Source organism: Lytechinus variegatus, chromosome 17 (assembly GCF_018143015.1).
Source record: "Lytechinus variegatus isolate NC3 chromosome 17, Lvar_3.0, whole genome shotgun sequence".
NCBI classification, from domain to species: Eukaryota; Metazoa; Echinodermata; class Echinoidea; order Temnopleuroida; family Toxopneustidae; genus Lytechinus; species Lytechinus variegatus.
The window spans coordinates 7,625,310-7,697,398 of record NC_054756.1 but is presented as its reverse complement, the minus strand read 5'-3'; the positions used below and the strand labels follow the sequence as shown (position 1 = coordinate 7,697,398).

General features: G+C 37.1%; 1 protein-coding gene across 1 annotated transcript; it reads right to left on the bottom strand.

Annotated features, from left to right (window-relative positions):
- Window positions 1–14,294: 14,294 nt before the first annotated feature.
- On the bottom strand, window positions 14,295–48,275 carry LOC121431449 (melanotransferrin-like). Its single transcript, XM_041629022.1, has 13 exons — window positions 48,000–48,275; window positions 45,919–46,043; window positions 35,670–35,790; window positions 34,936–35,151; window positions 33,406–33,529; window positions 27,087–27,267; window positions 24,955–25,038; window positions 22,466–22,631; window positions 21,363–21,527; window positions 20,580–20,873; window positions 19,560–19,725; window positions 18,018–18,282; window positions 14,295–16,513 (listed from the first exon to the last, which is right to left on the bottom strand). The coding sequence occupies exons 1-13, from the start codon at window positions 48,064–48,066 to the stop codon at window positions 16,235–16,237; spliced, it is 2,253 nt and encodes a 750-aa protein (XP_041484956.1). The 5' UTR covers window positions 48,067–48,275; the 3' UTR covers window positions 14,295–16,234.
- Window positions 48,276–72,089: the final 23,814 nt, after the last annotated feature.

The window sequence follows — 72,089 nt, the reverse complement described above, 5'->3', positions numbered from 1 at the left end:
TCCCTTCTTGTAACTTTTAAGATGTGGCTCTCTTGCAGTCCTTCTTCCTGTCGGGCCTTGTCTTTTCTCCACCTGGCATGGCGAGATTCATTTACATTTTCCTCTTCTTGGCTTGAGGGCTGTACGCCAGAGGGAATGCTATACCACAGGTACGGTTGAGGGGGCATCTTTGGCCTGGCTGCATGGAAAGGGTAAAATTTCTCCTTCTCGGTTCGGAGGTTCTTCGAACTCCATCTCCTGGTGTCCATGAGTTTCCAGAGGTTGACAGGTCTGCCTTGTCCCTTCTTGTATCTTTTAAGATGTGGCTCTCTTGCAGTCCTTCCTGTCGGGCCATGTCTTTTCTCCACCTGGCATGGCAAGATTCATTTACATTTTCCTCTTCTTGGCTTGAGGGCTGTACGCCAGAGGGAATGCTATACCACAGGTAGGGTTGAGGGGGCATCTTTGGCCTGGCTGCATGGAAAGGGTAAAATGGTAAAACTGTGTTGGTTTCCGTTTATTTTATCTAGGAGGGGCCATTTCTCCCTCTCGGTTCGGAGGTTCTTCAAACTCCATCTCCTGGTGTCTATGAGTTTCCAGAGGTTGACAAGTCTGCCTTTTCCATTCTTGTATCTTTTAAGATGTGGCTCTCTTGCAGTCCTTCTTCCTGTCGGGCCTTGTCTTTTCTCCACCTGGCATTGCGAGATTCATTTACATTTTCCTCTTCTTGGCTTGAGGGCTGTACGCCAGAGGGAATGCTATACCACAGGTACGGTTGAGGGGGCGTCTTTGGCCTGGCTGCATGGAAAGGGTAAAATGGTAAAACTGTGTTGGTTTCCATTTTTTTATCTAGGAGGGGCCATTTCTCCCTCTCGGTTCGGAGGTTCTTCAAACTCCATCTCCTGGTGTCCGTGAGTTTGCAACTGAGTGGGCTGTTGCCACGGTAGAGGAAGTGGCTCGCTTTCAACTGTTGGAGTTTCTGGGAAGCGCACACCTTGCAGAAGTGTCGTAGCTTGTATTTTCTTCTGTCGTTTGTGTAACCTGAAATTAAAATGGAAATACAAATCATGATTTTAGGTTCATATAGACCGGTACAATTATATTCCGTGGATGGGGTGGACTTGACCTTTAACCTGTTTGAATCTGGTTTCTCAGAAGCCACACCAGACAAATACAGTCTAAAATCATTGAAAGACAATTCAAGGAATACAGGAGGAATAGTGAATTGAAAGATCTTCAATCTTTATATTTTCGATGAACTTACTGACAGCAGAAAAGGTAATAATTATGAGTAAATTTTACATTCATACTTTTCGTTCTTCAGTAGGAGGATAACAATTATATTGCCTTCCAAATATGCATCATTAATTCATGATGAAATTATGTTTTTCAACAAGCTCATTAAGCCTTAATAGCAAAAGATTTTAAGTTTAATCCAGAAATACAGTTTTGGATCAGACCGAAACGAGAAGTGTACCATATTTTCCGTTCAGTTACAAAGACAAGAGTGACTTAATGAAGCTTCAACATGTCGTATCTGATTTCATAATATGTATTTCATATATTCGTCAACAAAGTAATATATCTATAATCATACATAGTGAGAATTCCCTCTTTTTATTCAACGCTACATCTTTATACAAAACATGGCATTTTCTACACTGAACAGCCTGTACATTGACTTAAAAAAATGATATACAAATTTCACTTGTAAAAAAAAAAACTTAGAAATTTACCATTCCGCAGCCTAAACACCTGCCATGCGATGTATCACTCGGCAGGTCGTCGCTCTTGAATTGTGTCACTGCTGTCAATAATTGTCACTGTATTGAAAATCGCAAGGACGATAAAAACTTGCAGGGCCGGTGGTATCGCCTTGTTCCTCTTCGATTTTGGCCAAAAGGCATCTTCTAATTTGCAGGTCGTTCCTCTGCTCACCCCATGAATTGTGACACTGCTGTCAATAACCGACCCTGTATCAAAAAAAAATCGCAAGGGCAATGAAAAGCTTGCAGGGCCGATGGTATCGCTTTGTTCCTGTTTTATTTCAGCCGAATTACATTTTCTACTTTCCTTATTGTTGCGAGTATACCATCTCTCCTGAACATCTCATCATCGTTGTAAAGATCCAGGGGGTTTGATCTATCCCTGAAAATATGAGTGTGACGCAGGGGATGCTGCTCCTCCTCTTCGATACAAGCCAACACTTCAGCCATTTTCTTGATTTCTTGATATTTGACACAGCTCATTAAAAACGCCGCAGAATTTGTGGCAGAGAGCATCTGCGGCAAAGTTTTATGAAAGAAACTTGACACTGTTTTTAGATTTGCCGCAGAAAATGGGAGTTGCTGCTGCGGCAAATGGCCCCTGGTGCAGCCCCGCTTCTCTTCCTAGATGCCCTCCACGGTCCCTGGAATGATCTCCTCTTTCATTTGGGAGCATAGACAAAGGGGGCCTTGTCTGCTTCATCCAGGAGGTTGTAGAGCCGCACAATCTCTACCTGCTAGGGCAGTTACATTTCTTTTCAATCCCACCAGATTTGCAGCTTGGTTGTCCACTGCTTCCTGTTCTGGTATTCTTCGGAGTTGCCGCTGCGGCAAATTCCCTGGTGCAGCCCCGCTTCTCTTCCTAGATGCCCTCCATGGACCATGGAGTGATCTTTTTCATTTGGGAGCATAGACAAAGGGGACCTTGTCCGCTCCATCCAGGAGGTTGTAGAGCCATATAATCTGCTGTTCATCTCTACCTGCTAGGGCAGTTACATTTCTTTTCAGTCCCACCAGATACATGTATACAGCTAGGTTGTCCACTGCTTCCCATCCTGTTATTCCTCTGAGTTGCCGCTGTGGCAAATGGCCCTGGTGCAGCCCCACTTCTCTTCCTAGATGCCCTTCATGGACCCTGGAGTGTTCTTCTCTTTGATTTGTCAGCATAGACAAAGTGGGCCTTATGTGCTTCAACCAGGAGGTTGTAGAGCTGTACAATCTGCTGTTCATCTCTACCTGCTAGGGCAGTTACATTTCTTTTCAATCCCACCAGATATGCAGCTAGGTTGTCCACTGCTTCTCATCCTGATATTCCTCTATTGTCTATTGTGTAGGGGTCGGTATTAATAACGGGTCATACGCTCACTAACTCACATCAATCACTTACACTGTCAACCGGGAAAAGGTCCTATCTTATTCTCTTGTATATTCAGACAGCTCTCTCACAACAGGTCCGCTATAACGGGGGGGGGGGGGGGGGGGGGTTGGCTGAGTGTAGGTAGAATGATGCTCTGAATAGTGTGTGTAGTGTGTGTACCGGTACTGTATGTATTGTTGTTGCAGTGGCGAGTGCAGAATGTGATTGTTATACTCCCGCCGATGGGTCATGTGACGTGGTTTGTAGATGTAGTCTGCTAGCGATGTCTTCTGCTCAACTACTACTTGTAAATACTTGTAATAATCCCCCTAACACCATAGGTCAAAACGTGTGTCCTATAATGATATTGTATACATACATCATTGTCACACATACATATCTGGAACATACAAAAATCAAGAAAAAGTGTTGTCCATAATTATCTAGGCATACTACTTACAAGTGAATCTGTTGCTTTCCATAATGGATGCTTATATTGCTTTCCAGCTTCTTTAGGGGTTAATACATTACTAGCCAAATCATGGTGGATAAGCCCTGAAAGCATCTTATAAAGTTCATTTTCAGTTGATTTCCAATCGTCCTGTGGTAGGTTTGGTAATTGGAATATCAATTTCCCAACACTCTTTTTTGCAAGAAAAGTATTATCAAGAATGCTCCGAGAGAGAATACATGTAGGAACTTAGCTTGCCATTGTCAATGAAAAGCCCTTTGTGTTCCAGAAGTATAATAGTGCTTAACCCTATAAGTGTCACATGGGGAAATGGGGCATGTCAGGGCTACATGTATATGCAGGAACTTGAGGAGGGTTATTTGCATTCTTGATTTATTATATTCAGTTGATAAAAAACATGACAAATTATATACCATTTTGAAGGTTATGATGTTTCCTATCTTTTGATATGGTTTTCGAATGAAGGGCGCCCTCATACACCATTGCACTCGTTCATTCATTGTCAGTAATGCATCTGAGCACCATGTTTTCTCATTCAAACACATATCATATGGGGAAAAAAGTATATTCATGTTTTGAGAACATTTTTTACAATTTCACTCTTTATGACCGTTGTGGAATGAAATTTGTGTGACTATGTCATGTAATAAATTTTGCGTAAAAGTACATCTCTTTTGTTATTGCTTCATTTTACAGTTTGATTATTCTTGAGAATGTAAATTTGCAAGGTATAATACACAATGAAAAAAAGCAAATTTCATAGCTCTTCGTGCCCCAACTTCCCTGACCGTCAACCTTGGCATGTTTGTTGCATCTCGCATAGGTTCAGGGGACTGAACGCGAATCCACCGGCTCGCTTGGCCATCAACCGCCGGGCTGGCCGGCCTAGCCACTGATTCTGTGTCGCTACCACTTGCACTTTGCATGCTCACGTCACTATCCATACTCAACTACCACCTATTGAGTTGTATTTACATGTAAAGGGCAAGTCCACCCCAATGAAAAGTTGATTTGATTAAAAAAAGAAAAATCCAACAAGCATAGCACTGAATATTTCATCAAAAATTGGATGTGAAATAAGAAAGTTATGACATTTTAAAGTTTTTGCTTAATTTCACATAATAGTTATTTTCACATCTTGGTCAGTATGGAAATGAGGAGACTGATGACATCATCCACTGTTTCTTTTGTATTTCATTACATGGAATATGAAATATTCAAATTTTCTCCTTGTTGTCAAGTGAAATAAGTTTTATTCCTTTTTGAACATTTTTGTTCCAACATGAGGGTTGCATATTTTTCGAATCTGTAAAATTTGAAATATTGTATAATGCAAACACTAAAAAACAATAGTGAGTGAGTGACATCAGCGACTCTCTCATTTGCATATCACTGAGTCGTGCATATACTGTTTTGTGAAAAATAAGTGAAACTTTAGAATGTCATACCTTTCTTATTTCACATCTGATTTTGATGAAACTTTCAGTGTTATGCTTCTTTGATTTTTCTCCTTTTCTACAAATCAATGTTTTTCCGGAGTTGACTTGACCTTTAATCATCACCCCTGTCATTGCAATTTTTTGTAGCAGATTATGCATGACTTTTAGTTTCGTGATTTTGATACCTCTTGCCTCCCCTGACAGTCACTTAATACACTGGGCAGAGGGATTAAAAAATTGCATGTGTTTTTGTAATCTCTGCCAACCTTTGGGTTTAACTGTGATGTCATAAATATTATTTACCGGTATCCAATAATTTTTTAAATCCTTCTTTGGATAAATAGTGATGGTAGCCAGAATTGTTTTGTGAAATTTCATCCAAAGTATCTAGGATAAAACAGTTACACATAATATTTATGTATGTATTCACCTTGAATGGTTCCAGGCTGTCGAGGAGACCTAGCAATCGCCACTGTTGATCTGTTAGTTCTAAAGCCCTGGCATCTGTTTGGTTGGTGTAGCGCCGGTTACTTGAGACTCCACAAACAGCCCATCTTTGCTTTTTCAGGCGAAGCAACATGTCGAATGATGAATTCCATCGAGTTTTGACTGTCTGAATCAGCTTGTGTTCTTCAATTCCCATCTGTTTCTGTTCGGTCTCCAGGGCGTTGGTTGTGACCACGGAATGCTTGAAATGGCCAACCAGCCTCGTCCTGGCAGCAGACATGCTCCTAATACTCGGAACAGGGTTCGATGCCGAGTTAACACATGACTTTAGTGCATGGGCTGCTTAGCCGATGTCATGAGCCAAGATTCCCTCCCCAACTCGACGTACATTAGCAGCGTTGTCATGGACAACTCCAACAACTTTGTCCGTAAGGCCCCACTCTTCTGTCACACGCCTGAGCTGATTTTGTAGGGCCTGGATTGTGTGGCGCTGAGGCTCATCGTCGTCTTCAGTGCCCCTTACGGGTCATGTTTCCAAGATAAAGTTTCGCCTCTGCCACCTGTCGCCAATTGCATGGGCTTGAATGTCATATAATCCTTAGTCCCTACACTTGTCCAGCAATCTGTCATCAAGGCAACGGAGGGCACCTCTCCAAGCCACTCGCGGACACTTCTCCTCTTCACGTCGTATAACGCCCTCAATTTATTAGTAACGGTACACCTGGTTGGCATGGTGTAACCTGGTTCAAGGGTTCGAATGAGCCCCCGCGCAGCCCCTCTCCCTCTACACAACTTATGGATAGCCAGTCTTTCACAACTGACAATACGATGCCTTCCGTTATTTCCTCACTCCTTCTTGGTGTGGGTGGGGTCTTGACGAAGGAGGTTATAGGTCCTTGGCATTGGTCAGGCGCAGTCACGGTGTTCGGGTGTTTCTTTAGAAGATGACTATTCATCGTATTTGTGGATCCTCCCGTGTTCTTATAAACTACATCACACAGTTTACACTTGACACTGGAATCTGACGTCTTTGCGGAATACTCCCATACCTTGCTCGCTTTCCCCATTCTAATCCCCCAATCAATATACACCAGTGACAAAAGTATTCCTAAATCCTAATCTCTGATCGAGTCATCATGCATGTATGTGGCGTGATATACGGAGCGTTGCGTAGTACAGTAGTACTAGTACATAGTACTGAGTAATATAAGTATATAGTAGCTGCTCGATCGTCGAGCGACCAGTTCGTTCTTTAGATGCGTTCATACCTGCAAAACTCACCAAAGAAAGTAGGAACCAAGTAAGCAAATTAAAGTTTTGAAAATATGAAGATAAATTGTGTATAACAGGGGGGTGTTTCATGAAAGGACTTTTCGGAAGTTTTATCCGACAAGTCCCATTTTATCCAACAGTTGCCATAGGAACAGTGCCTCTCAGCCAATCCAAATCATGGAAAGATGTCAGATCTGACAACTTGTCGGATGAAAATATTGATGAAACGGTCCCCTGGACTATCAAACAAAAAATTTTGTGTTTTCTAGTCAATTTGGTAATTTCGTCGATGCATCAAATTCATCAAAAAAGAAATCGCAGTTCGACGTCTTCGATCAAACACCGGCTTAGTAATCGATTCAACTCAGGCTTAGTAATGATCAGATTTATGGTACAAGGAGGTATTAAATACATTGTTTGCAGTGATATACAGGTGTATGTTTGTTTTCTCATTTATTTTGAATACATCCTGGGATTTAGAGAAATGCAATTATGCATTGCTCACTTTGCATATGTGCAATATACATTTATCTATTATAGTGAATTTATACTTTACACTTCACATACTTTGTGAAATGTAATATATGTACTATGCTAAAAATAATATTTAAAAAAAAATAATGTATTTAGTGTGGAATGGAAACTAATTGCCTTGCACATTTTCTATGCAGAAAAGAGTACAGTGGAAATTCATATGGTCTATGTTTATTTATTTTTCGACCAATAAAATTTCATATGGCAGTCCAAACTGTTGTAATGTTCTATATAAATCTGTATGATATTAAGGAATTTTTGCTCAGCAATTCATAGAGAACTCAGGAACAAAGTAAATGCATTGGAAATGCCCGTCAAATGACAATGAACAGCTCGGAGGTCTTTGACGATAATAGATGAACCCGAACAGCAGTTTCATTGTAAGTTTCAGAGCTGACGAAAAATTTCAAATGCCATTTGTTCAGGACCAAGGACTGAACTGTGGTTTAGATTCTCCAATTATTTCCAGAGACCTCTTTGTTATTTGTCATGACGGGCAATCGACAATACGTTTTCTCTGATGTTGTATCCTCTGTGCATTGCTGAGCGAAAACTCCCTTGTTTTCCTGTGATGCAGCAAATTTTACTTTATCTGGATTTGAGAGAGACAAAAAAAAGAGGCTTGTGATGACGATGGTGATGATGATGGTGAGGATAATAAAGGGAATTGTTCTGATGATAATGATAATGGTTGCAATAATTGGTGATGATGGTAATGATAATGATGATGGTGAGGATAATGAAGATGATTGATCTGATGATAATGATAATGGTTGCAATAATTGGTGATGATGGTAATGATAATGATGATGGTGAGGATAATGAAGATGATTGATCTGATGATAATGATAATGGTTGCAATAATTGGTGATGATGGTAATGATAATGATGATGGTGAGGATAATGAAGATGATTGATCTGATGATAATGATAATGGTTGCAATAATTGGTGATGATGGTAATGATAATGATGATGGTGAGGATAATGAAGATGATTGATCTGATGATAATGATAATGGTTGCAATAATTGGTGATGATGGTAATGATAATGATGATGGTGAGGATAATGAAGATGATTGATCTGATGATAATGATAATGGTTGCAATAATTGGTGATGATGGTAATGATAATGATGATGGTGAGGATAATGAAGATGATTGATCTGATGATAATGATAATGGTTGCAATAATTGGTGATGATGGTAATGATAATGATGATGGTGAGGATAATGAAGATGATTGATCTGATGATAATGATAATGGTTGCAATAATTGGTGATGATGGTAATGATAATGATGATGGTGAGGATAATGAAGATGATTGATCTGATGATAATGATAATGGTTGCAATAATTGGTGATGATGGTAATGATAATGATGATGGTGAGGATAATGAAGATGATTGATCTGATGATAATGATAATGGTTGCAATAATTGGTGATGATGGTAATGATAATGATGATGGTGAGGATAATGAAGATGATTGATCTGATGATAATGATAATGGTTGCAATAATTGGTGATGATGGTAATGATAATGATGATGGTGAGGATAATGAAGATGATTGATCTGATGATAATGATAATGGTTGCAATAATTGGTGATGATGGTAATGATAATGATGATGGTGAGGATAATGAAGATGATTGATCTGATGATAATGATAATGGTTGCAATAATTGGTGATGATGGTAATGATAATGATGATGGTGAGGATAATGAAGATGATTGATCTGATGATAATGATAATGGTTGCAATAATTGGTGATGATGGTAATGATAATGATGATGGTGAGGATAATGAAGATGATTGATCTGATGATAATGATAATGGTTGCAATAATTGGTGATGATGGTAATGATAATGATGATGGTGAGGATAATGAAGATGATTGATCTGATGATAATGATAATGGTTGCAATAATTGGTGATGATGGTAATGATAATGATGATGGTGAGGATAATGAAGATGATTGATCTGATGATAATGATAATGGTTGCAATAATTGGTGATGATGGTAATGATAATGATGATGGTGAGGATAATGAAGATGATTGATCTGATGATAATGATAATGGTTGCAATAATTGGTGATGATGGTAATGATAATGATGATGGTGAGGATAATGAAGATGATTGATCTGATGATAATGATAATGGTTGCAATAATTGGTGATGATGGTAATGATAATGATGATGGTGAGGATAATGAAGATGATTGATCTGATGATAATGATAATGGTTGCAATAATTGGTGATGATGGTAATGATAATGATGATGGTGAGGATAATGAAGATGATTGATCTGATGATAATGATAATGGTTGCAATAATTGGTGATGATGGTAATGATAATGATGATGGTGAGGATAATGAAGATGATTGATCTGATGATAATGATAATGGTTGCAATAATTGGTGATGATGGTAATGATAATGATGATGGTGAGGATAATGAAGATGATTGTTCTGATGATAATGATAATGGTTGCAATAATTGGTGATGATGGTAATGATAATGATGATGGTGAGGATAATGAAGATGATTGATCTGATGATAATGATAATGGTTGCAATAATTGGTGATGATGGTAATGATAATGATGATGGTGAGGATAATGAAGATGATTGTTCTGATGATAATGATAATGGTTGCAATAATTGGTGATGATGGTAATGATAATGATGATGGTGAGGATAATGAAGATGATTGATCTGATGATAATGATAATGGTTGCAATAATTGGTGATGATGGTAATGATAATGATGATGGTGAGGATAATGAAGATGATTGATCTGATGATAATGATAATGGTTGCAATAATTGGTGATGATGGTAATGATGCTGGTGAAGAGGATAAAGATAATTGATCTTATGATAATGATAATGGTTGCAATAATTGGTGATGATGATGATGGTAATGATGATGCTGGTGATGATGATGATGGTGAAGATGATAAAGATAATTGATCTGCTGATGGTGATGGTGGGATAATAAAGATAATTGATCTGATGATGATAATGATGGTTGCGATGATAATTGATGATGCTGGTAATGATGATGGTGGTGAGGATAATAAAGATAATTGATCTGCTTGATCTGATCTGATTAAATGTCATTTGTTCAGAATCAAGGACTGAACTACTGTTTTGATTCACCAACTATTTGACAGACTTCTATGTTCTTTTTCATATTTGACGATACATTTTCTCTCATGTTGAATCCTCTGTGCATTGCTGAGCGAAAACTCCCTTGTTTTCATGTGATGCAGCAAATTTGTACTTTATCTGGATTTGAGAGAGAAAAAAAGGAGGCTTGTGATGACGATGGTGATGATGATGGTGATGATAATAAAGATAATTGATCTGATGATGATAATATGATGGTTGCAATAATAATTGATCTGATGATGATAATGATGGTTGTGATGATAATAAAGATAATTGATCTGATGATAATATGATGGTTGCAATCATGAGAATTGATCTGATGATGCCGGTGATGATGATGGTGGGATAATAAAGATAATTGATCTGATGATGATAATGATGGTTGTGATGATAATTGATGATGGTTGTGATGATAATAAAGATAATTGATCTGATGATAATATGATGGTTGCAATCATGATAATTGATCTGATGATGGTGGTAATGATGGTGGGATAATAAAAATAATTGATCTGATGATAATGTGATGGTTGCAATCATAATTGATCTGATGATGATGCCGGTGATGATGGTGGGATAATAAAGATAATTTGATCTGATGATGAAAATGGTTGCAATAATTGGTGATAATTGTTGATGATGGTTGTGTTGATTGTGATGGTTGTGACGTTGGTGATGATAATCCTGGTTGTGATCATGATGATTTTTAACTTTGGTTCACTTTGACCACGGTATGTGATAGAGCATCTTCCTCATGAATGGCCCGTTTTGGATTTGATCCCGAACCGAATCATGCCAAAGATTCAAAACATCATTGGATACAATTCCTAATACTACTTGATCTTAAATTCAGAAATGATATTTCTCCCAATCACCAACAGATTCTCTGTCCCGAAGACGGACAGTCAACCTGCCTGAAACGTTGAGTCTCTCTACTACTCATCATCTCTTCTCTACTCGCCGACTCAAGCCAGCATCTCCCCATCCATCCTACTACTCAAGCTGTTTCAACTCATCAATCTCTTCTGGTTTACAGTCCTTTTCAGGACTACATTCAAGACAGATTACTCTCAAAGTTCCACTTTCTCACCTTTCCATTTATTTTTCTTCTTCTGTCCACCGTTTCTATAAAAACTCCACATGGTGTACCGTAAACCACATCAGCGATAGAATCCCTTTATAAATAAAGTGTGAATAATTTTCTATCTCATATCTCTTTTACATACATTTCCTTGTCTCTTCCACATCATTGGTTTGAATCATCACCCCCTGTAATAATCTTTCTCATATCTGACCATTTTTCCGAACTCCTCCAATTCTTAATGAAAATAACATCCATTCTTATCCATTTTCAATACCTCAGTCACAGTTGCTCTGCGGCAGCCGTACGGCGATTCGAAAATGGCAGTTTTATTCATTTTTATTGAAACCACCTATATGTTGCTATTACAAAGATTGTTAAAACGTGTTTTCGACTCGCCGTAGATCAACTGTGACTGGAGTATTAATATTGATTTTTTTTCTTCAGGATTGTTTTTAATTACTTTGAATCAAGTTTAATATTACCTATTCTCATTGTATGGTCATTTGAAACCATTGTTAAGCGTACAGAATACAATTATTGCTATTACCAATTATTCATTATCATTTTCATTAGTAATATCATTACTTCATCACCATCTTAATCATACTTTCTGACTATATAGGCACACCAAAAATCAACAAGTACAGACTACAAAAGAAATGCAGAAGATGTATTTTATTGGGTTCTAAACCCACAAAACAAGACAGAAGATGGAAAAACAGACAGGAAGAAGAAAAAAAATCAAAACATACATATAAATCATAATGGTGACCCATGTACAAAAGAAAATTTGCACATGAATTGGAAAGCTGGAAATTTTCAGCAGAATATGAAATGCAACAATTCAAACATAATTGACTTTGTATTTCATATGCAGAGAGAGCATTTCATCTCTCAACTTGGTGATGCCAAAAATGCATATTATTTCAAAAGTAGATTAGAGGTGATCTTGTTAAAGAAAATGTTACAGTGAACAACATTGATTGAGAGCTCATAAAAAAACTTCCCTTTTCACAAATTTATGAAAATATTTGTTTTCTCTTCAATATTAATGAAATCGATTTTATGTGTTTCAGACATAGCAATTACCAAATTCAGACTTGGATATTCTTCTAACATGAGAGTACATGGATGGGACTGTATGGGTAAATATATGGCATTACAACAATAAAGGATTTCTTATTTTTAAACAACATTTCTTACAAGAGTTGTAGATGGTGAATGGCCTGCCACTGCATCCAATCTATCAGCCTACTGTATGAACATAAAAATATATTTCGTTGTAAACTTTTCCAAGGTTTGCACTGATCTAAAAAAAAAAAAACAATGATTGACTGAGCCATACTGAACACAGATTCTGAGATTTCAATACACTGCATGAACTATAAGTCCGATATAAAGTTTCGTTTCATTCCCCTCTCTAACAGGAAGGCCGACTAATTCATTGATTTAGAATGCTGTATTACCTTGAACCACTTTACATAGATCATTTTTAGAACTCCTATTGCAGACATTATATAACATTGTGTTATAGTAGAGGATTTTCATTTCAATGTCCAGTTCTATTTGCATTCATTGTCCACAATTTTTTTTTCTCTACAAAACCCTGTCATATTTCACAGAACAAGTGAATGGTCCTGCCACTGCTTCTTGCTATGCAAAATACACATAAAAAAATCTTTGGAAGACATCGAACAGTTAAATTTCACACGTTATAAAAAAATGGCGCAAATGGCTAAGAAGTCATGTTTAGAGTGCCAGAAAGCGAGTATTTCTAATACTGCTACGTTATGGCACTTTCAGTTGGCAAAAAACAAACATTTATGCAGCATCTATTACCTCATCCAACTGTTTAAAGGCAGTTAATACACGTATATCAAAATGGCAAAACACCTACATACTCCTACTACATAATTTGGCAGTTTCACATTGATGGCTTTAGGTTTTAACATGAAGTTAGCTTTTTTAGTTATTAATAAAAAAAAACATATTGGAAAGTAATTCTCATTGTGTTGTACCAACTAAATTGCATCATAGGCAAAGGTCACAAGTATAGGAAGGGCAATCATCATTGCATAATCAGGAGATTTTCATCTTTATAACATGTCAAAGTGATAAATTATACAGTGCATGAGAAACGGGATTGTATAAAGCGAGGCATTTCCTCTTTAACCCAACCATGGCAACAAGCTGTGATGATGCGTCGTTCAACTGTAATGACGATTTCAAATAAACGTTTGCACTTTATGAGCAATCCAACTATTACTGTTCCACGTGATTGTGCATGAAATATTGCATGCTCAAAAAAAGCATATCAAAACTCATAGATGAAAAACACATCCTCTAAATTTCAAATTCATAGATGATAGAAAAAGATTATGCAGATATACAAATCATTTCCATATAATATCCAAATAATGCACTACCAAAATGAATGCATTTAGATAAATGAGTCTCATCGTACATACTGCACACTTGATTACATACATATTTCAGAGTTTCGAGTACATGATTTCATAACATGATTGGATATATCAACACATTACATGCAATATCATTTGCATACCGTATATATTGATGATATGTGGAATATGCATCACGATAAAGACATTATATTTCCCTATAACTGCCTGAGTCAAACCCATGACCCAGAAGAATGAATATTCTTTATCACTGGCAGAATTTCATGAAGAAAAAGCAAAATGAAACAATAAAGAAGTGTCACATGATTACCTGGTGCCAATTGCCTCTTTTCAGTAAGTAACCATTTTATCCCCAGACACAGGCCTACTGATTTATAAAAATCATATTCTCCAGCAAACAATTATCCCACTACATTTGGAATTAAACTGTGTTAATTATCATGAAATAAAACTATGACTTATTTTACATGAAATAATTTCATATTTCAAAATACAAATAATTTCACACTTCAAAATTAAACTAAACTAAAAAAAAGGAATATAAATTATAACCTTTACTTCTTAACCAAAACAACCTATAAAAGAAAAGCTGAATCTATATATTCAAAGATTAGGAAAGATAAAGAAGACAGAACATACACCGTAGATGAAGTGACAAGAAACAACTGTTAGACAAATTCCATTCCGTGAAACGAATGCTATTTAAGTATGAGAAAATGTTGGAAATAATCCTACAAACTTCCCCAGAAATGTGTGTTTGCTACCCGACATTTTATTGCAGAGTGAGCTTTACTCACCTACCAATCCAACCATGGCCAATTCCTAATTGATATAAGAATAAGCATTTGTTTAATTGATAAGGTATTAAAAGCAACATGAAGTGGATAAAGCCATTTCCGGGTACCATGGTTGCAGGTCACACCATCATTTCAAACGGAAAGGAGAGCTCAGGTCGTGTAACGGGTCGGTCTGTTGAAAGTGACATAGACTCATGTCGACTACCATCCAAAAGGCAATGGTCCTACCAAGGGTGACACTTCTTATGTCGACGCCTAGTTTGGTATTTTCTTTGCAAAGGAGCAAGCCATCATCGTTGCTTATATGAATCTAAGATGCTCATTAAAAGACAATATTGTAAACTTGGAAGCTCAAACGGAAAAGGGGGGGGGGGGAACTGCACTTGCCATAATAATCTGGGAAAATTACACTATTTCATATGAACTAGAAAGGCGCGTTGCAAAAAACTTGCGATCAATTGCAAGTCTGCTTTCGTTCTCGAAATCAAGCATGTACCGTGCAATTCAAAATCGCAAATTTGTAATTAATTGCCAAACTGCTCCATGAAACAAGGAGTGTAATCCGATTTCCTATAGTTAAAAGTGATTAATCAATTGTAAAATTGCAACAGAATATTTGCGATTGATTGAAAACACCATTTTCTTGCAACACCCCCTAGGACAGATCATTTCATGAAAGTTTTACATAGAGGTTCTAGACCTACTCGTACATTACGTAAGGGCATCGCCTAGGATTCTTCAGGGGTCAAAGCTCTGAAAACAAGTCTCTTGTTTTAAAGCTCTCTCTTTTATTTTTCTCGACCAAGTTTTCGGGTAAGGCAGTGTTTCGGAAGTAAATTAAGCAGAGGCGGGTCCAGCCGGGTATGATGCAATAGTTTTGAGAGACCGAATATTGTGCAAAAATCGGTCTGGCCCCTGAACTGGTAAGGTCCGCCGTTGAACCCAAGGCCATACAAGGTTTGGATCCTGTATGAAAGGAACTGGAGCGGAACATGGGCCACTCAAGATGCTTGTAGTGACTTTATGAGGCACCCGCGCTAAATATCAGTGCTACTTTTGCCACCGACTGCTTCATTCAGTCACATCCCCCCCCCCAGCAATTTGGCAATTCCAAAGAAGGATGTAAGTTAGTCTGGAACCTCTATGTGAGATCTCCCTGGATTGATTTGTCTCTGATTTCTAGTTCACATAAAATGGTGTAATCCTTCCAAATTGTCACTGTAAGATCAGATTGAGAATCAGGAATTAAAAATATGGGTCAGACATACAAAAAAGTTGATTACTTTATTACGGAAATGCCCATCTTCCTCCTAATATGTGTGTCAGTATCAAGAAAAACATGGGATTTAGAAAGAAAAACACACTGAGCTAGATTTCTTGCTTAGCTCTGAACCTTAAAGACTTGAGGAGGAACTTTTTTTATGGAAAGGGAAAGCATACTGCATGAGCACAACTCCAGCCTACTCCTGACTTGCTTATCGAGTTTACTTGCGCGATAGCATGCCAAACCAGACCATCTGAATGAGGAATGCGATCATCACGACGACCATGGATGACTGAGCGGTCTTGATAGCCCCTCCTGTCTTACATTCAATGGCTTCCAAGGATTTGACGTACTCCTCACTCAGCCACTCCAAAGTCGTGTCCTGCTGGCCGACGTTGACAAGCATCTGGGTAGAATCCTTGAAGAGGAGGTCGGTGTCCCCGTAGGCCTCGGAGTCGAACATCTTGAAGCCTGTGCCGGTGTCGCTGCCGAAAAGATTCTACGCAATACAATGAAACAAATCAACGTGGTTGATGAAAGTAATTAGGTACTCATAAGTACTGGTGTTCAAAAGTATACAGTACGAGTCAGAAAAGATGTTACACTTTTTAAATTAAGTATTTTTCAAAGAAAATGTGGGATTTAGAGCGAATTCCTGGCATGTATGGATAGAGTAAATATTCCTTTGTCACTTGGTAAAATTTGTTTCAGTGTTGTTGTGGTTGAGTGCACAATAGCCATTGTTTGGAAAAAGTGTCAAAACTCACTTGCGCCAAGTCATGTGATTACCTGCTGAAACGGGGACAAAAGCATTCACACATACTATGAGCGTAAAGTCTATGTGTATGTTTATTAATCAAGAAAAATAAGCAAGAGAACAGGTAAATCAAGATATTATCTTCACTGAAAAAAAGTTCCTTTTCATTGTCATTTAGGCCACAACTTGGACAAAGCTTCCTGCCTCCAATCTTCCACACGTCCATTTCTCTCGATGCACTTCTGGGCTCGATGGAGCATTGCTGCCATGGCCCTGCGAAGTGTCTGCCTGTCTTCGTTTGGGGGTACCTGAAGTCAAAAGTGTAAAGCACCCTACCTACAGATCTGGATGACTTGCAGTAGCGCATCATCAGAGCAACATGTGGAAGATTGAAGGTGGGAAGCTTTGTCCAAGTTGTGGCCAAAATGACAATGAAAAGGATTTTTTCTTCAGTGAAGATAATTTACTGATTTACAGGTTCTCTTGTTTATTTTTCTTGATTAATAAACATATGCCTAAACTTTACGCTCCTTGTTCGTGTGAATGCTTTTGTCTCCTTTTCAGCAGGTAATCACATGACTTGGCACAAATGGGTTGACACTTTTTCAAAGAATGGCTGTTATGCACTCAACCATAAAAACAACAATGAAAACAAATTTTACCAAGTGACAAAGGAATGTTTACTCTGTCCATACATGCCAGGAATTCTCTCTGTGTTCCACATTTTCTTTTAAAAATATTCAATTTATTTTAAAAAATGTTACATTTTTCTGACTCGCACTGTAGATAGGAGCATTCCACTAAACAAATAACGATTTATTTTTCAACACTGAGAGGACTGTGCTATTTGAGATGTATCGAGGTGGGGGGGGGGGGGGGGCATGATGGCTCCCCTTCGGATCTCAGTTCATGGGATCCCACCAAAGTTAGACACCCTATGTCAGTATTAAAAGAATTTTGTATAATTCAATTATTTATTTATCAATGAAAATCATAATCAAGATTTCTTTATCTTTTTTTTAAATGGTCAAGGTACTTATCATCAATAACATAATCATCGCCATCATCGTCATCATCACCATCATCATCATCATCGTCATCATCACCACCATCATCATCTCACTACCATCCACCAGCAACAACCTCATAAACATCATCATCATCACCATCACTACCATCATCGTCAATATCATCATCACCACCATCATCATCAAACACTTTTATCATGCTCATTTTGTTTCCATACCTGACCCTCAAGCAGCAGGTCACGGATCTCTTGCTTCTGTGCAGTAGTTTTGTCGTTTGAGGTCACCACTGCGTGCGAAGGTACCTTGGCCAGATTGCAGGTCAGCCACTCAGATATAGGAGCACGGGTGTTGTCGGCACAAAGAAGTTCGTAATGAGAACTGTTAAGGTTCCTGCTCCAATCCTCTGTGCCCTGGCCATCGGTGTTATCAGGGACAGTGGTGTGCTTCACGAATGCGACGTCCCCTGCCTGCTCGGCCAAGCATCTGCCAAAAACAAAGTGCAAATTCACCATAGAAAAACACATCTTCAAAGGCACGTTGTCTCGACTTCAAAGGAGAATTCGATGAATTTTATCGGCATTTACAACTCAGGGCCCCGTTGCTAAAAGTTACCATTACGGTAACTATGCCATCCAACGGTAACTACCATGGTAACACTGATCAACAGCCAATCAAAATCAAGGATTCAATCTAAGATACCATTGGATGGCAAAGTTACAATAAGGGTAACTATTATGCAATGGGGCCCAGAAATGTGCTTTCTTTTTGAGTTTACACATTTTTCAATCATACCTCAAATGAATTCAAATAAACATTAACAAAAAAAGATACAGCCAAAGGTTCTAAATTGTTAACTGTGTTGGCTTCTGATCCCCTACCCAACTGAGGTTTATACCCCAGCCTTATTACAAGAGCCTCATATAAGGAACATACACAAATGAAAATAGCATTTTCCTCATCTTGCATATATTATTGTCACAATATTTTGCTACCATGATGACGCAAGTCTTCATTCAAATAAAAATGTGCGTGCAGAGTCTAACATGTAACCCACATGAAAAGAAAATAAGTGGAACGCCTCTGGCTGTCTCGCCTGCATTACGCGATTCAATATTCAATACAACCTCTGACCTTGGTTATGTGACCTAAAACTTAGACAGGATCTTCAGTAATACACTATCACCCTTATGACATGAAACTAGGTCCAAATACGTTTTAAGTTCTGACATTTCAAAAACTTAGTCTTGGTTAAGGTTTCGATATTAATCCCCCAAACATGGTCTAGGTTCACTGACCTTAAATGACCTTTGACCTTGGTCATATGACCTGAAGCTCAGGTAGGATGTTCAGTAATACTTGATTACCCTTATGTCCAAGTTTCATGAGCAAGGTCCATATACTTTCAAGTTATGATGACATTTCAAAAATTTAACCCTGGTGAAGATTTCAATGTTGACGACGCCGCTGTTGGAAAAGCGGCGCCTAGTCTTGCTCTGCTATGCAGGCAAGACAAAAACTGTGGAATTAGTTTGATCCGCAAGATTTGAAATGATTGAATCCACCAACTGTCTGACCACCCGACTGTATGTTGATTCCTATGATAATATTAATAGTAATAATAATAATGATAACAACAATACTACTACTAAATGATAATCCTAATAAACAAACAGTTCTTGAATATGGCATATTTCATTATGATCATGATGTCTCTATGCGCTCCTTTAGTCCATTTTTAATCCTCTAAAAATTGGCATTACCTGAATGCGCCGGCATAGTCGTAGTAGGGTTCGTTTGCATTCCGGACGCAAAAATTATTCCCCGTTCCGATGCACAAAGAGCACAAGCTGTTCGGGTTGGTTCCCTCTGGGTCGTACTTGTCTGTTTTGGCTCCCGGTGCACAGCTCCCAGCCGAGAAAAATTCCCCTGTAAATGAATGATCAGAAGACAATTATTACTAGAGATCACAAGGCCAAAACTTGATCTGCTTCTGTGTCTCAAATTGGCAACCATACTTTTGTATTCTTTTTCATACTTTACAAAGTAAACAAAGCGTTTTTAAGTTTTTTATTTTGATGTCCATGTCTTTTAATATAGCCCAAGAATTTTCTTAAAGATCAAACATGGAAACGAATCAAAATGTGAGAAGGCTGGAACAAAAAGTTGCCACTTCACATCATGAAAGAGTGATTTTTTTTGTGAGTTAATCACGTTGATAGATAATGATTATGGTAAGAACACAGAATGGTTGGAGACATGCATGAAGAATGGAAGTCTTTCCCAACTTGCAGGATGAAGTTTGCGAAGCCCGAGATTTACAGACCGGACCATTTGTAATCGGTAGTCCCGAGACTCCAAAAATAACACACAATGGCCCGTATTCTGAACTCTGGTTTAAATCAAACCCTGGTTTAAATTTGTGGTTTAAGTATGGAGAGCCAATTGGAGCATAAATCCCTACAGTAAACAGTCATATTAACTCATGACACCCAAATTGTTCATAATTGTCTGGGGCTCATGACTGAAATATTTTCTTTATTATGGAAGCAAAAAGAAACAAAATATTACACATAAGAAATTTATAATATAGACTTAATTTTGATTTCGTGGCTTCCCATAATTTTAGTACAGAGTTAGACCATGGTCTAAGTTAAATCTAACTTCAGAATACGGGCAAAGGTGTCCACAGGAATTGAAGAATCACATGACCAAGTCAGGCATTTCTCACATTCTCTACATTGTTGATTGGACATTCATGGAAGGAATCGCGGTCCTCTTACCTACTGCCTTGGGGATATCGCAGTTGTCGTCGACTGAGATATGACCATTGTCGATGAGGTGACCGACTGGCACGTTCCATCCCGACGTTTTGCCGATCCCAGTGTGACACGATTTGCGATCCTGAAGCTCATCCATGCCAAACTGGGTCCCTTTGCGAGCCACGGCCACCGCAAAGTAGCTGGCGTCGGGGTTCTCGCCACCAGAGCTGTAGCTCTCTCCCACGATCGGTGCCACATCGTTGCCGGCTTCAAAGAGATCGCCTCCGTCAAGGGTCACTACATCAGCATCACCAGCTGAAAGAAACGAATCAAGCAATTGCTAATTTGTCCATGTAAAGCTACATCTTAATGGAACCCAGTGGAAAGCCAGTCACAGATTTAGTTATACACATCTCACGGTGTTAACATGAGTGGCATCACAATGAACCCCCCCCCTCCAAATAAAAAAAGGAAGAAAAATTGGTTATACTCAGCCAACCGATCCATTATAGTGAGGCTGACCCATCTTTCTCGACATTTTTTTTTTTAATCATAACCCAAACATGTCCAGATGTTGCATTCAAAAGCGTAAGCCTTCAAAATGCTTGAAAGATAGTTCCCAAAGATTTGTTATTTAAATAAACAATATGCATAGTTACCAATATTTACATTTTCTTTTATTTGTTCACATCTGTATATGAAAATCTTGCATTAATGGGGGGGTGGGGGGGGGGGGGCGCTAAAAACAAGACTTCCAGACATGCATCATGAAACAAATTAAAGAGCGCAAGGTGATGAACTCACCGATGACCCTATCCACACAATGTCCTTTGCTCATCTCCTCGTAGCATGAGATCTGAGGACTCCACCCTTCTCCCTTGAAGGCAGCGCTCATGTCACGGCATTTCTGAGTTTCGACAGCCGAGGTGGTGCACCATCGCAGAGAGCCTTCTGGACACATCTTTAGACCTGGAGAGAGGTTAATGAAACATAGATACTGCGTGATTTCAAGATTGGTGTTGGTGTTGGGTGTTAGAAGCACAATTGATTGTTTCTCTAGCTTCAAAACCTAATTGTATTCCTAGGTTTATAGCAAAATATCCAGATCACATTGACATCTCGACACTTAGTGTAATTTGTCCCTGCATTTTTACCGGCAGGAAGTAATTCCTCAAAAAGCTGTGTGCGCCTTAATCGGTTGCCTAGCTTAGCCGGGGTAATAATAATAGCAGTGCCTTTTTAAAGCGCCATGAGCACTGAAAGGTGGACCTGTGCGCTATATAAGAAGCCACCATTACTATTATTATTATTTTAAGTTTAGTGCTATGCTGACATTAAAACTGACATAACACCAACACCAATGCGTCAACACCCACGGAGTGTGTGACTGTGCTTGTGGATAAGAGAGAGAGACAGAGAGAGAAGGGAATATCACATGCTGACATACAGTACTTTCATTTGACTACATGCATCACTTTGTTTGCATATTCCAAATATCCAGGGAAATTTAGGTATTTCCCACCCAGGTGATTTTGGAAATAATGGGGAAAAGTTGTAAATGCTGTGAAGTTCTTTATTAATATACAGGGAGGCACAGGAACATGCTTGAGAAACACCTGGAAACATTCCAAGGAGTATATTTTGTAGAAATTCCCTGTATTTCCAACTGTATTTTATTTAACTGCAACGACTGGAAACCAATTTGGCCTGATCCCAAAATAAGGGCTTGCAGTTTAATATCCAAAATGTTACATCAGTAATCTTATAGTAAATTTGAACCTCAAATGTAGAGGTAATTTTCATGCACATTACAGACAAATAAGCAAAACATGATTTGTTCCAAAATCGGATCATGGACCAGTCATAAGATGGCGAAAGCCTTTGTATGGGGTGGGGAGGCGACTAACCATCAATGGTATCAGCATAGGTTCCCAGGTAAGTCCTGTAGGTCAAACCGCTCTCAAGGTTGGCTAGATTCTGGGCTGAATCCTTGAATAGCAAGTCATGGCCGTTAAAATCGGTAGAATCAAACATCTTGAATCCATTCTGATTGTTGTCGTCTCCGAACAAATCCTAGATTTGATAAGAATATAATACAAGTGGAATGCCTCTGGCCGTCTCACCTGCATCACGCGGTTCAATATAGCAGCAGTGCTGATTTTGAATACTACTCTAACTCGCACAGTATGTTCAGTGATACATGGTTACTCTTATGTCCTCTTTTTATGAACTAGACCAATAAACTTACAGAGATATGATGGTTATTCAACAAAAAACCCCAACATGGCCAAAGTTCATTGACCTTACATGACCTTTGACCTTGATCATGTGACCTGAAACTGGAACAGGATGTTCAGTGATACTTGATTACTCTTATGTACAAGTTTCATGAATCAGATCCATAAACTTTCAAAGTTATGATGGTAATTCAACAGATACACCCAATTCGGCTAAAGTTCATTGACCTTTGACCTTGGACATGTGACCTGAAACACGCACAAAATGTTCAGTGATGCTTGATTACTATTATGTCCAAGTTTCATGAATCAGATCCATAAACTTTCAAAGTTATGATGGGAATTCAACAGATATCCCCAATTCGGCCAAAGTTCATTGACCCTAAATGACCTTTGACCTTGATCATGTGACCTGAAACTTGCACAAAATGTTCAGTGATGCTTGATTACTATCATGTCCAAGTTTCATGAATCAGATCCATAAACTTTCAAAGTTATGATGGGAATTCAACAGATATCCCCAATTCGTCCAAAGTTCATTGACCCTAAATGACCTTTGACCTTGGTCATGTGACGTGAAACTCATGCAGGATGTTCATTGATACTTGATTAACCTTATGTCCAAGTTTCATGAACTAGGTCCATATATTTTCCAAGTTATGATGACATTTCAAAAACTTAACCTCAGGTTAAGATTTCGATGTTGATTCCTCCAACATGGTCTAAGTTCATTGACCCTAAATGACCTTTGACCTTGGTCATGTGACATGAAACTCTAATAGGATGTTCAGTAATACTTGATTAACCTTATGTCCAAGTTTTATTAACTAGGTCCATATACTTTCTAAGTTATGATGTCATTTCAAAAACTTAACCTCAGGTTAAGATTTGATGTTGACGCCGCCGCCGCCGTCGCCGTCGGAAAAGCGGCGCCTATAGTCTTACTTTGCTTCGCAGGTGAGACAAAAACCCGAATAAAACGAAGCTACTCTTCATAGTGTAATCAAATTTTCAAATCATTTCGAGTTATTTCTTTTAACTACATAAGTTGATGCCATGATCAGAGGCCTGTTTCGTAGACTACGTCAACTTTTTCATCATGTGGCAACTACCATGGAAACCTTGGTTGTGGTTGGTTAATTAGCTCTGTTACCATGGAAACCTTGATTGTGGTTGGTTAATTAGCTCTGTTACCATGGTAGTATGATAATGGCAAAGTTAAAATAGTTGTAAGTCTTTTATGAAATGGATCCAAGAACTTAACTTTATCTCCAACATCTTTTTTTTTCTGGTGAGAATCTGAATGATTCACTGGAGGGAAACCTGCTCAAGTGAACCTCCTTTTTCCCCTGCTTAAAGGGATCATTTAACTTTGTGAGCATCCGATTTAAAAAATTTTCAAACTGAGACGAAACATGTGTATGAGTGCCTGTATTTGTCCTCAAAAACCATGAAACAGACCACAATATAGGATGAATAACTCTATTTTAGATACAAGTGGCAATTTATTAGCTTGATTTTGAGAACCGTCTAGTAGACGGGTTCAGCTTATGACCAGTTTTCTCCAATTCAAAAAGTCTGTTGGCTATATTGACTGCTTTCTGCTGTGTACGTCTCCTATACACATGTTATTAGCTGCACTGTACATTCAGTGTATACCTTGTACACACTATATGTAGGTCATGCTGTGTTCATCTAGAGTTAATGTGTTGTGTTGCACAGATTCGCTCTATACACATAGTCATTGAAACCAACTCCCAATTATTTTCAAACTTTGGTTTACATCTCCAAGGTTTTATAAATGATCCTGTAGATATAATACTTTGAAACTTTTGGGATGGTATTTTTACCCTATAAGCCTAATGTTTAGCCCATTTTCAAGAACCAAAATGAGAATTTTTTTAAATCAGAACAAAGTGAAATGATCACTTTAAATGAAATTTAATGTTTTTTATTATAGCTTGAAAAAATATGTGGTCAAGCCATATCATATGATTTTATAGCAAATAGCATCTTTTTTTCAAACTAAAAAATCAAACACTGAAATTCATTTTGACAGACTTGGCAAGAATTCACAAAAGTGTTTTTGAATTTGAGGTTTGAAAACCACGATTTAAGTTGATTTCATGCTTAATAATAATTCAGCATATCAAACTTACCACAGCTTGTCTGAGAACATCCTGGAAAGCCTGGATCTGTGCATCTGTTGTCCTTGGCGATGTCACAATAGCATGGGCTGGAGACTGAATGAATAGAACACCAACTTTGTCAACGTATTTTTTTGGTCTAGTTTCCATTTGGCACACACTACAAATTCTGATTTGATGTAATGCCCTGCTTGGTCTAAATAATTATAATATATAGCATTTATGAGGCTCCGATTTATCTAGTATCCTATTCAAATGTGCACTACATGTATATTATTACCCCAGCTGTAGATCCAGCTGTTTAAAGGTCCCATGAAATGCTGATTTATTCATTGTTAATAGTGGTTACTAATTACAATTCCATCAAAATTTTACCCAAAGAACATCCCACATCAGGTTCAACTGCAGCTTTATATTGAAAATTGAGCCAAATTCGCCCCGCCAACAAAAAGTCAGCCCAATTTGGTTTCGTATATCACGTGACAATTATGACGTCAGGGAAGGAAGCTGCTGAGCGTTGTTGATGTTTGGAGCGTGAAGTGCCTATTGTGGTTGCACATGTGGATTCAAAGTAAATAAATTGAATTGCTGGAATAATATTCAGAACCTGAATCTTCAAAGTCTGAAGAATCAGACAGCTGATGACGATGCTGCAGCCATGATCAAAAACCTCATAAAAATCTAAAAAATGTGTTAAGGATAAACTTGGTAGAAACAGCAACTACGCGAGGAACGTGTACAATAACTAGGGCTCCGGCCGCAGAGCTGGGAAAAACCTTCCTTCGATGACGTCACAATGATTGACAGGTCGATCGGTCGACTCTTACGAAAATGTTTAATGGGGTTACCGTTGAAGTTCATTTCCATGGAATAACTCAACACCGGTTCGTCGTACACAGGAACCTATGGCAAATTCGTATTTTTCAAGTAAAACTACCTAAAAATAGATACATGTACGTATCTAGAATAAGATGGAATTGGTGTCATAGGACCTTTGAGGAAAACTGAACAATACTGTAGGCAGGCTTGAGTAGCAGAGCTACCAAGTCTCACGCATTATGCATGAGACTCAAGCATTTTGGACTCTTGTTCATCCCCTCAAATCTCTGTCTCATGCAACGATCACAGCCTATCCCCATATACATTGTACACAATGTCTGTGGTCTCACTCAGATTCACAGAAAATCTCACGCATAGCTGGTCTTTGAACTTGGCATCTCTGGAGTAGGTGAGAGAAGACTGGCTCGAGTCTGCCTGCTAGTTAGCTTTCCTCTCCTGGTTTACAGTCCTTTCAAGGACTACACTACTTTCAAACCTCCATTTTCTCCCCTTTCCAGTTCACCTCCAATTTTATCCGCTTTCCTTATCTCAGTCCTTACAGGACTTTACACACGGTGTACTGTAAACCTAGCTCTTCTGCGATTGCTCATACCCCCATGCAAACCTTCAAACATCATCTTCCACCATTCTCTTTCATTTATTTTTCTCCTTTCCAACACAACATTTTATGGCCAAGGTTGAATTCCCCTCAGTTCATCTAATCACATAGGACTCTGTGTTGTAGATGAAATGGGTATAGTATAATAACTGGAAAGTAGACAACATGTTAAATGGCCATTAGTCCAAGTTGATTAAAGACCAACAAGGATTAGATCACGTGGGATGAGACAAAACGGGGAGTAGAGAAAGAGGATGTAGAACAAGTCTGGCAATGGTACACATCCACCGAGACCCATACATTTGTGTTAGATTTAACACCCTAACAAAATCATTCCATGGACATAATAACACATCATACCATCTCCATTTCCAGACTTTTAGTCTACTCCCCAACATCTGTTCTCACACCTATATCACAGCTCCCTCCCTAAAAATCTCACACCTCACTTTTTTTTACCAACATGTAGCATCTCTGTAACATGGACTCCCATAACTCTGTCTGTGCCAAATAAAAGCATTCACAGTACAAGGGTGGACCTAGTCTCACTACTTCAGACTCTGCATTATGCAATATATGTGGAAAACGAGTGTCTGAGCCTGCAGACTAGGTCCAAAGCCTCATGAGCATTATTTCACAAAACTCTGACAAGTTGCTCTAATACATGTATATATACCAGTTCATAGCGTGGGTTGGGGATGCATACCTTGGCAAGGTTACAGTTCTCAGCCTGATCAACGGTAGATTGCGTCCCATCAGGACACAGGATCCTGAAGTCTGCCGAACTCAGGTCTCGGTTCCAGGTGTCCTGTCCGTTGCCGTCCGTGTTTTCAATAACTGTTGCAGGCTTGATGAAGGCTACGTCTCCGTCACCCTCGGCGAGGCACCTGCATTGAAAGACAGCAGATAGGGGGAAGAGCATGTGGTTTTATTATTTAAAGGTTTCACACCAGGGTCTTGTCTTACCATGCAGACGTGCCCCCCCCCCCTATTTTTTTGTCACCCCCTTTTTTTTCTTGTCAATTTTCCCTAAATTCATGTGGCCCCCCTGAAATGTTTGTGATCCCCCCCCTAAATTTAGGTTGACGACCTTTTTTTCTGCTTGTCAATTTTTTTCCATGTGTCCATCCAAAAATTTCAGGTGGGCCCCCCTAAATTTTTTTGGCTTCTGCCACCAATGCAACCATGAAAAGCTAGCATCGTCCAATGCTACAATGCAGGTTTGTTCAAAATGTTTTTGAGATATGACATTTACCCATAGTCTCATACATTCATCGTTGTCTTGACCATTCAGTGTGCTTCCTCTTTGTTAACAAGGGGACATTGTGTGAATTTCTGGGAGGAAAAATCATGACAACGATGGATTTCCATATCGTTGATGAAGATTGGATCAATCACAACTCTGTATTTGATATCCAGGGCTCCTATGGATCACAGAAAGAGTTGCAAATTAAACGCAACTCTTCAAACCAATGGCAAGTTGATAATGCATCAAGAACTTGCATCTGATTTTTGTTTTTCAGATGCCTTTAAAAGGGATGGTCTGGGATGAATATATCTATATCTATCAATAAATAGAGTGAAATTCACAAAGCAAAATGCTGAAAATTTCATCACAATCAGATAAATACTGAAGTTATTGAATTTTAAAGTTTATCAATAATTTTGTGAAAACAGTCATATGCACATCGTCATGAATATTCATGATGTGGGCTGATGTCACATCCCCACTTTCCTTTTTCTTATGTTATTACATGAAATCATAAATGTTTCATTTTTTCACACATGTGTAAAGGATGTCTCCATTATGATGAAATAAGTTGCAGCAATAAATAACTAATGCACTAAATCAGTTGTCAATCCAATTGTTTTAGTTCAGGGTAGACAAATTTTGAATAAAACTAATTTCATATAATAAAATACAAAAGAACAAGTGGGGATGACATCATCAGCCCATCTAATGAATATTCCTAAAGACATGCCTAGAATTGTCTCAGCGGAATAATGCAAATATTAAAAATTCAATAACTTTGTTATTCGTAATCCGATTTTGATCAAATTTTCAGCATTTCACTCTGTGCATTTTACTCTATTTAATGAGATATAAATATCTCCAGCCTGGACCATCCCTTTAAACAAAACTCTTCCTTTTCAAGGGTGTGACAATTACCACTGATCGAATAATCTAGATTCAACTCGTATTGTTTAAACACCTGGGAGTGAGTCACTAAAAATCAATAAGAAATGGTTTAATAGCAAGTGAAAGGAGAATTGAATGAACCTATTCCAATAATGAACAGAGACCTTATTTGCGAGACTTGTACATGTATGAACAGTGCATAAAGGAACAAGGTCTTCGATAACAGTTTGACTGAGCTATATTGCTCACAGTTAAACAATTCAGGAGCTCTTAATATGTAGATTACAAATGACTCATAATACAAACTCCTTCAAAAATTAAATACAACCTTGGACTTTAGTGTACATGTATGACACCGAATCCATTGTTACCATTTCATACCAAAGCAACTCCTTGCTACCACTTTAAAGACATTGACCAAGCTGAACACATATTTAACATACCAGACAATCATTTATTTCAAGTGCTGACAAAGGGATTTTCTATTTGAAAAATGAAAATCCATGTTCTTTTGTTTGAAATAGACATGAAAGGAAACTGAAAATTTGCTTTGCCAAATTGAAAGTAGGCCCGATAGTTTAGAGCAATTTTACTCCATAAGCACAAGGCTAGCACTTCAGTCTTGCCAAACACAATATTTTTGGGAAGGATTCTTATCTTCTTTTTGAGCATCTCCTTTCCATAAAGGGCATTTGATCAACTTAACAAAGATACATATCACACAGGCAGAACAATCATCTTTTTCACAAGGGATTTTCTTAAAACATAAGATTGAAGATTGATTTGTATGTTAAGTCATTTTGGAAAACTATTTTAATAAATGGGTAGTAGGTTTAAATGGTTGTGAGGTCTGTATTTAGATAGACTAATCAAAGTGTATGATGTACATGTAATAGCTTGGGTATGTGAACTCTGGTGCAAATTTTCAAACAATACACCGTACCACAAAGTGCCCTTGATTGACAAGCACCTTATCATATTGCTCTTTATTCATTGTCCATAACAATGGCTTCACATGTCAAAATTCAAGAGTCTGTTATCACAAAAATTATACAGATTGTTCTGAACACTAAATGCTCAAATAGGAGCGTTGACTAATTTATCATGATAGCGGTTACATGTTCTGTTTGCAAATGGGTTTATGGTTACATGACAATTGCTCCAATGGAAAATCTGCATGTTAAGCAAAACATAAAGCATTAACCTCCAAAGCTAAATAAACCCTAATCCTTATCTTTATACGATTCTGAACCAAAAATTATATTACAATCCAAACCCAAACCCTAACCCTATGCCCTCTGAGATATTGATTAAAACTGGAGCAATTGTCGCAGGAGCAAATGTCTTGTCACTGAGCTTATGCATTAACCCTAAATCTCCTGGGGTATTTTGATTCTTGTCATTCCGGGGGGGGGGCCATTATGGCCCCCACTTAAGATCTCGGCCGCTGATCGCGCGAGCGACGCAAAAATTTGCACGCTGGTAGTGTGCGATGTAATCTACAAGGGTGTATGGTAAAATTTTCCAAAATAATGAGATTTTATTTTATATGAATTAATTATGCTAATTTATGCATAAATCATACTTTTTGCTCTAATTCACTAAATAAAGCTCCTAGAATGCTAATTTTTGGTAAAAAATTTCTTTGTAGCATTCTTAACAATCATAATTCAAAAAAACTTTGGTTTGGAAATAAATTTCTTATGTATTTTATTGTTTTATGAATTTCTTATGTATTTCTTTGTTTTTTTACTTTTTGTTTTTTATTGTTTTTTCAATGGAAATTGTTCCAGACATAATTCTGATCATAAACAAGGCAAAATTAATTAAGTTTAATCAGTAAAAGTAGAAATAATGATACATTTATGAATTTTGGCTAAATACGCAATTTGCATTGGATTTGTACATGAAATCAAGTTTATGAGCAATTTTGGGTCTGACATGCACTTGCATAATGTTGCGTAATGTCGTAACCGCGTACCCGGGCGTCACAACTTTGGTCTCACAATTTTCGCGAGACTTGAATGTAAAAAGTCAGTGAGCTCCGAGGTGAAAAAATTTCGTGCAGCAGATATATCGCGAAAATTGTTGAGGGGGGGGCCATTATGGCCCCCCCCCCCTGGGAGAATTAGGGTTAACAGTTCTGCCATGGTATTGTCCTTGACAAATATGTGCAAAGATTACCAAGGAAGCTGCAGAGACTGATAAGCTAAAAGATAAATAAAGCTTGGGAGACTGCCTACTTGCCAAATGAGACTAACAGTGAATATACCCAGTAAATTTTGTTCATACAAGTGTACAGGACATGAATTCCACAATTGAATACCTCTACAAAAAGAACAAAAATATGATGAGGATAAAGATGATGGCTGATGATGGTGGTGTTGATTTTGAGGTGACACAGCATTTGCTCTTGCAACATTTGCTCTGGGTTTAATCAATATCTCAGAGGGCATAGGGTTAGAGTTTGGATTGTAATAGAGTTTTTATTTCAAAATAATGTAAAGATGAGGATTAGGGTTTATTTGGTTTTCGAGGTTAGGTTTTTTTTCCCCTCAGCGAAAAGCCCCAAGGGAAAATAGTAGCATTGGCGGACCAACCGAGGATAAAATATTTCCACTAATTTTTCAAAAGAGCAGCACAGGACATTTGTTTTATATCCCTTCCACAATTAAAGTATGAATGAAAAATATTGGTAATCTACCGGTAGTCTTAATTGGCCCAGCTCCATGATCTGGACAAAATCTAGATCAGCTTAATAACTTTTAGCTCAAATTCAAGCAAAATTTGCTAATCATTCAAAGCTAGCCAGTTCCTGAATAGACTGCGCGCGGCTACCGTTGGCTCCTAAGTATTACTCAGGGTGGTTTGGCGGCACGGTGGCTGTACTATAGTGAGTGAGATTGATCTTCTAATAATTCCACTTACTGGTTGTGAAGGTTGTTAGAACTAACCCAGCTGAACTAGAATCAAGCAGCTTATTCGATGATCGAATGATGGCCATCAATTTTATTTTCAGCACAGATTCATTGTAAACAAGACATGATTTCACATGGACAGTTATTTATCGGGAAGTTTGTGATTCAGCTAGCATTGCATTTTTAACTGTGTGGATTGCGCTGCACTCAGCGGACCCCTCATAAAGCGTCTGCGTCGTTGCATCACTAGACTGGCCCAGTGGAGGTAGTCTGTCGTGCGCTGTGCCCGAGTGATTGCGTGGTTTTCGGATGTATAATATTAAACAAGTGGAATGCCTCTGGCCGTCTCACCTGCATCACGCGGTTCAATATAGCAGTAGTGCTGACTTTGAATACTACTCTAACTCGCACAAGATGTTCAGTGATACATGGTTACTCTTATGTCCACTTTTTATGAACTAGACCAATAAACTTACAGAGATATGATGGTTATTCACCAAAAAAACCCAACATGGCCAAAGTTCATTGACCTTACATGACCTTTGACCTTGATCATGTGACCTGAAACTCAAACAGGATATTCAGTGATACTTGATTACTCTTATGTACAAGTTTCATGAATCAGATCCATAAACTTTCAAAGTTATGATGGTAATTCAACAGATACACCCAATTCGGCCAAAGTTCATTGACCTTTGACCTTGGTCATGTGACCTGAAACGTGCACAGGATGTTCAGTGATACTTGATTACTCTAATGTCCAAGTTTAATGAACTAGACCAATAAACTATCAAAGTTATGATGGTAATTCAACAGATACCCCCGATTCGGCCAAAGTTCATTGACCCTAAATGACCTTTGACCTTAATCATGAGACCTGAAACTTGCACAAAATTTTCAGTGATGCTTGATTACTATTATGTCCAAGTTTCATGAATCAGATCCATAAACTTTCAAAGTTATGATGGGAATTCAACAGATATCCCCAATTCGGCCAAAGTTCATTGACCCTAAATGACCTTTGACCTTGGTCATGTGACGTGAAACTCATGCAGGATGTTCAGTGATACTTGATCAACCTTATGTCCAAGTTTCATGAACTAGGTCCATATATTTTCTAAGTTATGATGACATTTCAAAAACTTAACCACAGGTTAAGATTTCGATGTTGATTCCTCCAACATGGTCTAAGTTCATTGACCCTAAATGACCTTTGACCTTGGTCATGTGACATGAAACTCTAATAGGATGTTCAGTAATACTTGATTAACCTTATGGCCAAGTTTCATGAACTAGGTCCATATATTTTCTAAGTTATGATGTCATTTCAAAAACTTAACCTCAGGTTAAGATTTGATGTTGACGCCGCCGCCGTCGGAAAAGCGGCGCCTATAGTCTCACTTTGCTTCGCAGGTGAGACAAAAACTATTCTACTCTGACGGCACACACTAGCTATTTTGATCTCCAAAATGAATTTCATCTTTCTGGTGAAATAATGATTAATCACCTGAAGGGCTCTCGACCAATTAAATAGCAACAAATTTTCAGTAAGGGATATAAGTACTAACATTTATTTTGCAGGCATGATATTCCCCTCTGAAAACAAAAAAATCTGACAAATAGCAAAGGTTCGCTAAGTCACCAACAAAGTCTGAGGTGTCCCAGTGGGGGTTACAAGCTCTTGCATAGAAAAGAAATCATAAGTGATTTTTCAAGGTGAGTCTGCATGATAGTTTAATATCATGTGACTTTAAAAAGCAGTAAAAAACAGCATGAGAATGTTCTTGGGCAAAGGATTTCACATTTAAAAAATCGGAAAAAAATATTTTTAGAAATAGCAATACTGATTTCAGTCGGGAGAATATCATGCCTGGTTTTGTGTATGCGGTTTGTCAACCACAGTCGACACACTCAAAGCCAGCACTGGTGACAGTAATGGACCGTAGCTGAGAAAAAATTTGACCAACCTGAAAGCCCCAGCATAGCTCTGGTATAGCTCGGTAGAATCGGGGGGACATCGGGGGTCGGTGCAAATACCGCAGAGATTTTGTGGGTTCTGCCCGTATGGATCATTCCTTTCGGAGTAGGCTCCTGGGTATTTTCAAAGAAAGACAGAAAAAGATCAGAAGTGAGATTCAAGTAATCACTTGGTGAAGATATACATTAAGACATTTTGAAAAAATATCTACCAAAATAAAAAATGCCTTAACATATTAACTTCCTGTGTATTTAACCATTTTTTTTTCAATTTTTTTTTCAAATTTTTGTTTTTATCTATTTTTTTTGCTCTATTGGGCACCCTTATACATATATTTCAACAGGCACAAATTCAAAATATTCATGCATGTACATGACTTTTGTTTGAGATTTGCATTGATTTTGTTCACATAATCCTGGGTTTTTTAAAAAGCAATTTGGGGGTTGAGATGCATGCACTATTAAAGAGTCGCACAGCATCCCAACAGCGTGTTCGATATTCATAAAAATTAGACCAACAGATGCAGAAGACTTGAAAATAAAGTGCCAGTAAGCGAAGCAGTCACAAACTTTTGCAGGGCCTGGGGGCATAGTCACAAAATTAATTATTTTTTTCAATCCCACCCATACATTTTGCTACATTGTGCTACAGTGTATAAGTATTGGTATCTATGCAAATCACAGACAAATTTTGATCTGTTGTGAAATTACACAAAATGAGTCATCAAAGAAGGGCAGCAAAGGGATTTTTTTTAATTGAAAGTCAACTATTATGTCAGACTTAAAGGGGAATCCAACCCAAATAAAAACTTGCTTTTATAAGAAAAAGAAAAATCAGACAAGTCGATAAGTGAAAGTTTGATCAATATTGGACAAACAACAAAAAAGTTATGAATTTTTAAATGTTGTAAATATTGGTAATCACTATACCCATGGAGACTTCAAATTGGCCGCATATGGGATGTCATAGTGATGTAAGGCAAGGACTACTCTTCCATGTACTCCAATACATATTATGGCTAAAATGTAATTTTTCCAAAAAGTTTTATTTTTGAATTGTATTTTTCTTTCATGAGGACATAAAACAATATACTGCCTGGATTATATTTAGATAACTGCCCCAGGGGAATGGGTACTTAGGAGAAAACCACAAATCCCTGGTAATAAAGTACATGGCCTATGGGAAAGTTGTCCTTGCCCCTTGTCATAATTTACTTACCCAGTTGCCAATTTGAAATCTACATTCTATTAGTGATCTCAATTTTAAAGCAGCTATAACTTTCTTATTGCTTGTCCGATTTCTTTCAAACTTTCGCCATTCTATTTTATATATTTTTCGCCTTCCCAACACAACATTTTATGGCCAAGGCTGAATTCCCCTTTAACAGAGGTTCAACCTACCTTCAATTAGAACATGCAAAATCTGCGTTCTTCGGTAACATGTTACAAGAACATGAAAAATCAATGATGGTGAAAAAGGAAATGAAAAAATGAACCTGAAATAGAGAAAGGTTCCTAACCTGGGGCACAGCTTTGGTTGAAGAACTGAGATACAGCGGTGATGTCATCCCCGCAGTCCGTGGGCGTCATGTAGCCTTGTTCCAAGAGAAATCCAACAGGAATGTTCCAGCCAGCGGTCCTCCTGACGCCCGTATGGCAGGAATTCTTCCCCTCTAGGTTACTGAGTCTTAGATCGGTAGAAGTGGCTTTGACGACGGCGATACCGTAGTATGTGTCTGGAAGGGGTAATGGTGAAAGAAGTGGTTGATGATACTTGTAATGATAACATAAGTACATCAGCAGGTGCGGATCTAGGGGGTGGCAGAAGGTGCGGGGCTGCAGGCGCACCCCGTAAAATTTGAAAATATAATGGGGCACCCCATAGAATGCGTTCATTGCGCATCTTGTAAAAAAGGAACGATAATCCCCCCCCCCCCCCAGCTTAAGTCAAGCTTTTCGGCAGACAAATGACTGATGCCCCCCATTTTGGAGGCTTTGAAAATTTTTTGGACAAATTTACACTCTCTCAAACTCTACAGATGGTGGACTCTATTTTGCTGTATGAAGCCCTTATTTGAGAAAGTGGTAGGAATATACAGCCTACAGTCTCTGGCATCAACTTGTGCACAGAATGTAGACCTTTATGCTAGTCTTATCTAAAGACCACCTTATGATTACAGTTTCAATTAGGGTCTGTGCATGCAGCCTGGGCAGACCTATGAGACAAAATATGGATCATTTGTTTATTATATACCTTGTGCATATACTTCCTGTATCACAGGAACTAGATCAAACTCCTTTCCAGCAAGATGAATATCTCCTCCATCCAGGGTGATCAAATTGGCTTGTTCGTCTTGAACTTTCTGCATACAATCCTGAACAAACAAACAAACAAAAAAAATAAAAATATTTTAAAAGGTGAGTAACAATGCAATACATTAATATATTTCTTACAAGAATAGAATATATTCTTCTAACATTTTAATGGAGCGAGGTGTACCTTTATACCCCCCCCCCCACCAAAAAAAAGTGCAACCTTTTCTGGTCAGGCCTGATTCTTACACAGAGCACACAAATTGATACACAACAATAAAATTCTTGTTTATTGCATTTGTATCCTAGTTCATTGCTAACAAAATGTGTGCGTGTATAAAAAGACAAAATAAATAAAATCATGAAATTAGAAATCAAAATTATATACAATCATACATAGCATAATGATTATTGCATTAGTAAGGACAGTGAGATTTTCCTTTCTGTTTGCTGGTGAATCAAAACAGAAATCCATTGTGATTCTTCAACTTTTCATGTGAAAAAATTCATCGAATTTAATACTTTTGCTATAAAAAAAACAGAATTTATGATTCTGCTGTGCTCATTTTCAGAACTGGAAATGACTACTTTATGAAATGGACAATCATTATCATTGTTCAGTGTTGAAAAAATATTTTTTCTTCACATTACTGAATTTGGGGGGCTACATGTATATTATCATTTTAAGATCAACTTAAGATCAACTTTTTGTTCAACTTTTTGTTTGCGCCAGTGAGCAATTATGCATAAATGCAAATACCATTATATTTATTCTGCCGTACTATGTTAAATACTGATTTTATTATTTTTCTAGAGTATTGTTTGTGGTAGATATTGGGGTGATTTTTTTTTAAAGAAGGTCACCCAAAAGCATGAAATTATGGGAATTTTTAGGGATGATATACATTTGACTGCCATCAGGGTGTTACATACATGTAAGCACTTGCCAGATTGCCCGGGGCAAGTAAAAGTTAGTCGAGCAAGTGTTTTGAAGTAAAGACCAAATTAGGCAAGTGAAATTTTCAGTTAGAATGACAAAAATTAGCTACGATATGATATTGACCCTAATTTTGGTCATGGCAGGCAAGATAATGTCACTTTGGAAAAAGAAATGCAATAACAAGGGAGATCAATTCATGTCAAAAGAGAGAAAATATTAATGGTTTATAAAACCGAAAAACTTAGAGACAAAACTATTTTTTCAAGGAATTGTTTCGGGCAAGTGAAATAGATTTTTGGGCAAGTATATTTCAACTAATTAAATTTACTTGCCCAACCAGGCAAGTGCATTTTACAAGTTATGTAGCACCCTGGCCGCCATGATGGTGAAATACCCACATCCTGGCATCGGCCATCACCCTCATGTATATATACACCATCAATGGCTGTTCCATTCATTGAATGCAAATTGCTCCCCAGGGGCCTAAAAAAAAATCAGACATAGACTGCAGAGAAACATATGGTAAAATAATTTATAATATGATTTTAAAAATATCAATCAAACTAGCACCTGCTGTAAAAGTATTTTATCATAACCTATTTTAAGGCATATGGCCAACATATGGTGGGGTGCTGTTAGTCTGTAAGAACAGATTCATATTTTACACTTTTACCAATTACACCAAGACTAGAGTTAAGAATAGATGCAAAAGGCTCTGTCTGCATCAAGTGAGGAGGGCCAGCCACTTGGTAAATTGCCAATTCGTCCACTGCCATCTCGTCCACTCACCATAGATGGTCTACTTTCAATCAGTCTACTGCCATTCCGTCAATTAGCATTTCGTCTAATAACCATTCTGGTCCCTTCACCATTTGGACCAATTATCACTTCGTCTAATCACCACTTCATCTCAAAATTCGGTCCAATATCCATTTCATTTTCATTCATTTTGCACAATTTAATACTTAGTCCCATTAGACCAAATGGTAAATGGACTACTAAAGAATTACTATTGGACCAACTGGTTACTAGACGGAATGGCATTGGGCTAAATGAAAGTAGACCATGTGGTGAGTGGACGAACTGATGGTAGACCAAATGATAGCAGATGAGTTTGCGATTGTACGAATTGGCATTAGACAAATTGAAATATGCCAGCCACTTGAATCTAGTCTCACTACTTCAGACTCTGCATTATGTACTTTTATGCATATTGTGTACAGCAAGGGTCTGAGCCTGCAGACTATATAAGGTGTTACAACCTCATATATCAGAATGTACAAAAATTGAGGTCAGCTCGATAGAAGCTTGATTTGTATAGAGTCATGACAAAACTTTCTTTGCCAAGATTTCTCTATGGGAATCAATAAAACTGTTTTCAGCCAATTTGAACTTGCCGCCATTTCCTATGTATTTCTTCCCTCATTTTTTTCTTTATGATTCGGAGATATGAGGTTTCATACTCCAGTGACTACATGGGAAAGACTGTATTTAATGCACCAGAAGTGACATTATGCATTTTTGCAGATATTTATACCCATCCATTAAAAAATAATGCCCTCCCTCCCCCCAAAAAAGAGAATTTTAAAAAAGAGAGAAATCTATGATCTTCAAGAGTATCAAACACTAAATGAATTGGCCAATCAAGATCAATATTACATGCACTTTTGGCACAAAATACTGACCAGGAACTAATCAGAAGTGTTCACTCATATTTGCTAGTCATTGCTAATATTTGTGTTACGGGACCAAGAACAGAAAATGTTGATTTGCTAGAATCAACAATTTAAAGGTATCTAGAATTCGAAAAAAAATATCAAAATTACAATGTTATTGTTAATTTCACTTTTCCCCAAGTAGGTCTAGGGCTGAGCATGCATACATCTGCTGCTATTGGCATCAATCTCATATGTTCTTTGCAGGAAACAGGATTGAATGTTCATCTGATAATTGTCATCGAAATCCCAGCCAAGAAAAGCTTTCTGAGCAGGAAAACAGGAAGAGCAATTTGACAATTGGAGCCTACATGTACATGTACCTACATTTCCTTGGCATGGCTCACAGAAATATATTTTGACTTTGAACGTTAAAGTCACTGCAAGTTTTTAAGCTTTATGAAACTATTCCGATTTTTCTTTTTCCATTCAAATTATCTTTTTGTTGCCATGGTTCTCATTTCCAATTGGTTGAATATTCGTTTTATTTTTGTTTTGTCTAGGATCCGCCTGATAATCGTCCACTGCCAACTCGTCCACTCACCACATGGTCTACCTTCATTCCGTCCATCAGCATTTTGTCAACAACCATTTGGTAGAATTAACATTCGGCCCAATCATTTATTGATTTATTCATTTATTGGTTTTACTTATTTTATACTTCATCATCACTTCTTCTAATCACCAGTTCGTTGACGACCATTCGTCTCATAACCAATTGGTCTAATATTTGTTTTATTTTTGTATATTTTGCCCAATGAACACTTACATGTAGTCTAATTAGACCAAATGGTATAATGGCTATTGGACCAACTGGTTAGACAAAATGGTAGCATGGACAAAATGGCAATTACAATGTAGACCATGTGGATATAAGACGAACTGATGGTAGATCAAATGATAGTACACGAGTTGGTATTTGGACGAATTGGCATTGGACCAAATGAAAAACTGATTGGAGGTGTATAGAGATGTAAACACCAATCAAATGTTTGGTGTAAATCAACACCTATGGATGTTGTTTAGGTCCATGCTTAAACCACAATTTGGTGTTATACATATTCATTTTTAGGGTGTCATTTGAACACCTTAGAGTGTGGCCTATAGCTGGAGTCACAATCAGGTGTCTGTTCTAACACCCAGCTTTTAGTGTGAACATCACTATGACTCAGGGCTCCAACTACACTGTCATCTATAAAACCTCATGATGAATTCACAAATGTATGGCAACATTCCCATGAATTATAATCTTCCAAGGCCAGGGTCGTGAAGAATGCATGCTGTTTTGTTTGAAGTATTCCCTCCCCCTGTCCAATGGAACAACTGAGTCCTCTGATCCATGAAAATGCAGAAAATGATCGGAGCAGTGTAATCAATTGCCTCTCCTCCCATTTTAGAATAAAATAAGTTTTGATAATTAAATTACAGTGTATTGGCCAATTTGATTTCAAATGCTGTCTTTTTTCTACTTTATTTCCTGGGGGGAGGGGGGGGGCTGGCTCTTCAGACATGCCACCAATCAAAATGATACAAAGTCTTGTTATTTCTATGTAGGAACATACATGTACAAGCAGTGAGAAATGGCACAAATCCTGATGCACGTGTCAAACTAAAGACTAATTAGGGCCTACATTACATTTGAGTTCCACATGGGCACCTAAAGATTTTTCAAATTGCCTTCAAAGTCGACGTGTATAAATACTGTAAACAAATTTCTTGAGGTTTATATCAGCAACATCAAAATATTTTGTGTTTGATACAACTTACAAACTACACGTTTAAAGATGTTTTTAAAAACAGATTCTCAAAATTAGTATGGAATTTCATCCCGGGGGGCCACTTCCATTGACGAGTGGATACCATGCGAGACCATGGGGTCTCAAAAAGCACCCTAAACACGTAATTTCCACATTCTGAAAAGGCACCCCTTAACAAGTATTGGCGTGTGAAACCCTACCCTTAACAAGTATTTGAAACAAAACGATACTTTTGGCAAATATTCCCTGAAATGAACCCCTAAACAAGTACAAGAATATTTTCTTGTTATGTCACGGGTCCTTCGGTCGTCAGTTTTACCTTTATACATCATTTTGGTTTAGTACGACCCAACCTTCTACATCTCGCGCAAATTGGACTCTAAACACGTAGTGTTGGGGCAAAAAGGACATCCTTTATAAAACATCTTAATTTTGTTATCATCCCCGCAAATTTGACCCTAAACACATAACTTTTTTAGCAAAATAGATACCGTTTTCATTTTTTTTGTATTTTTGACACCCCTATCACGTTACGTATGTAACGTGCCCTATCTTGAAAAAGACACTCCTTTTTACGTGTGTTTTTTTGGTCGCCCATGGTATCCCCTCGTCAATGTAAGTGGCCACCCCCCCCCCCCGCCCGGAATTTTACCAATGCTGAGGTTCTATGACATTATGCTCAGGGGCCAGTTTCATAAAGTACTTGTAACTGTTGTAAATTTGCCATAATGGAAACTAGCACAACAGGGCTCAGTAGCCTATCAGAATCAAGGTTTCCATGGTAGTTGCCATGATGGCAAAGTTACAACAGTTGCAAGTCCTTGTATGAAATGGGCCCGTAGTTAAAAAAAAGTGAATTCCAGTCATGGTAATGATTCTGAAATGAGTTTGAATATAATAGAATGAAAAGAAAAAAAAAATAACCACCCAAGTGTTAGAAATATGTCCCAAACAATCAGGAAATACAATTGCAGAGAAATGAGCATGGCGTTTCAGACAGTTGTGTGGTGGTTTTTCCACGCAATAACAATTTACACTTTTGATTGCTCTTTTGTGTTGAAACTATCAAACTATTATTAAACACTCCACGTTGCTTTGGGAAAGATGCCAGACACGATAAAGAAAAAAAAAATCATCCACACAAATGCATGTAATTTCAATTTACTTAAAAACCGGTATACCTTGAAGGCTGTATTGCAATTCCCAAAGACATGCATTTCATGATCACTTTCATTGTCACCATTGATCAACCATGCAAGAAAAAAAAGATTACTCAGTGAATAATTGAATGATTGATTTGATAATTTTGATTTATTGCCCATTAAAGTTAATGTCCAATTTTCTTGATCACAGCGATTTGCTCCACATTTTTGTTATAAGACTGCTACAAAGTCTTTCTTGTAGCCAAGGTGATAACTCCTTGGCAGATTTATGACAGTGCAGAATGCAGTTGGGAGCTTTCTCTTATGATCCCAAAAAGGTCATCAAACAAAAATATTCTATCTTTAATGACACCACTACTTCAAAAACACACAAGTAAATGATGTGAGTTACTGAGTTCATTGAATATCACTAGACAGTGAAAAAGATTTTTAAGGACTCAAATAAATGAATTTCATGGGAAAAATTTGTTTTTCAAACCAATCTAGCAAGAAAAATGTGTATAAACTAGCAAGAAAAATGTGTATAAACTTTAAAAATTCAGCGCTGTGCCTGTGTGCAATAATGGCATTACAAACTTAAATTATACATTTTATTCTTCACTCAGTGGAATGGCAATGATTGGAAAACATGTGAATATTTATTATTCAAAGTGGCACAATTCCTCAATGTCAGCTCAATTTTTTCAAGGCATTAAATTAAAGTACTTAAACATTTTAGTTTATTCAGGAACTCTTTTGGAACTCTTCATATCTATCCACAAAACAAACCCATATTAAGCATGTGGAAGTTCCCTGAAAAAAAATAACCTTTTCATTTTCTCCAACTAAACTTTCCCTTGAAATGTATCCTGCATCCTCCTGTGCCAATTTCACTATTGACAGATCATCAGGCATGGATCCATAAAAAGTATAACATATCAGCCCTGGGAACATTCCATGAAACACAAAAAGTCAACGATCTTCACCGATTACTGTTATAAGCTACTGAAATCCTTGCATCTGATTGGCTGAGAGCAAAGTAGTCGATGAAAAGCACCGAGAAGATGCTACGTGAAACACTACCTCCGATGAGATTCGAAAAACAGGAAGACCATCAATGTCAACTCTGAATCATAAAAATCTGGAGAAACAAAGGTGGGGCTTTCCCTTTCGCAACCCTCCACATCCCCACTTTCAACAAAAACAGACAGAAAGGTCAAGTGACCCGCTGCTCCAAGGGCAAGGACTGGTACACAACATCTGTACCTGAGTATTAAAGTTCAGTCCGCAGGTTGCACCATGGACCTACTCCCTAGTAGGTCCATGGTTGCACAGACCTTTGGCTTTTGCATGCATGCGCACAATACAGAGCCTGAAGTAGTGAGACTAGAATATGAACTGTCAACTTTGCATTGCTTCTTTTATACTTCGGGCTGAATTTATTTAAATCTATAGAGAAAATTTCAGAGCAAAATGCTAAAAATTTCATCAAAATCTGATAACTAGTATTAAGTTATTGAAATTCAAGGGCTTTTTTTAGCAGCTCTCATGTAATTTAACAATTCCTTTATTCTGACTTTATTTTGAAGCTCATCATGAATAAAAATATTGAAGGGGGTCAGAAATACTGTGTGTGACAATACATACATGTACATGCTCAAATAAAATCCTTTCATTTTGGAAGTGATTAGAACTTCCAATTAATTGAGAAAATGGCATTTTATGTTCCTCATTCGCTAAGATTCTTGCACAAGTAAAAAAAAAGGGCTGCAGGGCTGAAGTTGAGGTAATAAATCTATAAAGTTGGAAACTAATAGTGATGTCAAATGATATATGTAAGAACTGCAAGGGTGGTTGCAAGACTACATGTAGTAGCCACCTGCCTTGGATTAAAGAGAAAATCTTTCTTCGTTGTTACCCACTCTTTACTCTTCTAAACATCAAACCAGATTTTCTCCATTAAAAAATATAATTACAAACCAAGATTCCTTGAAAAAGAAATAATTAATAATAAGCTCATTAAAACTAGCAGCTCTCACTTCTTGGCACGAATGTATACCCCCCCCCAAAAAAAAATTCCAATCACAGATACGTGTACATGTACATGTATCTCACTCACTGTTTGTGTGCCAATGGTATACTATTTCCTATGATCAGGGTCATAAACTCAACTTGATAGTGTCTAATTGTTTCTGGAAACTATCCTTCCCATTAGTACAGTAATGCACTCTTGATCCTTGTACCTTAACTACATGAACAAAGGGTTATTGGACACGTAGCATTTGCCCTTTTAACCAAAGCTCCTTAAAGGGCATGGAAACTGGAAGATATTTGTGTCCTACATGTACTAGTTTACAGAAACTTTGCATTAGCAAAGCTATATAGTTAGTAAACCTTCAATGTTTTTATCCATGTTTCTTCTCTTTTTTTCATTTGAAAAAAAAAAATCAAGGGGAGGGGGAACTTATTACCTCAAGTTACACCAATGTCTGTACTATTCAGAAAAATTCACTGTGACCAATTGACTTGCCTTAAAAATAATCCAAACCGGAGGTGATGAATTCACTATCTTACATTTTTAAGAGGTGGGTTAATATCCAGGGTTAATATTTAACAAACTTGATGCGATGAATTCAATTTGATCAGACCACTGTAATCTCATTATCTTATTTTGTCAGGTTATACCATTTCCTCTTTATCAGGGTATTATGAAATATCTAATCTTGTTTGTCTGACATTGCAAGCCAAATCATTTCGACATCTTTCGATTCTACTGTATACTGTACATCCTTAAGAAATCAAAGGGACTCTAAGGGACGCACCATTAGATGGGGGGCTGGAAGTTTGGGTTGATGCATAAATATCCTTTCTTCTTTGAGCAAAATTTTTTTTCCTTAGTCCATTGAGACAATTATTTTTTTTTTGCACCTCTCAGATGATATGGCAGTGGGCTAAGTTTTTTTTCTCTCTCTGATGGTGAGTCAAGTTTTTTTTTTGCTTATATGTAGCAAGTCAATTTTTTTTGTTTGGAAAAACTACCAACCCCCCCGATATCTAATGGAATGTCCCTTAGAAAAATGTGCACTTTCCTATGAATGTAAGAATTACATCAGCAATGCTCAGGTTGCATTGCCTTTGTCGTAAAATGTACGCTGAAAAAAGGTCAATGTTTAAGGGACAAAGTCCTCTCAGAATACACACTGTAATTTGAAGAACCTTCACGAAGTTTCGTTTTCATTTCAGAGAAGACAAAAGAAAGTGTTCAACGTTACAGAATGCACACAAGTGTAGTTTGCAGAGGAAAGCAGAAATTTGCAAGTTACCTTATTTATAAGAGTAGAATGTGTGAGAAAGTTCATGTTGGTTGTAAGAACCTGCAGGTTTTCAACTCATGGATCAAAACAAAAATTGTATAAAAGAATTTCAGTGTAGTCGCATAAAACAAATAAGGCATCACAGATAGTAACACAGACACATGGGTCAAAGACATGCTAGCCTAGAGGACTCCGTGATATTTTTTCACTGATATTGATATTGTCATTACATCATGGACAGGGGCGTCGCGAGGCCTTTTCCAGTAGGGGGGTGTGTAGGCTAGCCCTGATTACCGACAAATATCGGGACAGACTACCGACGTCTGACAACCATGAGCGATGGCCACGTTCCTCATTATCCTCAGTCACATTTTCTGTTGTCATACCCAGTGGCAAATCCGACTTTTCTGAATAGGAGGGAAGGCGGGTAATATTTTCTTTCACATTTCCCTCGTCGCAGTCGCCAATTTTTAATTGTTTTCATTTGTTATTCCTTTTTAAATACTAAATGTTAGTTTCTTAGAAACAAGATGGGGTAATTCTTGTGTCCTGAATATGAATTACCATGCAAGCTAATTTTTTTTCTTTAATATTTAGACCTGGAAAGAACATTTTTATCAGCTTTTGTAATCATCAACTCGATGCGTATCAAGATAAACTATCCTGCGAAAAGACCTGTTAAGAGTGATCCATGGATAGAACACGTAGCTTACCAAATCGAAAATGCGAGTGTGAAGTGTGAGCAGGAAATTTTTATTATTCTACCTGAACAATCGATAGTTCATTTCATTAATTTGGAATACTGAGTATACCTCGGAATTTTAATTGATGGTGATAAAGATTTGAATTTCTTAGTGTCGTTTCTAATGTTTATCTGTTCGTGACATCTGGATTCCAAAAGGAAAGATACTATCTGAACCAAAAAAAGAAAATTTCTTACTCAAACCTAAATTTCAGAGCATGAAGATTGTATGTAAACAGTAAACTGGGACTAACCCCCATATTCTGATAGCAGGTTTAACTTAGAATCAGGTTTAAAGTTATGGTTTAAGTATGGAAAGCCAAAAGTATCAAAATTTTTATTAAGTTGTATGTTTCTTATGTTTACTGTGCTCTTTCATGACTCATTGATGGTGAAGACAATCATATATTTATACTTCCTAGACAATTATGAATGATTTGAGAGACAAATGAGCTGAAATATGGTATCTCTACAGTTAGTGATTTATGTAACAATTGGCTATCCATATTTAAACCACAACTTTAAACCCGAGTTTAAGTTAAACCTGCTATCAGAATACGGGCCTTGGTGTAATACTTACAGGAATATCGGAACCAGCCACGCACACGACTTCCGGAGAGAGAGAGTTGGAGCTGAATGCTGTTCTCATGGCAACACATTTCTGGGACTCCTCATTTGATATCGTACACCATCTCATCTGAGTTGCTGAAAAAAAATTGGTTGATTAAAATAAGCAAGCAGGAAAGCCCTATGGGCCCCATCGGAAAGTAGCAAGGAATTGTAATGAGTGATGCAAAATAGTACGAGCTATTAAAGGTCAAGTCCACCTCAGAAAAATGTTGATTTGAATCAATAGAGAAAAATCAGACAAGCACAATGCTGAAGATTTCATCAAAATCGAATGTAAAATAAGAAAGTTATGACATTTCAAAGTTTCGCTTATTTTTAACAAAATATATGAACGAGCCAGTTACATCCAAATGAGAGAGTTGATGATGTCACTCACTCACTATTTCTTTTGTTTTTTATTGTTTGAATTATACAATATTTCAATTTTTACGAATTTGACGATTAGGACCTCCTTGCCTGAAGCACAAAATGTTAAAATAATGGAATTCCACGTGTTTAGGGAGGAATGAAACTTCATTTCACATGACAATGACGAGAAAATCAAAATATTTCATATTTCCAACAATAAAAAACAAAAGAAATAGTGAGTGAATTACATCATCGACTCTCTCATTTGGATGGACATGTACATGTAGCTGGCTCGTTCACAACTGTTTTTGTGAAATGAAGCGAAATTTTGAAATTTCATAACTTTCTTATTTTACATCCGATTTTGATGAAATTTTCTGTGTTATCCTTGTTGAATTTTTCTCTTTTTATTCAAATCAAGTTTTTGTTGGGGTGGACTTGTCCTTTAATGTTTCTTATATTTGCATCAAGAATAGTACATTTGGAAAATGGAAATAGTAGAAAATAATAAAACATGGAGGGGGGGGGGGGTGCAAATGGAAAAGATTTTAAGGTGTGACTACATGTAAATTATGGAGTGCAGAAGTAGATCTAATACTTGGTAAAGCTTTTTGTTTTGACTGAGTGAGCAAATGCAAAGCTAGGGCTAGGGGAGGGAAAAATCAGCAAAAAAAAATTATGAACTACAGAAGTTTTTGACATCAATTAGATTGTTTAAAATTGATAACATGAGGAGAGACAAAGGGAGACTGACAGAGAAGGAAAAAAAGAGGGATGTCAGCTGACTCTGCACTCGAGACTGACAACTCGCATCCCCTCTTCCGAAATAGGTGCCAATTTTTCTAATATCATACTGCTACAGGGCTGCCAACCTGAACAAGAAAATTTCAGTATTTTCAAGGCTGAAAATCAGTATTTTGGTGAGGAAATTAGTATTTTTACAAGAATATCATAGGACAACACATAAACTGAAGCTTTAGAAATCAGTATTTTGCAATAAATTTCATTAAATCAATTGCAATGTTCTATGATTAAGCCTACATTTGATTTGTTGTACACCTCTGCACCTAATCTCTTGGTGGGGCTGAATTGTCTCAAGACAAGTGTATGGTCGACCTCGACCCCCCAAAAGAGCACTCAATGCATGAATGCTTTATCACTACCAAGTAGTGGGAAGTAGACATCAACTTACAAGTTTTATATAACTTATTTGCCAATCCGATTAAAAAACACATCTGAGCTGTGCTTTTGAGCCAGGCTGCCACAAGACTCGGCCTCATTCATTGTTTAGAACACTCTAAAATTTTGTTTCAATTCATTTTACTCACTCATTTTGACCCCGAGTAAATTATCATTATTCATTGGCCATCTGATTTAGTTATCCAATTATTGGCAGCCCTGGAGAATAGGGCAATATAAATTCCTTGAAGTTGAATATCCCGTTGGGTCTATACCACCGTGTTATTTACTGGCCTCGATCTGCGTATACCAACTACTACTAGTACTAGTTCTACTACTACTAGTAGTAGTTTGTACTACCAACTCACAAATTTCATTACCAACTATCAATACCAATCATTGATTGGGTCATACGACTTGTGTTGACTGTTGTCTTACTCTTACATGTCTTAGCTTAAGTTAAGTTGTCTTTGACATGAACGATGAAGGTTTAGATCTACTCACTTGCTGCTGTTGTTAATGAGACCGTCATCAGAAGACACAGGAAAATACACATCATCATTGCGTTCATCTTGACCACTGTGTACCTGAAAGAACCAAGAGTGGAGAGGACTTCTTGATTTTCAAAATCTTGATCCTGTTAGTATAAAGCGCCCGATCAGTACTATACACAGACAGGTGCTTCTTTACAGTTTTACTGAATGTTGCATTTGCGGTGTCAGCTCAGCCTACCAGTTATAGCCTGCACTATACCTTTTGGAACCTAGCCAGGCCACATCATGCGCATGCACAATTGCTGCTCAGCCAACTCCCACGTGCTTGCCGCGTAACTTTTCATGGGCGTGGTCATTGGTCCAGGGGCGTCGCGGTGGGGATGGGGGGAGGGGTATTTGTTACTCGTTTGTAAGAAAGCACAAACACGCATTAGATACTTTAACCAATTATACAATGTAATCTATAAGATCATCCAGTCTCACTTCTTCATACTCTATAATGCACCTTGCAAATGGCGAGAACCAATGGGGGGGGGGGGCTACAAATGTAGACCCACATCTGCAGTGTGTGTACCCATGGACCTATCTCGTAATAGGTCCATGATGTACCACAGCTACTGTAGCTGCAGATCGGAACCAGCAGCCCACCATACGAGCCATTTAGAGTCTACATAACAGACTAGTAGGGGGGGGAGATAAACTATTCAGATATCTGTACAGGGTAAATGCTTTCTGTTATTAGATCTAAGCTAAGCTCTTGCGGAATCAGAATTTTGAATAGGGGTTTTGTTCCTCCCTGTACACCCCTTTAAATGTTAAAAACACATAAACAAATAATAAATAAAGTTAATTAATAAATGGTGAATATATAAATAAAGGAAGGACGAATGAATGAATTGACTTAGGCCTTAACAAGTGAATAAAGAATTATTGGTAAACCCGATTATTCAAAATTAAACAGCAAGCATGAATATTTAGTGACAGATCAATCAATTTACTTTTGAACACACGCATCCTGAAATTATGGCGAAGATCATAAAGCAAGCGCGAAGCGCGAGCGGGAACAATCTAGCTTCAAGTCTAAGAGGCAACAAAAGTTATGCAATCGCAATTGAATCCTTAAGGCCTATATATTTTTAAGAGATCAAATAAATGATATATATTTAAAACAAGGCAAAAGCAATTTTGTGTCTCGCCCACTTATGAAAATAACCAGAAATATCGTGATTTGCGAGGGCATGCAAGATAATTATATCGAAACTTCATTGTGAAATGACTGGGATGGAATAACACTTGTCATAAGAGCCTTCCACGTAAACTTTAATGTTGACCTGAAAATGACCTTTGATCTTTTCATGTGACCTCCGACTATAACATGCAGGTTGCCTAAGTACATCTACCATCCAAGTTTTGTTGAAAAGTAACTTACGGTTGCGGAGTTAGGTGTCATAAGAGAGTCTTGCATGTAAACTTTAATGTTGACCTGAAATGACCTTTGACCTTACCATGTGACCTCTGACTGCAGCATAACATGCACGTCCCCCAAATCTATCTAACATCCATGTCAGTGGTTGAAAAGTGACTTACGGTTGCGGAGTTAGGTGTCATAAGAGAGTCTTGCATGTACACTTTCACCTTGACCTGAAAATGGCCTTTGACCTTATAATGTGACCTCCGACTGTAGCATAACATGCACGTCCCCCAAGTCCATCTACCATCCAAGTTTGGTTGAAAAGCGACTTACGGTTGTGGAGTTATGTGTCATTACAGGTTTGTGACGGACGGACGACGGACGCCGGACGACATTTGGATCCTAAGTCTCGCCGTCACCTCTGGTGGGCGAGACAAAAAATTAATATATTTTGAATATTTCAATTTTCGGGTTTCCAATTAATTGCTTTGATTTTTTTTTAATCTACCGAAATATACCCGGGAATCGTTGATTTCACTGGAAACGATTTAGATTTCCTCGAATTGGAAAACACTGACGTGTCAGGGCTGCGGAACGGTTTTCAAGGGAGGGGGGGGGGGGGGCTGACCATGCTAAAAATCACAATTATATGGTCATTTTTACGTTCTTGTAAACAGTTTTTGAAAAAAAAATGGGGGTTGAAGCCCTCCAGCAATGAATGTTCAGTGAAAGATAAAGAGATTTAAATGGAGAGGAAGACAGAAAAATAGGGAAAGAAAAAAAGAGAAATGAGGAGAGAGTGCATGGAAGACAGGCAAATGATAAAGAAAGAAAAGGCAGAGAAAAGAGGAAGTAGAGCGATAAAAAGGTCAAATAACGGAGAGAAAGAACGAAAAAGACAAATGACAAGAGCAGAGGGATGGAGAGAGTCATAAAAGAGGGAGAGATGGAAAGAAAGAAAAATGAAAAGAGGGGAGAGAGGGAGAGTCAAATGAGAGAGGGCGAAAGACAGAAAATAAAAAAGGAAGAGGGTCAAATAACACGGAGGCCAATGCGCGCATATGGAGATACGTCGGTTTGCGAAACCTTTATTTAGCGTCTCGGTGCAAATTTCAAGGACGCACAGGGATGCGTCACATCTCTGTGAGAGCCGAGTTTTTTGGTTTCGCGAAGTGACGTACCACTTTGCTGGCTTATATCTTCTTGTTTCTTATGTGTAGCAATTGAAAATTCTTATCATCAGACAGAATGAATGCCTTAGTATGCTAGCATTCTAAAATATTTAGTACAATAATAAGTACGAATTTATTGTTTGGAAAAAAAGAAATCTTTAAATGCGTTTTTCTCGAAACTGTCTTTTCGCATCGCGCGCTGAGATACGTCGGTTTGCGAAACCAGCGACGAAATGTAATAACGCCCACAAATGTAATAACACTTTACCCACAAATGTAATAACGCCCACAAATGTAATAACACTTTACCCACAAATGTAATAATGACTTTACCTACAAATGTAATAAATCTGAAGCGATTTTTGGCGAATTCGTTCTAAACTAATATCCTATATTAATGCGCTCATATAGCACAAAAGTTCAGTCTTTTTTCCAGACCCGGTTAATGAAATATTACAGTACAAGTCCAAGTCTTTTTCCAGACCCGGTTTTTCAAAATTATAATATACGTCCAAAGTCTTTTTACCAGACCCGGCTGTTTCAAAATTATAATATACATCCAAAGTCTTTTTTCCAGACCCGGTTAATTCAAAAATTATAATGCAAGTCCAAAGTCTTTTTTTCAGACCCGGTCGTTTCAAAAGTTATAATATACATCGGTGAGGGGTAAAGACAACACTCTAAGCCCAATCATTTTAAGTGGGTTTAATTTTGAAGATTGGTCTCAGCTGTCTTTTTTTTTCAATATTACTTTATCTCTTAAATAACTGGGTCCAGACGATTATATTAAGCATAATACTCGTGTTATTCCACAAGAATAAGAATATGAGTCTTTTGTTTTTAGGATTGTTTAAATCATTTTTAAATCACCGGGTCTGGAATAAAGACAACGCTCTAAACATGTGCTTTTCTACATGCATGGTCTTAATTTGGAGAATTGTTGGTTCTTAGATTCGTTGTTTGGGGTTGAGTTTTATTGATTTTTTATTCCTGAAATAATTGTGTCTGGAGGAAAGTCGATCTTCGACAATCGGTCTTCATGTTATTCCACAGTAATTAGATTATTGGGTATTCGTTTTAGAATATTTGTAAAAACTATTTTATTTTTCAAATAGTAACCAAGTCTGGAGAAAGGATGTCTGCTTTACCCACGCGTTATTACAATGTTTTGTAGGGGTAGTAGTATTATTTAAAAAAAGACATATTTTTACTGGGTGAAACTTTGGAAATTTTGTCTTAGATTCGAAGTTTTTCTGTTACTTTTTTTAATAGCCGGGTCTGGAGGAAAGAGTACGTTTTAAAACTCGTGTTATTCCACTAGAATAAGAATATAAGGTATTATGTTAGAAGATATTTTTCGTAACTGTTTTAGGTCTGGAATAAAGACAACACTCTAAACCTCTTTTAAAACAGGTTCTTAGGTTGAAGGTTTGTTTGGTCTTAGACTGATTTTTTTTTATTCTTACTATTAGCGTTTTTTTTTAAGAAAAAAATGGTCGGGCTGAAAGACTAAGCTATATCAAGCATTAATAAGATTATGGGGTCTTTATACTGTTTTTAAACTGTTATTCATAATGTTTAAATAACAGGTAACCGGGTCTGGAGAAAAGACTACGCTTGATTCTCAATTTACTCTTAGTGCATATATTCACAATATACACCGTATATTAGTTGAAACAACAACAAAGACATTAATTCCACCAGTTTTAATTAACTGGGTCTGGAGAAAAGACTAAGCTCGATTCCCATTTTTTCCACAGGAATATCATTATCGTATCTTAGTTTGGACTTATATTATAAATTTTGAAATAACTGGGTCAGGAAAAAGACTTTGGACTTATTAAAATTTTGAAACAACCGGGTCTGGAAAAAGACTTTGGACTTATATCACAATTTTTTAAACAACCGGGTCTGGAAAAAAAGACTTTGGACTTTTATTATATTTTTTTAACAACCGGGTCTGGAAAAAAGACTTTGGATTTATATTTGTACTTTGATGTTTTATTAACCCGGTCTGAAAAAAAGACTTTGCACTTTTGTGCTATATGAACGCATTACTAGAGGATTTTAGTTTAGAACGGATTCGCCAAAAATCCCTTCAAATTTATTACATTTGTGTGTAAAGTCATTATTACATTTGTGGGCGATCAAAAATTATTACATTTGTGGGTAAAGTGTTATTACATTTGTGGGCGTTATTACATTTGTGGGTAAAGTGTTATTACATTTGTGGGTGCAACACCCCCCCCCCCGGCATCTAACGCACTCTGGGAGTGTATCTTGGTTCCTAACGTTACACACATCAGAGAAAGTAGCATCATCTAGATTTTTGACTATATCAGGGGAAAATTCAGATTCAAATCAGACAACAAATTTATTGATCAAGAATCAAACGATGAACTGTAAGGAACGACTGACACATGATACTGATCACTCTACATTCTCATTTACTTATTATATGTACATATTACCGTTGTCATAACTTGTGAGGGCGCTTTAATGTACAACCTATACACACAGCGGTCTCATCTAACATCATCATTACTTCCTAGAAATATAATACATATAAAATGAATTAAAACAAATAGCCTTTAAAATTATATAGTATGTAATATCACGTATATATGATATTACTTTTAAAAGTAAAATAAACTTTTCTTTTATTCAATTTTACAATATACTCTCTACATTTTTTGTAAACATAAATTCATGCAAAACTGAGTTTATCATGAAGAATATAAATATGTAGATGTTATATGCGAATAGAAGAAGGCGGGATTCGCCTGTTTACATAAATAGAATGATAAAAAAAAACCCAGAAAACAATACAAGAGAAAAGGGCAGAGAAAAAGGAGAAAAGGGAACATAATGATATTACATGACAGTATCATGATATCACATAATAATAATCATGATTACGAATTATAAACAGCTAAAATTCTTTATAATAAGGGTCGAAAATAATCATATTTTTACAGATTTTTGCAATTATCAGACTATTTTCACTGTATGTAGATCATATATATTCTCGTATCTACGACGTGTGTGTGTGTGCGAATGTATATAAATATATGAATATATATATTTATATATATATATATATCATGTTTGTTCATTAATGAAGACAAATTGCGTTCAGACGGCAAGTGGAAATTAATTGATATATATATATCCTTAGAAAATATTGTCGACGAATTATTATTAGACCATGTTTCATGAGACTGTGGCGGAAAGTAGCCGAAAAATTATAATTTACCTACCTCTCGCGACGGGCGCGAGTTGAGTAGACATGTTGTAAACTTGGACATAGTGAGAAAAAAGGAACTGAAACTGGGAATTTTTTACCCAACGAACCCACTCAGTTTGATTATGAAAAGGTGTTACCGGGTCAGAAAGACCATATTTATTTCATGAAGAGTTACTTTTATGACATGGCATGGCTTGTCTGAAAGTTAATAAAAAAATAATTTTTTGAAAAGTTTGGGCCAGTTGCTCATATAGCATGTCATTAACAGCCCTAAATAGGCCAATTTCAAATGTCTCAAAATTCTGGAAAACGGCACCATCCCTCCTGAGATAATGTAACGATCTTTACTCATGTAAATTACATAATATTATACGCCTTTAAAGAAAAGTGTATGAAGGATTCCCCTGTATGTAAATTTGACATTCGGTAGTACCCCCCCAAAAAAAAATATTATCTTTATGAGGTCCTGATAATCATAAGTTTTTGTACGGTATAAATAATAATAAAAAATCAATGTATCCGAGAAATCTGCTGAACGCAGCATAATAATAATCAAAATTGGCTCGCCATGATGTACCGCGATGGATGCTCAAATCAAAATACCATGAGATGTGAATTCATTGATATAGAATTTGTTCTCGAATGATATCTCATTTCGGCATACGTACTATGTTACATTTGATAAATTCTGAAAACACTCTAAAAATATTGGGTAAAAATGTTCCGTGAGGGTGTATTATTATGTTTCCGATCAATATTGGGAATTTTTGGGGCATTTTATTTATACAGTGTGGTGAAAATTTTGACCATTCTTAAGTAATTGCTGCTCATTTTTTTTCCTTTTTACCATTCTGGGCAATATGCTTCCCGCATTGGGTAAAATACTGTCCCAAATAGGTTGGACACATAATTACCCTCGTGCTGGTTAAATTTTTACCCAATATTTTGTTTACAGTGTATACCCATCTTGCTAGATTGATAGCCTATATTATCACTTATTTATGATAATTTTGTATGACATCAAGTAAGCCCATATAATTTAAGGTCTACATGTATGCCAAAAGTGCTTAATCGACGATTAGGCCTATTATTTGTATTAAGCAGTTGAAACCGAAACTCTCGATTGTATCGGTTAAGTGGCATGCATATAAAAATGCAAAGTATTCACAATTTAGCTGGGTACGACTGCAAGCCATTGTTAAATGAAACTATCTTCAGATGTTGATTAAAGTGAGAAAAGAAAACCCGACCACCTTTACTAAGGCAATCCGATACCCTATAATATCTATTCTTACAGGTTTCGACAGCAAATAAGAAGTTGTTTTAACTAGCATATTATCCAACCACTTCACAATGAGTGGTTTTCGTTGTTTCGAAGTGATGTCTACTTTTAATTAGAAGGCCGACACAGAGTTTGAATGACCACTTAACAAAAGTTTGTCCTGTGATACAAACCTTTTCTGAAGTTTCATCCCTGAAGCGATTGCACAGAATTAACAAGCCACAGGACGGATCCTACTTTCTTTGCTGTCAAACTTGAGCGTTCTAGATGTAAATAATTACAATTTTTAGAAAGGATTCTTAATAAACTCCATTTAACTCATTTTCTTGAAGTAAATATGGCAATCGAAAATGAGGAGACGAGACGAGGTCGGCCAAATTACAATAGTACCCTTTGTTTGTGTCTTCTATCGAGTCTTGGGGTGTGTTTGGCTTTTCTACCGTACATTCCTCTTACCATCAACGACAAACGTGATGCGATCTTTACAGTGTCCAAGATAATGATGACCTTAGTGATACTAGCCGTAGAAGTCTTGTTGATTCGCTTTATACGTTACAAGGAACGTTTCCATCAGGCCCAACTTGTATTTTGGCCAAACCGTTGTCGACACTGTGCGAAGATACTTGAAAACATTCGATCAACACGACAAATGCAGAGTAACAACTTTGATGGGGACCAGGCAACCAGGTCAGGTAGTGGAATTTCACATTCAGATGCCCTGCAAGTTGCTACACGACACGGTGCTAACCTAACTAGAAGTTCTCGCTCCTCTGTTTTTAACAGTGAAATGACTTTTAGTGGAACTTCGTATTTTTTGACAGACCGGGATTCCCTTTTTACACACCCAATCCATGCTTCATCAGAATCACCTGAGAGTTCAACATACGATTCTTTGTCCACGTCTCAGCAAAATCTGAACTCCTCTCCGGTGGAACAAGAGGTAACTTGTCGTGGCCATCGATGCAGAAGACGACACACTTTTCCCAGACGCCATCGGTCACTTGTCAATGTCTTTAATATTTTCTGCTTAATCGCTTTGTTCGGAATACCATTTCTAGTCATCAATAAATTTGCCTGCATCTTCGGCGGGAACGGTCCCAATGCGAAGCTCGTATCTGGAGAGGTATACGACCTAAGCCTATTGAGTCTTATACCACTAGCCATGATGTTCGCTACCAGGTACTACGATGCCGTCTTTGTTACCACCCCACTGAACTGTTACTCTATTGTATTTTTCCTATCTGGAGGTATATGGATATCCGCGATGAAACTTGTCCTGCCAATTGCCACCCTTTTGGGATACTACGAAATGGGAAGTTCTTGCCAGATGAACAGTACCTTCGGGAATGTGCTCCTGTACGGTGAGAGAGCAATGACCCCATTTTTCACGGAATGCGCCATCATATCGACAGGAATTCTTTGGCAGGCTTGGACATCTTTCGTGTCAAGATCAGAGCTTCGTCTTGATCGTGAAATGCCGCGTTACGATGCCATTCCCATCTCCTCTTCACGCCACTTCTTACGGATGCTTCCGTCACCACTGACATCATGGTTTCGGAGACGTCGTCGCCTAAGGAGCACAGAAGAGGAACGGCAAGAGCTGATATCGAATGGACGCTGGTCTGGATTTGAAAGCTATATATTCAAATGTTGGGTTCTTTTCTTCAGTGTATCCCTAATATACTTCGTAATATGCATGTGGCTGATTTGGGATGGGTTTGCGCTTTTTCCTTCGAAAACCACGCAACAGGTATACGTTGGCTGGTGTCTTGAAATCACATTTTATTTCCCTTACTTCATATTTTTCTACCACATTTCCTCGCTTTCCAGGGACAGAACACGACCTCCTGTATCCACGGTATCCCCACAACGTAGTTTAGAAGGACATGACATCTTGCTCCTACTCTGTACCTGCGGGATTTTCTGCCAGGCAATATTTCGCCTAACCTCCGGATCTGGTCTCCTCCTGAGTCAACGCGCAACATCGGGGGATGATCTCGCGACTTGGATCTTTTCCCTTATATACTCCATCTTCATCATCATACTTATATTCAACCTAACATCTTTCCTCATTCGCGTTCAGCGACATGATGCATTGAACCCTGCCCAGACGAAATGGGTGCTGGCTTTCTTGATTTACATCTCATTGTCGTACAGCACGGAATGGCTGATTGATAGCATCGTCGTCGAAACGTGGATAGTGCAGTGCCAATTCTTCGGGAAAACGACAGGAACGGTTGTTGGCACTCTTTTGGATCCCTTCGCTACTTTATTTGGTCTCCATTCAGCAATGGTAGCATACGAAGCGTACAAGGTCATCCTCAAAAGAGCTCTAGGGCAGCAGAGATGCGGTAGCTAGGATCAATTGATTAAATACATAATCCCACTAACTGCGTGGTTTTGTGCCCCTGTAATCCAAGCTTATTGGGAGAAGTTACAAATGGATGCAGACGTTAGAGGTTCGAGCCCTGGGCATGTCTTTCGGATAGTGGCGTTTCAAAGGTCGATCAAAGACGTAAATGATCATATCATATATACAAACACAGACAAAAAACACCCTTCCCTAGTACACACACCCTTAAAGTCACCCACCCTCACACACCCACACTGAAATCGGGTTCCATTCAAACACTGGTCTAAAGTGTTGGTTTACCTGTGGACAGCCAAATGTTACACAAATTTCTATTAGTATCAGCCACATCGACACTTAAATAATGCATTACTGTCTAGGAATGATACGCAGCAAAAACTGTGGTGTTAACCGGTGAACATAGAGGACCACATCACAGTTATTTTACACCGTCGTTAAATTGACAGTGTTAGTTTAACACCTATAGGTGTCATTACAACACCTTTGGTTGTTACATTTACACTTTTTGGTGTGTGTTTTTTCAACCTATAGGGTGTAATTTTAACACCTCAGGTGCGGCTGCTATAAACACCAACTGGTGTCAGTTTTAACACCACAGTTTTTACAGTGTAAAGATCGAACTTCCTTCATCATTAAAGATTGAGGGAAAGAGCGAAATACATAATAAGAATTTTTCAGTGCAAACAATAGTTTTATGTTTTCGGCTATCAGAGAGTTAGCATACAAAGAAGACTTTAGAAGACGGACCATACATGACTTTACTGAATAATAAATCTGTTATATCTGGGCCGTGTTTCACAAAGATTTAAGTATGACTTAGAGTCGCACTTAAATGTCTTGTTGCGCGCAGTATAAAAGGCATGACAGCATTGGTCAGATCATGCCAAGAGGACGCGCACTACTGCGTATTGATCAATAAGATTGCGCGTTGCATATAATGTACGCGTAGACATTTAAGTGCGACCTAAGTCATACTTAAATCTTTGTGAAACACCCCCCTGGTACCTATTCGGAAAAGGCCCCATAGATATTGTATTTTAAAACATATTCCTACAAGAAAGAAATTCAATATTTAATATCCTATTGGTCAACATCGCCATATGATCAAGAACCTTTCGAGAATATTGCCAAAATGTATGTTCATTCTTGCAATTGTGTTTGATTCCTTCTGTAGCTGTTATGTATCTATTTTTTGTTCTTTGATGCGATGAAATCTTTCATTATCTCGTATTGGATTATTTCTCTTTTCCGTTTTCATTAAACTTCTCAATACTGCTAAATATCAAGTTAAGATTTAATCCCAATTAGACAATTTGACTTGAAATAAACTGTTTATCTAAAATTTTTGATTGAACGTTTTAGAATTGATTTTCATCGCATTTTGTTTTTCGGGAAAGTTAATTTTTCCATTCATAGTATACCGTAAACAGGCTCCTAATGTGTTTAGGTATATCTTCCAGATTACACTGATCCAAAGTGTGTATATGTATGACGACATTACAAAAGGTGAAAATCAACAAACATCCTATCCCTAACGAAGATAAGATAGGATATATATATATATATCATCAACGCAAGCCTCACGTCCTCGTTAGGGATATGATGTTTGTTGCATTGCCATTAAGAAGGTTCGTGAACTAACTTGTTGCATATAACTAAGCTGAATATTATCGAATACCCTTACATTCAACCTCAAGTTCATTTTCGGTCAAACCGCAATCTATACTTGAAGACAACCAATCTACCTTCCCCGCCTACATGTAGTTTCGTGAAGCCGTATTTCATATTCGGTGAGAGTGATCTAGAAGTAATTGTTTACGACTTTCACAGTTTTTTTTGTCTTATTTGATGAACCGTTGTCCTCGAAAAAAAATATATACTTGTATATACATGAAGACAAAAAAATCACTAGGCAGCTATTATGTCGAAGTAATTGCCATTTGTTTTTATAGGGTGTTTGTTGATTTTCACCCTGTTTCTTAAGATTTGTATTTTACACACTCATCTTAAGATTCCTATTTGTATTTACACACTCATTAGACATTAAGGAATACCAATCTCTTAGACCATATCGGTTGAAAACTAATATATGAAAGGATAAGATGGGGTCATTGTAGTTATCGTCGTATTTCTTTATTTTCTAATCATGTTTTACTAGAAAAGTAATCACTTTTGACTAGCATATGATAATGAATAATATTACACATATCGGTTTCATCAACGGGACCAAGTTGAGTAGTGATCTCGGCGTGAATGTGACTGATTTGTTTTTATAGTGTTTAATCAATATTTTATTCGACTGAGTCATAAATGATCATGTAGTATTGGATTAGTGTGCATTGTCATATACCCTGACATTTTTTAAGAAAAAATGAAGCAATAATAATTTTTCTGAAATCTACTGGGTTACATATAGATTATAGCGATGATTTTTGTATAAAACAATGTCACTGTATTTTCGTTTCATTCATCATAAATTGAATTGAACTGAATCATTTTTCTTTCTAACAAAAGACATGTACCAAGTACGCTTGTTGAAATGAAATAAAATCAATTCATAAAGTTGTCACTAAAATTGAGAAACTGAAAACAAGGGAAAAAAAACACAAACAAACAACAAATACTTGTATAGGGTCTACATATATCGTTTTCAGAGTGAAATTCCGGGTTTGGCTAAATTTATTATTACACATTCAATCCGAGCTCAAAATAGAATTTTAAATTGCCAGGAATTCTCTTATTTTAAACAATTTATTTTTACTTACAACACATCTTTTCACCTTGTAATTTTATTCTTCACTTGTATTAACAGTATTATCTTTAATTAATATGACGTATTTCATTGATGTAAGTCAGTCTAATTAATAACATTAACATGGCTTAGATCATATAGATTTTTATGTTATATTCATCAATCATTCTTATTTTTATTATTTGATTAAAATGGAAACGTTTCTGTGAATCAAACTAAATTATATCTATGTAAAATTTCCTTCAGTTCCTAGGTCCGTATCATTAAGTTTGAAAGTTTGTAGTTAATCATATGGTGTAATACATTTTGTATTAACATGTCCTTATTTTTGTATGATTGTACATAGCGCCATGAGTGTCATGCCTGACGGATGTGTGCACTTGATAAGAATCCCCCATCATTATCCAAATGAGGAAATGAAACAAAATTATGAGTGATGTTTAGTTTTAAAATGTAATAAATGCCCTTTCAAGTTCAAATGTGATGCTTCATCTAAAGAGCCTTATGCTTCATCTAAATATCCTTTCGCTTCATTTTCTCTAGCAGAATATACTTCCGACTGCACTGTACTATCACAAAATCCCATTGCTTTCAATTGGCACCCAAAATCAATCCACATTTGACATATACTAAAGAAATAATCTGCCATTTTTTAGTCAGGCAGCATATGTCATCTACTTCGACAAATTGGCTAAGTCTGATTTTCACTTTTATGTGATTGGTGACATCACAAGGAACAACTTCCAACTTGGTGACAAATCTATAATGGTCATCTTGACCATGTGAGGGGTAAAAATGGGGTCAATAGGAGTCAATTTTTGAAATTGCCCCAATTCTGTCAAGTCATACCTCAAATTGTTTGTCTTGTTATACTGAATAAGAAAGTGTACACAACTATATACTCTTGACCTCCCGTTAAAAGTTATGACCGGAAATGTCAAAAGGTCAACAAACTTTCATTAAAGGTCAAGTCCACCTCAGAAAAATGTTGATTTGAATCAATAGAGAAAAATCAGACAAGCACAATGCTGAAAATTTCATCAGAATCGGATGTAAAATAAGAAAGTTATGACATTTCAAAGTTTCGCTTATTTTTAACAAAATAGTTACATGAACGAGCCAGTTACATCCAAATGAGAAAGTCGATGATGTCACTCACTCACTCACTATTTCTTTTGTTTTTTATTGTTTGAATTATACAATATTTCAGTTTTTACGAATTTGATGATAAGGACCTCCTTTGCCTGAAGCACAAAATGTTAAAATAATGGAATTCCACGTGTTCAGGGAGAAATGAAACTTTATTTCACATGACAATGACGAGAAAATCAAAACATTTCATATTTCATATAATAAAATACAAAAGAAATAGTGAGTGAGTTATGTCATCAGTTCCCTCATTTGCATACCGACCGAGATGTGCATATGACTGTTTTGTGAAATGAAGCGAAATTTTAAAATGTCATAACTTTCTTATTTTACATCCGATTTTGATGAAATTTTCAGTGTTATGCTTGTTGAATTTTTCTCTTTTTATTCAAATCAAGTTTTTGTTGGGGTGGACTTGTCCTTTAAATGTAAAATTACACTGAAGGTGTTTAGAAAGCTATTTTTCTTCTTTTTTTATATGTGTGTAATTTTTAGATTTCGATTTTGATAAGTTCATCTTCAGAAGTCCTTATCCAGAAGATATAGGCCTAAATGGTCAAGCCAAGGTCAGGGAAAGGTCAAAAGAATAATAAGTTTTCATTGGTAGGCAAAATACAATAAAAACGGTTAAAATCTTAGAAGTTGGCTCTTTATTCTGGAAAGTCTCTGTCTAAGAAGACATTATCCATTAGACAAAAAAGGGTTTAATGTGCTCACTTAGAAAAAAAACTAAAAAATGTCACCTAATGGATAAGAGCAAATAAATTGTCAATAAATTTACAAAAAAAAATATATGTTGTTTAGCAACTCTATTAATACACTTCCTGTTGATATTATTTTGGATGGAACTCCCTTGGAAAAAGTATCCCATATTAAGATTCTTGGAATAACAGTCGATAATAAGCTCTCATGGAAATTCCACATAGATAACATATGTAAAACTATTTCACGCAACATTGGTATAATTAACAAGCTTAAATTTTGTTTACCATTATCGTCCCTGCTTACATTATATTCATCCCTTATATTACCGTATTTAAATTATGGAATTTTAGCGTGGGGCAACACACATCAAACACTCTTAGACAAATTACTCCTATTACAAAAGAAGTCTCTTCGTGTCATATGTCACAAAGCATATTTGTCTCATACTGACCCATTATTTTTGGAACATAAAATATTGAAAATTAAAGACTTGTATTTGTTCAATCTCGGTCAATTATAACAATAACAACCTCCCAAATGTATTTCATTCAATGTTTCCAAAAAATCAATCCATTCATAACTATCCAACAAGGCGATTGGGTGAATTCCATTTACCACTTCTAAGAACTTTGCTGGCTCAGAACACATTTATATATGAGGGACCGAAGTTATGGAACTCACTTCATAATGATATAAGAACTGCAAAATCTTTGAACTCTTTTAAGACTAAATTCAAATTATCTCTATTAAAATCTTATAATGTATCCTCAAATTAAATCTTATTCATCATCTCTGTCAAGAGGTTAGTCATCATTTTTACTATAAAGACTATAATTAAAACATAAATCATCCCTTTTTTTAATTGAAAAAAAAATCTGACACAAGTCCTTCCCAATTGTGCTCGGTTTTTAACCTCATATATTATTTGTGTCTATCCTCTCATATTTTTTCTCTTTCCTGTCCGCTTATCCGCCTTCCTACCGCTTATTTATTTACGGCATCAATCGCATTTTTCGCGCATTTTATTCTTTCCAGGTCATTTTATATATTTTTTTCTCCTTTTATACACATTGAATCCAGTTTGCTTGAGTCCACGATGGCATGTGTTCTACCTACGTTTAGCAGCACCCATCCATCTTCTCAGGGCATTCTCCCCTTTCTCTTTTCTTTTTTTTTTGGGGGGGGGGTGGGAAGGGTGGATATATTTTTGGATATATTTTAGGACGGTTTGTTTTGTCCTATACAAACTATATTTTTTGATATCTTCGTATTTTATATTTTGTGAGTATTATTTCTCTCTCATTTATTTTTTTTCTCATTTGATTACATATGTCTGTATTTGTACTCTGTTAATGGTTTTGTTATCTATTTTTGAGGGGCCCACATTGTACAAGCATTGCTTTTTAGTGGGTCCCTCCATTTCCATCTTAATTTAATTTCTATTGAAAAATAGTATACTTATTTAAAACCTCCATTGTGTTGCCTAAATCGTGTAAGTTTTTTTTTCACAACATATGTATTATTATTTTTGTTTCTTTGCAATGGATACAAATACTTATTTTTTATATATATGGTATACAATTTGTTTTTGTTTGATGGAAGTGAAATAAATAAAATTGAATTGAATTGAATTGAAGGAAACAGATAAACAGAGATAGACGTCGAATATATTCAGTGTGGTATCCTAGAATTGCAGGAACCTGCTTGACAAATCCTAATGCCCTTAAAATCGTATCATCTTCATGATGTTGTAAGTGCAACCAGCTCTTTCCGAGTTTCTTGATTTAGGATTTCAATTTACGTCCAATTCATTTTCAATTTACTAGTTTTTGATATGTAAAGAAACATTTTATCCATTTGCTTTGTACAGAATATTTTAATCAGCAGAAATTATTGTAATGTATCGGAGTATATGTGTAATACTATGTTAACAGAAAAAATACATTGATTGATCAGTGCTCCCAGCTCCTATATCATTTCATTTGGATTAACTTACGAATACAATAATGATGTTAGAATTGAGGATGATAAGTTGGGCTCCATTTGCTCCTCAGTTTTTTTCTAATGTGTGATGGTTATATTATTTCTGTCAAAGAGGCAACATCGTCTCACTGTAGTCATGGGTGTCCATTATGCTGATATGATATATTCTGACCATTACTCGATCTCTGGAGCCAAGAAGGACTACACATTTCTGGTGCATGTGCTGTTTTGAACTTATCATTGGTGCCCTTTTGCATTTTGTAAAGTGAAATTCAAAGATTTCGTGCATACTTTTGGTCAATTGTATTTATTTTTCAGTAAAAATGCAAGTCTTCACAATTTCTGGGGCAGCCCCCTCCCCGCAAGTAGGAACAAAACAAGAACGACAAAAGAACAAAAATAAAATCCGCATCTATATGCACATCACTAATATCGTGAGAACTAGTATTAAGTTTAGTTTCACGTTGTATGCTCTGGAAGAAAAAAACCCTTTATAAAATAGTACAAGCCGTGTTAATGGCAGCACATCAGAAATGTGTAGGCCTTCTTGGCTCCAGAGATCGAGTAATGGTCAGAATATATCACATCAGCATAATGGACACCCATGACTACTATGAGCATGTCTGCATGATGTTGCCTCTATCAGAAATAATATAACCGTCACACATTAGAACTAATTGAGGAATGTAATTGGAGCCCAAAATATCATATCATTCTCAATAATAACCTCATAATCGTATTCGTAAGTTAATCCAAATAAGATGTTAGGCATTTTTTAGGAGCTGGGAACACTGATCTATCGATGTATTTACTCTGTTAATATAGTATTACACATGTACCCCAATACATTACAATAATTTCTGTTGATTAAATTATTCTGTACAAAGCAAATGAATGTTTATTTACATATCACGGACTAGTAAATTGAAAATGAATTAGACTTGAATTGAATTCCTAAATCAAGAAATTCGAAAAGAGCTAGTTGCACTTATAATGTCATGAATATAATGCGATTTTAAGGGCATTAGGGTTTGTCAAGTCGTTTCAAGGTATTCCTGCAATACCATGATACCACATTGAATGTATTCGACGTCAGTCTCTGTTTATCTGTTTTCTTCCTAAATGAGCACATTCGACCCTTTTTTATCTAATGGATAATGTCTTCTTAGATAGAGACTTTTTAAAATAAAGAACCAACTTCTAAGATTCTAACCGTTTTAGTGTATTTTGGCTACCAATAAAGTTTGTTGACCTTTGAACTTTACCTGACCTTGTCTTGACCATTTAGGCCTAAATCTTCTGGTTAAGGACTTCTGAAGATGAGCGTATCCAAATCGAAATTTAAAAAGTACATACATATAATAAAAGGAAAAAAAGAGAGAAAAATAGCTTTCTTAACACCTTCAGTGTAATTTGACATTTAACGAAAGTTTGTTGACCTTTTGACATTTCCGGTCACAACTTTTTAACTGGAGGTCAAGAGTATATAGTTGTGTACATTTTCTTGTTTAGTATAACAAGACAAACAATTTGAGGTACGACTCGACAGAATTGGGGCAATTTCAAAAATTGACCCCCATTAACCCCATTTTCACCACTCACATGGTCTACATGGTCAAGATGACCATTAGAAATTTGTCACCAAGTTGGAAGTTGTTCCTTGTGATGTCACCAATCACATAAAAGTGAAAAATCAGACTTAGCAAATTTGTCAAAGTAGATGACATATGCTGCCTGACTAAACGGTTTGTTTGATTTATTAAAAAAGCCGACGCAGGACCGACACACACACACACACAAACACACCCCCACACACATACCCTAATACACTTATTAAAAACTAGGTGTATATAAAATATAATCGTATGAGAGAGAAATCATAGTTTCGACTGTTGGTATTTATCAAGAAATTATGAATTTATTAAATCAACAGTATCATTAAAGCTCAGTACACAGAGCGTAAAAAATCAAGCGCGCAGTGCAGCAGGACAAATGAGGAGAGATACAGAGTGTGTGTGTGTTTGTTTTAGAAAGAGTTGGAAAGAGAGAGAAAGAAAGAAAGATGAAAATAAGATGAAGAAGAATAGTAAGACTAAGAGGATACATAGAACAATGAAATACAGCGCAAAGTAAATTCGAACGACAGAAAAGGAGTGAAAAGATCCGTCACATCTGCTTGAACAGAGCAGAGACAGTAGTAGACCAGGACCCTGCCTTACAAAGAATTTCCATTGATCCGATCAACCACAACTATGGAAAGCCAGCAACATCAACATCTAAAATGTGTGCCCAAAATATTTTAGGATATGTTGCATATGTTGCACGCCACAACTGGGCGTTGTGGCGTGCGCCTGTAATCCAAGCTGTGGGGAAGTTACAAATTGATGCAGAGGTTAGAGGTTCGAGCCCTGGTCACGTCTTTCGGAAGGTGACGTTAAAGGTCGGTCCCAGACGTAAATAATCATATCTGATTGATAAACGTCTGACAAAACTCAAATACACACATAATGCGACTGATCCGATCAACCACAACTATGGAAAGCCAATAACATCTAAAATGTGTGCTTAAAAACTTTTTGATATGTTGTATTTGATTGATCGGATCAACCACAACACTATGGAAAGCCAGCAACATCTAAAATGTGTGCCCAAATATTTTGTTATATGTTGACTACTGTACATACAACAATTGTTCCAAAAATTATCCAACTCTGCGTTATCTTCAACCAATACTGTGTAGTTTTCACCCAAAGCACATATTATTGGTTTAAAAATTCCCAGAATTAGACAAAGTTTTAAGCAATTGTTGTGTGGATAGTATGTAGCCTAACAGTTTAAAGAGTGCACACATCTTTTTTTATTATTCCCATTGATATTAATTTCATCTATACATTCTATTTAGTTATCTTTTAATAATTCTTGGTCATGTTTCATCAGGAAATACTTCACTTACCTGTCGACTTGATCTATTAATGTAATATGAAATAATCAAACTCGTGGAAATACCCTTCCTTCTGTTTTTTTTCTTTCTTATCCTTTTAAAAACATTAATTTATAATATTTGCTACGTATTCTGATATTCCGCTTTTTCTTCTTCATCATCATGTTTCACTTCCTTTTCTCGCTCCTCTTCTTCTACGTCTCAATTTTCATCTTAATTTGTAGATATTTGGTTTTTTAAATTAAAAACCACCCATGACAGAAGGAAGTATGGGACATTACAGTGATTTCATTTTATGAAGCAAAACGTGTATTTTCAACAGCCCTAAGAAGTGTTTTAATTTGATCCAAAGCTGTTGTACCAGTTTTGTAGTCAGTCCGGTGTACTATTTGACCACTTATGAATTTTGTGGTTGCCCGGCATATTTTACGAAAAAAATGTCCCATACTTCCTTTTGTACTGGGTTACCTGAAGTTACTCCCACTCTTTAACCGTGACAAAAGGAAGCAAATATTCAAAATGGGTCTCCTTTTTGTGGGAAATGCTCAAACAGCAATATATCTTAACCCCAAAACAAAAGACAACAAAATTAACATGTTTTTAAAATATCAATGGTAACTGTTGGCTACCCTCAATCATAAATATGTAAATATGTATTTTGAGTCCATGTTCATGGACACATGTATATATCGTGTATTTGGTCTGCTGTATTTCTCACTATTTTTCAAGCAGAGAACTACAATAGTGTAATTATTGAAAACTCTTGATATAGAAATAGGGGGTTGGTAGTTTAATAATTGCCATGGAAACGAGAGACGCCAATTTCCAAATCGTATGATGAAGTCGATTGGTACTGCATAGTGCAAGTACCACATAGAACCGTCTTCATAAAATCCAGTATGATAGAGATTTTAAAATTATTTATATATTAATTGTATCAACCTATTATAATTAATATGCACTGCATACAAGTCATGGTTCAGGAAAAAGCTAAATAATCAAACAATGCATAAAGTAGCATTGAACTCAAGCTTTGCTTCCATCTGTCATGGGTTTTCTTTGCAAACAAGACGGCTAAGCTCTTCATTACAAGTATGTAAAGATGACATGGTATTGTGTCTGTGCATTCAGGCTTCCTACTCTTGTTTGTTCAGGGGATAAGCTGAGATTGTAAGCCACCGTTAACTCGCTCTTGTCCCATACTCCCTTCTGTGATGGGTTTAACTCTGAAAACCCAAGATACTTCCTTTTTAATATCTTAATTACTCATTAATTATGGTATTAAGGGGGTTGCAATATGGTGCAGGTTGTGTAACATGACTATTACAACAGTTTGGGATGAAAAAGTGAATTTTGAAAAAATTGTCACATACTCCCTTTTGTCATGGGCGGGCAATAGTCTGTAAATATTCAAAATATAACACAAGATTATATTGTAACGTTTTCATGAAAGTGGCTCCAATACCTGGGTAAGGGTGACATGGGTCAAATAAATTCATTGTCATTCTTAGTATGCTCTGACCAGTGTGGTAATTGGATTTTAATTCATACGCTTCATCCTCTGTAAAAAAAACCCTTTAGGGCTGATTGCAGGAAGAGTTGCAATTAAACGAAGTTCCAAAAATCAAACGAAATTTGATTTCTAACCAATGAAAACGAGTGTGTGGGACTTATGCTAGATCTTTCTCCAACGAGCTCACAATGGTCTTATTCAACAATGTTGAATTAATGTCATATTTCACATAACTCGTTGTTTATACATGCAGTATAGATAATAAACAAAGATGGAACCATTGGCGCAGTTAGTTTTAATTATATAGAACCCCCCCAAAAAAATGAACAAAGGTAATTCAAATTGTTCAAATGTAGGCATAGAACTGATTACATAAAGTGAAATCAAAATCAATGCAAATAAGCAAAAAAGACACAAAAAACGGTATTACAAAATTTCAAATTCAAGTTCAAGTTTATTTTCCATTTCCATTATCAACATTACAAGCAAATACAAATCAAACATACATTATAAATATAGACAAAAACAAATGAAATGTGATAACAATGATTACAAATCAATTACAAGTTACAAAATATTTGTAAAATAGTTTTAACAGAATCTGATATGGAAATGAGGGGATCCACTAAAAAGCATTGCTTGTAGAGCGTGGATCCCCTAAGAAAGTATATCAAACATTTGAGAAATGGGACTCATTCGCAGGTGTAAATACAATAAGTTAAAATAGAATATTGGAAATAATAACAAGATGGTGAGTGATAGCGAGAAATTATAAAAAGATGACAGAGATACGGGACGATACTAAAAACTAAAAAGAAAACAAAGACATGATAAAGAAGAGAGAAGGAATAAAGTACTGAAAGGGGAGCGAGAGGGAGAGAGAGAGGGCAAAGATAAGTAGGGAGGGGGAGGGAGAGAGATGGATGCACACACACACACACACACACACACACACACATTACACATAGGCGTGGTCAACCCTCCCACTGCCTATGCTTTCCCTGTGTGCAGAGGACACGGCTGAATTCTTGTTCATTGATTTTGGAAAGAAAAATCAAGAACATAGCATTTTTCATTTTCAAACGCTTGGCGGTGGTGATTTGCTGAAGATGTTCTGCAAGGCGTCGCATGCCACAACTGACGCGAAGAGCTTATAGAGCATCCCAACTGGCTTGAGCAGCATCCCCATTATATGGCCTATTCCTTCAGCAAAATAAACAGATTGGACGGGCCACGTATCCCTCTCAAGGCTGTCCAGGATCCACTGGCTTATATTGGTGACTGCAGTATAAACCAGACAAATAATTATCCATTTCGTCTTGGCTTCTGATGCTAGGTTTTGTCGCTGAACCAGGAAGAGGAAGTAAGTCATGACCCATGCTCGAAAGAGATCAAAGAGTGAATAGATAACGGCGAAAAAAGCTAAATCTATGTTGTCGGTCGAGCCGCTACCAAGCCAGTGAAGTATGATTCCGATGGCTGCTACGAATCGCATGAAAGAGATCGCACAGATGCCGAAAAGAGCAGTCAGTAAGACGATGTCACCGCCATCGAGAAAGTTCATGAAACTCGAGTAACCCTCAATGAACTTGCAGTTAGTCTTTCGAAAGGTGCTGTTATGGTGAAGCAACATGATGACTAAAGGCAGCGTAAAAACCATTTCGCAAGACCACTGTAGGTAGACTCTCGTATGTTTGGACAACTCCGCACGCTCTTCCAGGAGGAAACTGCTGAGGCAGATATAAAGGAACCCAGCTGTAGAAAGCTTTATGGACACCAATACCAGAGTACGGCGCAAGCGATCTCGAAATTTCATAACCCCGTTTTGGATCAAATGCTCCCTGTCTGGCGAAGCCCTGTTCTCATTCCTGCAAATTTTTACCACATGGCGACAGAATGAAGCGATGTGTTTCCGAATCCCGATACCACTGGACTGAAAAGGCTCAAATACTGCGTGATCTGTGACGTGGAGATTCAGAAACTGTCTTGGTACTACCGTAGACCACTTAGAAGTTATGATAGCCATTCCGATTATCCCGCTGCTCATATACAAGTGTGCGAATGATGGACCTGAACGAACAGAAGGAGTGAATTATTAATTACAATAGGACATTTCATCAGATGTGAACTTGAGATCGAGCGTATTATTAAAGATTGGTTGTAAAGTTATACACTTTTGATTGACTGTAATTTATTAGCGAAGATAGGTTTCCTCTGACGTGTCTCTGTGACAATTATCTCATGACCTATTTATCTTGAGCAGTCTCTCTGTTCGTCTATTGTTTCTCCTTACCCCTCTCTCTGTCTCTTACACACACACACACACCCACTCCACACGACCTCACCTGCACACAACCACACCCACATTCATCGGCACCATCATGAGAACAAAAAAAAATGAATACCAGATTTAAAAGGCAAAAAAAACAAGCTTGGATATCTTATATGACAAAAGGGCATTACAGTGACGTCATCAAATGTCGTCACAACTTATTTTACTTTCCCAACGGATTGCTCTCATCACCAAAGACTTTTTCAAAACATCGGTCTTTCCTCAACTAAACTACATCTACTCTTCACCTGCCAAGTATATTGCCACTAACCAGTAGCGGACCGTGACCCGGATGAGACAATTGATTGGAGGGGCACTGTATTGTTTGTGAACAATGCTGTGCCTCTCTAATGCTTTGTATCCCCCGGTCACAGTCCGCCTCTGCCACTGGCTACCGATAAGAGACGTGTTCAAGAAATCTCACCGAATAGCTTCGTCACTTCTTGAAGAAAGCTAATGTTCCTTACACAAATTGCATCACTGGGTTCGATGAAAGAATTTCCCATTAGCTTACTGACAGGTATGATGACACCGACAGCAGACATCCACATGCATCCACCGTTGATTACTCCTACAACGTAGCAGTTCGAAGCAGTCTCGACCAGCACAGAATCGCCAAACTTCATTATCAGGACCATTGCTAAAGGAATTACCATGATGATGGAGAGGGTGAGAATCTCTCGGGAAAAAGTAGCCATTGAGTGTTCCTTTGACACGCAGAAGATGGATATCGCGACGCGGAAGGGAAATCCGACCATTTCTATCACACCAATGACGCAGAAAGCTTTGCATAAGGAGTTGAAATGCATTGGGATCTGAACGGTTGGAACAGAGTTCAAATCTCGTGATACGCGAAGATTTGAGTCTTCTGCACCCAATGGCGTTGCCGTGTCTCGTAGAACATCTGTCACTCCATTTTCAGTGTCGATAGTGTCATCAACGCCTTCGGATTGACTACCCGTGGAGCAGGAAGCCATTTCCATAGAAGGTACCACTTTTCTGTGATTGCTTTCTCTCCTTGTCAAGCAATCTCCTATTGCTCCATAACTCCGACTTCGAATGGCCCGTCCTTGCTCAGGTCCTCGAGCTCGATGACCGAAGGAACGACACGATCCCGTTAAACGTGTCTCCACCACGTCATTCCATCTCAAATGGTGTGTTCCAATGGGCAGCGACGAAGACACTCGCTTGCACTTGGTATTGTGGACAAGTTCTAATCTGCTTTCTGATTCACTACGGGAT

What these genes read in the sequence shown, in the direction of transcription:
- LOC121431449 (XM_041629022.1), bottom strand. Translation starts at nt 48,066, where the DNA reads ATGAACGCAATGATGATGTGTATTTTCCTGTGTCTTCTGATGACGGTC. An exon ending in TGGCTGGTTCCGATATTCCT is followed by an intron (nt 35,791 to 45,918) that starts GTAAGTATTACA and finishes TTGTTTGTTCAG; the next exon opens with GATTGTATGCAGAAAGTTCA. An exon ending in ATGTTCTCAGACAAGCTGTG is followed by an intron (nt 22,632 to 24,954) that starts GTAAGTTTGATA and finishes TATCAAATCTAG; the next exon opens with GATTTGTTCGGAGACGACAA.